The sequence below is a fragment of the Ochotona curzoniae genome, unplaced genomic scaffold (assembly GCF_017591425.1).
Source record: "Ochotona curzoniae isolate NIBS_2020 unplaced genomic scaffold, NIBS_Ocur_1.0 scaffold_2683, whole genome shotgun sequence".
NCBI lineage: Eukaryota > Metazoa > Chordata > Mammalia > Lagomorpha > Ochotonidae > Ochotona > Ochotona curzoniae.
In genome coordinates this window covers 9,369,337-9,441,425 of record NW_024467100.1, presented here as the reverse complement: position 1 = coordinate 9,441,425, position 72,089 = coordinate 9,369,337, and the positions used below count along the sequence as shown (strand labels likewise).

Here is a 72,089-nt window from a genome sequence, read left to right as displayed (position 1 = left end):
GTACATGTGAACTGGACGTGTCGCAAAATGAACAGATGGGGCCTCAGGATTGTAAATGTGTGTGTTAATCTCACTAAAACAGTAGGTGCAAACTGCTCTCAGCAAGCCCACTTCCCTGAGATACCCACAAACCACCCTCTCACTAAGAACTAGATGAAACCAGACAATCCCCATCTCAACTAGAACAGCAGGGGTTGAAACCACAAACCTCTATCAGTAACGGTAGGGGGCATAAGCTGCTGCTTGTAATTCAGAGTGCTGGCTAGAGTCCGGCTGCACTGCTTCCAATCCAGCTTCCTTCTATTGTACCTCAGAAGGCAGCATAAGATAACCCAACTCCTTGGGCCCTGCCACCTGTGTGGGAGACTGGAATGGAGTTTCTGGCTCCTGGCTTCTGCCTGGTCCAGATTTAGCTGTTGTGTCTATTTTGGGAATGACCTAGTAGGTGGAATCTCTCTCTCTCTCTCTGACACTCTGCTATTCAAATAGCTAAATCAATATCCTATATCATTCAGTATATGTGCTGCCGAAGCAAACAGTCAATATCCTAAAAAAAAAAAAAGGTTTATTTATTATTTTCATTGGAAATGCAGATTTATAGAGAAAGGAGAGACAGAGAAAGATCTTTCATTCATTAGTTCACTCCCCAAATGTCTGCAATGGCTAGGGTTGAGCCAATCCAAAGCCAAGAGCCTCTTTAAGGTCTTCTATATGGGTGCAGGGTGCCAAGGCTTTGGGCCATCATCCTCCACTGCTTTCCCAGACCATAGGCAGGGAGCTGGAGTTCAAACAACTAGGGTATAAACTGGTGTCCATATGGAATACCAGTGCTTTCAGGTGGAAAATTAGGTAGTCGAGCCATTGTGTTAGCCCCAATCAATAGCTTAAAATTTTTTTACTTTATTTATTTGAAAGACAGAGATATACAGAAAGAGGGAAGGATAAAGATCGTCCATCTGCTGGTACTCTCCCCTAATGGTCGCAATGGCCAGGGTTGGGTCAGGCTAAAAACTGGTGCCAGGAATTTTATCTGGCCCCCCAGGTGGGTTCATGGGCTCAAGGACTTGGGCTCTATTCTGCTTCTTTCCTAGATGCATTAGCAGGGAGTTGGATTAGATGTGGAGAAGTTGGGACTGGAATTGTTGCCCACATGGTGTCAGATGTCATGAACAGATGCAACAACTTCATCTCAATCAGTAAATCTTTAAAGAAAAAAAAATAGTAAGAGCTATGTTTTTACACTCCTATCTCTTTAAGAAGAGTGGGTTCAACGTCCACAAACACCATTTCAGTAATAACAGTAGGTAACCCACAAACCCCATCTTGCTAGAGATAATAGGTGCAATTCCCACAAACCCTATTTCAATAAGAACAGTGTGAACAACACGCACAAACCCTCTGACAAGAAAAAAGCCCAACTATGATGTCTTAAGGAAAAATTCAGAGACAAGAAGATGAGTGAAATAACTAAACCTGCTGGAAAAATTACAAAAGTTGTGGGCAAAGTTCTGAAACAGTCATTCTAAGTACCCCTTTGGCTAAGGCTTTGTCCAGAAACAAGAGGTTAGGGGCAATGGTGTGGTACAGATGGCTAAAGCACTCCCTGTGGTACTGGCTGGTTCCAGTCCTGGTCATTTCACTTGTGATTCTGCTCCCTGCCAATGGGAAAGTAACAGAGAATGTCCCAAATACTTGGGCCTCTGAATCCCTATTGAAGATGTGGATGGAGTTCCAGGCTCCTGGCTTCAGTCTTGTCCAGTTCTGGTTGTTACAGATTTGGGGAATGAATCAGTGGAGGGAAGATCTTGCTGGTACTACCTCTCTCTTTTACTATGTCTTTAAATAAATAAATAAATATATATTTTAAAAAAAAACCAGAAAGAGATCTACAGTGATTCTAAAACAAGAAGACAGTCTATTCAAAAGAAATATTAAAAACCAGGGGCCAGCACTGGGGCATAGCAGGTAAAGCTGCTGCCTTTGATACCAGTAGTCCATATGGGTGCTGTTTCAGATCTTGACTGCTCTACTTCTGATCTGACCCCCTGTTTGTATGCCAATCTGAAGCCAGGATCCAGGAACTTCTTCCAGGTCTCCCATGTGGATGCAGAGTCCCAAAGCTTTGGGCCGTCCTCTACTGCTTTCCCAGGTCACGAGCAGGGAGCTGGATGGGAAGTGGAGCTGCCAGGATTAGAACCGGCACCCATATGGGATCCTGGCATGTTCAAGGCAAGGACTTTAGCCATTAGACCACAGCGCTGGGCCCAAAGATTGATTTTTGAAAAGAAAAAATGATAAATCTACTTTGTAGAAATTACTTTGATACAAGAAGATTTAGAAACCCATGCATATGAGTGGTCTTCCAAGAGGTCACAAAAATGTGTATTATAAAAATAAATTCTGTGGGGCTGGTGTAGTGGCATAGCTGGCTACTCTTCTGGCAGTGCCAGCATCCCATATGGGTGATGGTTCATGTCCCAGATGCCCCACTTCTGATCCAGTTCCTTGCTTAAGGCTTTGGGACCCTGCACCCATGTGTGAAACCCAGTGAAAGCACTTCACTATTGGCTTCAGATCAGATAGGCTCAGCTCTGGCTGTTACGGCCATTTGGGGAATGAACCACTGGATGGAAGATTTCTCTCTTCTCTCTCTCAATCTTCCTTTCAATTGGAAATGAATAAATCTTTAAAAGAACCTACATGGTTATAAACATGCTTTGCACCCAGATAGATTTGTCTTTGAAACCATCTTTCCATGACCCTGCATGAAGAATGGAGGGTGTTTCTCAGCCTCTTCCTGTGGGCTCATGGATGGGAAACAGGAGCTTCAGTTTGTTCCTTGACCATGGCCGCAGAGCAGCACTCAGCCTCCTTGCTTTCCTTCTCTGCTGCACTGCCATCCAGTGGCTCGCTTTGTTTACTCTGAGCTTTTGGAAGGCAGCACTGGCTGGGTCCATCTTCTTCCTTCTTCTCCTCTCAGCACAGATGGCTGCTCTGAGATGGCACTATCGTGCCAGCTCCACATGGTCTGAGTCTGCCCCACTGCTGTGCTCCACTGGGTGGTTGGTCCTTCCTAACGTACTGAGGCCACAGACATCCTCACAGACATTGAAGAATGGCCTGAGGTCCTAGCATAGCATATCTCTTCCTTCCCACATTTTTACCCAAGGATCAATTGCAACCCTTTGTGGCTAGTCTGGCTGGGATGATAGTGTCCATATGGGGGAGACAGGCTATGAATTCTCTATAGAGAAACCGTGAGTGCTCAGTGCAGCGAGATGCTCCTTAGTGCATTTGGCAGCCTAAGAGCATGTCTCATTTATCCTGAAGGGTATCCTGTGCATGTGTGGTTTTGAAAGAACTTATTTTAAGTGACTGGCATGATGGCTCAACTGCCTAATCTGCCCCCACCATGTGCTAGCAGTCCCTGCTGATCTGCTTCCAATCCGGCTTCCTGCCTGTGGCCTGGGAAAACAGTAGAGGCTGGCTCAAAATCTTGGGACCCTGCACCCATGTAGGAAACCTGAAAGAGGCTCTGGACTTTGTATCAGTTCAGCTCTGGCCATCGCAGCCATTTGGGGAGTGAACCAGTGGATGGAAACTCTTTTTGTTCTGTCTCTCCTTCTCTTTGTCCAATGAAAATGTGTCAAACTTTTTTTTTTAAGATTTATTTATTTATTGGAAAGTCAGATATACAGAGAGGAGGAGAGACAGAGAGGATGATTCACTCCCCAAGTGAGCACAATGGCAGATGCTATGCCGATCACAAGCCAGGATCCAGGAACTTCTTCTGGGTATCCCACATGGGTGCAGGGTCCCAAGGCTTTGGGCCATCCTTGACTGCTGGATGGGGAGTGGAGCTGCTGGGATTAGAACCTGTGCCCATATGGGATCCTGGCGCGTTCAAGGCGAGAACTTTAGCCGCTAAGCCACGCCGCCGGGCCCATTCTTTTTTTAAAGACAGAACTTACTTTATGACTTAGAGTGGCAGCCCTGTGCAGGCAGCTTTTCACAAAGGACAGACAACAAGCGGTGCTCTAGAAGACATATTGCAAAAGCCTTTTGCATCCAAGTGGGGACTTGTGAGGCTTCAGATAAGAGGCCATCAGCAAGCAGAAAGTGGAGGCCCCCTCTGGAGGATGGTCATTATCTCCACGGGCTCTGTGTTGGGTATCCTTACCCAGCTACTCCAGGAGCTGTAATCTCTGATGATGGCTTTAGTCCACACAACAGTATCTTATCATCATTCTTTAATGCTTTGGGTTTTCTTTGTTGATTTATCTTTTCCAAAATTCCTTTCTGTAAGAGTGGCGGGGTGGGTAGAGGGAGGAGGTGGTGGCTTAGGGCACCTGCAGCCTCTGAGGAGGGACTGTCAGTATCTCTCAGGGGCACAGCAACCAGGAGAACACACCTGACATGATCAGTTAGGATGTCTGTGTGTTTGCTTCATGTGTGTTTTTCTCGAGTTTTGCTTTTTCATCAGGACTTCCTGATGTGGAAAATTTTTGTCTGATGCTCCATTGCTTGCTGTCTCCAACTTTTCTAGAAAATGTATGGACAATGAAATAAACCTCCAGGACTTCCCCACCTCACTCACTGATCCCCCAGCTGTTGTAGGCCCTGCCTTTGGCACTGGAGCACTGCACCTGTGACGAATTCGTGTCCTTGTATTGGTGTTCTGTGCCATCCTCCTCCCCACTCAGAGCTGCTAGTGCTCAGGAGACTTACAGGAAGACAAACCCTGGAAGCTATCTCCTGTTTGAATGCCAGTGACGCCATCAATGTGGTTCGCAGTCCTCTGTGGACAGAGGGTTTGGGGGTGTCCAGTGGTGCCACCGCTGCTGGCAGTGAGAAGTGCCAGCTCCCTTATTTCCCATTTCCCTGCCACTGGGCCCAGTCCCTGGCTTGATATTCTTCCTTTTATGTATTCATTAAAGTTCTTTTTCCAGTTAAAATAGTTTATGATAAAGTTCTATAGACTCGGGGATTTCTCCTCTCCCTTCCCCATTTCCTCTTCCTGCCCCACTGTTTCCCCATTTATTTCATCTTCCCTTTTAAACCTTCCACCAGTCATTTCAAGTGTTTCCTTTGACCCCGACTTGCCCAGCTTCCTGATGCTTGACTATTTCTGGACCATTGTTGTCCAGATTTTAAAGGTATTTACTGTGAAAATACAGATAAAGGGTGGGGGCAGTTATAAACACGGGCCAGTTACAGATGTAACTTGAGGCCTCAAGCTCTTGCTGAGGGTTTTATTGGAAACACCATGGGCAGAGGCCTGCCTGACCCTCAGCAGGTGTAAAGATTGGAGTAATGGATGCAATAGAGGGGTGGCCACTGTCACCAGGGAGAGTTGTGGACCCAAGTCATGACACCTTCTCTGTGCCTCTGACTTGCTTCATCCTTGGTCAGTGCTCTCTCTGGGTTGTGGCCTCTCTGCTTTTGAAATCATAAAATGCCATATGGCAGGTTGGGTGCCAGCTTCCTGGGCTGCTGTTGGTGCATCCAGGAAGGTGTGGAGCTAGCACCCACACTGTGGGGCTTAACCAGTGGGAACCTTGGTCCAATAGGAAAAAGAACAACAACAGTTTCTTTTAAAAGCTATGAAAGAAGTCCTTAACTCCACAAGCTTAAAGTAAGAGACACGCTTCCTCACAGTGCTCAAGGCTGGAAGTTTGGAGTCAGTGCACGGCACACTAGCTCCTTTTGGGGGCTGTGAGGGAGAACCTGGCCTGTACCTCTCCTGGCTTGTGGTGATTTGTTGGCAATCCTCGGCTGCACATCCATCGCTCTGATCCTGCCCTCATCTTCACAGCGCCTCCTGCCTCGCTGTCTCCTTCTAACCATGTGTCTTCCTTCTAACCATGCCTGTGTACTGATTTCCTTTTTGTGACAGCATTGTATTTGATGCTAAGAATCTCATTAGCTGAATCACTTCTGTAAAATGTAAGTGAGGTGGCATTCTGATGTAGAGGAGATGTAGGAAGAGCAAGCGACCCAGGCATGGAACTCCCCCATCCCATGTCCACGCACCTCAGGTTGCTCCAAGGGGAAGTTTTCTTCTCAAGATGTCCCAGGGCAAAACCAGCGTAGCAGCAGATCCCCCGTGTCTCTTCACATTTATGCTCACGTGCCCACGCGGGAATCTCACATCTCATCAGCCATATCTTTCTTCATTTTAAAAAATAAGATGCTTACATGATAATGTTTTTAAAAGATTTTTATGTATTTTTATTGGAAAGTCAGATAAACAGAAAGGAGGAGACACAGAGAAGATCTGTCTGCTGGTTCACTCACCAAGTGGCTGCAATAGTTAGACTTGAATTGATCTGAAGGCAGGAGCTTCTTTTGGGTCTCCCATGTGGGTGCAGGGTCCCAAGGCCCTGGGCCATCCTTGACTGTCTTCCCAGGCTACAAGCTGGGAGCTGGATGGGAAATTGGGCTGCCAGGATTAGAACCGGTGCCCAAGGATGGTAAGTCAAGGACATTAGCTGCTAGGTCACTGTGCCATGCCGTCAAATCTTTCCTCACTTCACTTCCCTTGGCCCACACCCATACTCTCCTGGGCCACAATTTCAGCTAACATTGCAGAACAGAAGGTTGGCCCCTGGCTCTGCTTTCTAGAGGTCCTGGGCTGAAAAATAGGGAGCCAGTGCCTTTGTTCACCAGAACCAACAGGTTAGCGGCAGGCTGGTGCCAAGTTTAATCTCTGAGTGGGGAAATGAGAGTGGAGCTCTGAGGTGGGTGGAGGCTGGGCTGAGGGGCAGGTGTGCAGCGGAGTCCCATGGTGAGGGGCAGCAGGGCTCAGGGAGGAGCAGAAGGAATCAAAGATGAGAGAGGGGAGAGGGAAGAAGGACGTGGGAGAGCAGGAATGGAAAGTGAGAGGAAAGAGACAGGAAAGTGAGGAAGTCTGGCGGAGAACATGAGAGATGACACAAGTTTAGCAGACACAGCATGTGGGTCATACACAGTGACTGTCTTCCCAATAGGTGCCGGAGTCATGAGACCATTGCTTCATCTCAAAATATTTCAGACAGTAGGTCAACACAGAGGAACAAAGTCACACAGTGGCCAGTTCCACAAAGAAACAAGACACAGCACAAAGAGACAGTGAGGCTGTGTGGGCCAGTGTGTGGGTGTAGCACCAGGGAAGGCTTGGTTTTAACTGAGTGGTTTGAGCCGAGTTTCAGGAAGTGGCCTCTGGGCCCAAAGTAGAATACAGCCCAGAAATGATTCTACAGAAAGCTCTGGGGAAAGAGTGTCGCAGCGGAAAGCATAGCAAGGCAAAGGCTTCTGGCAGGCACCCACTTGAGCAGCAGGCACCCTGCTGCCCCCACCATGGAGGCTGCTGCACACCTGCTCCTTTCAGCCCAGCCTCCATCCACATCAGAGCATGGCTCTCACTTCCCCATTCAGAGATGAGCCGTGGCACCAACCTCCCGCTGCCCCATTGGCTGTGGCATTGCTGGGTCTATAGCAAGTGTAAGTTTGCCTCTATATGCAATTGCCCAACTGAGAGCAAGGCTCAAAGTGCTTCTTAAATGTTAGTCTTCAGAACATGTTTGGGGCAGGTTCTGTGATTATCTCACTTTACAGACCAATTCACCTGGGCTAGGCAGCTTGTCCCAGACCACAAAGCTAGTGGGCAGTGATCTAACCACTGGAACGCGCTAGATTTCAACCTACTATTTTAACCCTGCTTTTCTTCTCTGGGCTCACCAGCTCTGTCCCTGGTAAGACCCTAGCAGGCCCAGGCCAACAGACTCTGCAATACCTTCTCCATCTGTGGTAATACCACTTGGCTGCCTGCTGAGAGTGCTCCCGTCTCTTTGTGTCCACCTTTACCCAACCTGAGGTGACCAGGTCAGAGGCACTGCAGCAGGGTGCACAATTCCGCTGACCCCCAAAGACTGGTCTTGCTTTGCTGGCTGGTCAAACTTCCAGAGGCAACCCAGCACCAGCCTTGGGACCTAGTGACATCTAGTGGTCATTTGGTAAGACTGTGGCTCCCTGTCAGGGAACAGCTCAGATGCAGGTTCCTAGTAAAAACTGAGAAAGTGTGTCAAGCACCTCTCATATGTGAGTTCAAAGAGCAGAGAGAAATACAATAAAAATGGAAGTTTCTCATGATCCGTTCAGTTTTACTCCAGGTTTTTAACAATTTCTGTTACTAGTTTTCTGCTCATTAGCCCACAAATGTCAATAACATGCAAAAAATAGGTGAATTCTTGACTTAGTTTGAAATAATATCTATTGCCCACATTTCAGGAAAGATGAAGGCATTATGACATTTTCTGACTTTGCTTTCCTTCTTTTTTCTAGAGTTAGATTCCTATTTGAAAATAAAGCATTTAAATCTTAAATTGATGTGCCATTTTTAGATAAAATTTATTGATCTTTCATTACACAGAAGAAATTGTTGTATGTGGACTTCTCTCTTTGCCTCTGGGTTTCTGCTGGCCAGATGGTCACTTTTTTATTGAGTCTGCTCATTGCAGTTAAATCCTGAGGTGATTGCAATGACATATTGTGTGCGTGAGGCTGATCCTGAAAGCAGGAACACTTTAGCAGCGTCTTAGGGCTCTGACACGTGAACATGATTCGCCGTAGAACCAGGTTCTCTAATGAGGCAGAACAAACAGTAGACCTGGAGACTCATCTGTGGACAAAGGTCCCTTTTCTCCGCTCCATCGGTTATCCACGGGTACTCCACGTGTCAGGTCGCATCCGATTTAGATCAGGACTCCTTCAAACTGTCTTGTTTTCCCTGAGCATGTATTTTCATCTTGTATTTAGCATTGACCATGACCGCTTAGGATTTTTTTTTTTTTAAGATTTATCTTTTTGAAAGGCAGGAAAGGAGCCCAACCCAGCGTGTGTTGACTCAGCTGTCCCCAAGGGCTCTGGCCGGTGTGACTCTCTGTAATGTCAGGGCACATGGCGTGCTGAGTTTCTGGGCCCTGGAGGTATTCCAGCATAGGCAGGAAGGCCATGGAGGGCCCCAAACAGGAGAACAGTACAGGGTGGGTGACCTTTATTTTTACCAATTATTAAAGTCTCCTATGTCACTGGAACTTAATAATTAGACAGTTGTGCTTTCCCTGGCCACTCCTATATTGCATAAGCAGAGTCGCAGTCACTGAGTCCCTGGGTGGAGGAGTGGGAGGGGCAGGCAGAGCTTCTGGCTGTTCCCTGACCCCACCTGTACCCTATGACTGCATGGTTACGGCCAGGGCATCTCCTTCCCCCTCCTCTCTCTCACAGAGCCTCATCTATGGCTGGGCAGAGTGAGAATGCAGCCTGGGCAGCTGGAACGAAGCAGAGTGAGGGGTCACTTGCATCTCAGCCTTATTCTTGTACCTCTTTTCCAACCTCTACCCCTGACCCACTGGCACTGTGACCCTTCCCTCTGCTTTCTCTCCCAGGCTGCCTGATGCCGGGACATCCACAGCTCTCACAGCCGCAGGATGTGCTGTGCCTCATCCAACAAACCCTTTCCAACAACAGACCCTGTGGTGTGCCTCTAGGGAAGTCACCTGTTGGCCTTTTTTTCCCTGGAAAATGAACGAATAATATTCAAGTCGTGGAAGTCAGTCTGTGAAATGCTGACTGTGGAAGTATGCCCAAGCCTTCTTACATTAAAGAAGATTTCAGATGAGTTTTTCCTCATTTTCTTCTATGGCTTAGCAGCAGTTTCACTTAATGTTGTGGGAGGGACCAATAACAAGTGTAAACAACTGCAAGCTGGCTAGCGAGCTCTGCTAGGTCACTTCCACCTCCGGACATCTGTGTGATATTTACACTATCTTATCTACTTCCTTATGGGAGTCAGTCAAGCAGCTGTTAGTGTTTTTCTGTTTTACTCAGAGACTAAAGAGTAAACACTAGTGGTCTGTGCAGAAGCCAGGTGTTCCGGCTATTAAGTGTTTTTTTTTTTAAAGATGTATTTCATTTTACCTGAAATGCACAGTTTACAGAGAAACAGGATGAGAGAGAGAGAGAGAGAGAGAGAGAGAGAGAGAATCTTCCACCCACTGGTTCACTCCCAAATAGCTGCAATGGCCAGAGCTGGGCTAGTCCTAAGAGCCAGGAGCCAGGAACTTCATCCTAGGCTCTTAAGGTAGGTATGGTGGCCCAAGCAGTTGGGGCATCCTCTTCTTCTTCAGGTGTATTAACAGGCAACAAGATCAGAAGGGAGCAAGCAGGTATCAAACCAGAGACCATCTAGCATGCCAGTACTGCAGGTGGGAACTTAACCTGTTACACCACAGTGCTGGCACCCTGGTTCCCAGGTTTTGGGTGTCGCAACTCACTAACGCTTCTGCCCATGAGCCTCCTGAAGGTGTTCACTCAGAGGTGGAGTTTCGGTGCTGGACAGTCCCAGCTCTGTCTTAGTGATTGTAGCCTTGGGTTAACCTAGTTTCTTTCAGCCCCAGTTACTTCCTCAGTCAAACAGGACTAACAGTGGATTCTTGCTGTATAGCCTGTGTTGGGAGCACTAGCCTGAGCTACACAGAGAGCTGAGCATGGTATCTGACCCCTACCTGATCTCTTAATACCCGGCAGCTTATGGCTGGGTCTCTGTAGAGTGAGTAGTGTAGGTCAGAGGACGAGATAGACAGCAGGGTCCACTAGATGAAGTAGAACTGCATGGGACCTTGTGTAGGTCAGCCAGACGTCAGAGAGCAAGATGGATGTGGAAGAAGACAAAGGACGTATCAGAGAGAGAAAGCAGAGTCAACCTTGGACTTGTTGGCTTTCTTTTAACCACAAAAGTGAGGAAAACAAAATCTTTAAAAAGGCCCATGCATTAATAGCCCTCCTCTTTACCAGAGTTCTGTAGCAACTGAGAAACATGTCAAGAAGTTTAATCAACTCACAAGATGCCTGGACATGGGATAAAATGTTAATTTGGTGTGTCTGAAAGGATGTGATAGGATGATGCGATTAAGCACTCTGATCATAGCATACCTATACAAAGACAACTCTAACAGTGAAAGTTTTATGTTGAAATTCCTGGGGAGCACAATCGGCAGATTCCTAAAGAAATGGAAGTACAATATTTTAAGTTAAAACTCTGTCCATCTTCTTCAATGTCCTGCTGGCTCCTTGGAGTCCTTTGTTTTTGAGGATGAGGGGTGGCTCTTCCTGTACCTGGAGTGGACAGGGTGACTCACAGGACGTGCATACTTCTAGCAGCACCCCAGGGACCCTATAAATTCAACACCAGGTAACTGATATGCTTCCTTTCTCCTCCACCCAGTGTTTTATTTTTAAAAATCCCAAACATCAGGTAAGTTGAAAGGAAGACTAGTGCAATGAGCACTAGTATGCCCTTTTTATGGTCATCAATTATTAATATTTTTGGAGACATAATTATTTTCTATTGTTCTTTTCCTACACACCCACCCACATCCACTCACCCACACTCATTCATTCTTCCTTTTTAAAGTACACACAAAGACACATAGAGAGAGATATTCTATCCTCTGGTTCACTTTCCAAATGACCACGATGACCCCAGTCTGGACCAGGCTAGGAGCTTCTTCTGGGTCTCCCACAGGGACGCAAGGACCCAACCACTTGGATTATCTTCTGCTACTTTCCCAGGAGCATTAGGAGAGAGGCGGGTCAGAAGTGGAGCAGCCAGTACTCAAACCAGTGCTAACATGGGGTACTGGTGTCGCAGGAGGCCACTTTACCTGCCATGCCTAATGCCATCCCCTAGAGTTTTCTTTCTTATCTATCTGAAAGTACTTTGCAAAGTTTAAAAACATATTTTGAAAGTGATTTCAAAATCAATGTTTTGATAGCATCAACAATATAGAGGCCACATTCAACTTTCCCCTCTTGGGCTCAGAATTTTTCTTGTGGATTGCATAAAACCCAGAATGCAATCTAGGTTCCCCTTTGACTGTCCTAGCTCTATAGTTTTTCTGGGATACCCTCCTGTTGTCATCTTTCATGACATTAGAATTGGGCTTTTCAGTCAGAATGCCTTATCATCTGGATTTGTTTGTTTCCTCCAGTAGGTTCTAGTTAATCTTTCCGGCAAGAGTCCTCCTTGGGTGAGATTATGCAGCTCCCTTCATTGCATCAGGACGTACATAGAGTCAGTACCCCCCACTGCCAGTTAGGCTGCATTGGGCCTCTCCATTGTAAAAATGCCCATTCCCTTTGAGGAGTCGGTACCAGGGGTGGCGATACATTGAGACTCTGACGATATCCTCCTGCACAGCAGCCTCCCTTGTCCTGCTCTAATGCTGTTGGTGGCCCAGACTCAGTTATTCCTATGGAAAAAAAAGTGTGATTTCCTCACATCAGCATCCTTGTATGTAAATTGTCTGTGGCCATCTGTAAGGAAGAGCTTTCCTTTGCTCCCTTTTCAGGGGAACAGGGCAGGGAAGCATATTTACCTTGTAAATCCTTTAAAAATTCAATGCATTACAATTTCAATATTTTCAATATTTTTGATTATTAACCCTAATATTCTTGTTTCATGGTCAAATTATCCCAAGTTTAACTAGTAGGTTAAACGTACTATTTAAAAGATTCTGGAGACTGAATAGGACATACCAGACTATCTCTGTGCTGGCTCCAGAACCCAATGATTTTAGACAACAAGTCCAATCTTTTAAAATACACCAATAAAATTATGTCCATAGAGCCCAATATTGAGTGTTCTTGAAGAGGTTAGTATCTAAGTCATGCAGGCTTTTGTAATATTTGTCTCACTACAATGACATCTGTCAGTTACATCTGATCTGTGATCTAGAACACAAGTGGCAGAAATAGTCTAGCAAGAAGTTTGTTTGGGCCTTGTGTAATTATCATTCCGGGATAGGGGCTGCACATTCACACAGGCAGTGCCTTTCTTCTCTGATCAGGGATTTTAAAATCCCCGTCTTTGAAGACGGTGCTTTGTCTTCTTAGAGTTGCTTTGAGCAGTTGGGTAATGTGACCTTCCTAAACAGGTTGTGAGCGGGCTTTTTCCTCGGTGCTTTGAGCTACCTTTGCTGCTGGCCTCTCTTGATTTGCAGCTAGACCAAAGAAATCTGCTCCCTGGTTCCACTTTTAAGGTAGCTGCATGTCTGTAGTGAAGACAGAAGCTTCTTTCTTTTGAAAGACCCTGCCAAATTTGGGTCAACAGACCCAGCCCTGCCCAACTAGTCAGGCTCTTAGCACGAGAAAGCATCAAAATCCAGGTGACACACACAGGATTCCACTGTCTTGTACTGAAAGCAAAAACTATCCCTTGGTTCTTAACATGTCAAAGGCTTTAATATAAATGTTCTTTTTAAATGGCTGAATTTTTGCTAGGGTCACAGATATTTAGAGAAGCTATATCACTTCAAAGAAGCGTATGCACCTTTTCAAAGGTTTTAACTTTGCTGAGTCTGTCCTTGCTAAAACCACATGTCTGGCAGCTCATGATCTAACCCCACATGCCCATGTTTGGCTGAAACTCTCTTAGCTCTGGTTCTCCACAAAATAGCCTGAAAGCAGATGGCTGTGTGCAGTAACCCAGAAAGGGAGAATATAAATTCATAAGGCAAGAACGAGAGATAGTGGAAGAGGGAGGGAGGGAGAACATATGTTATCAGGGTGTGTGTTCCCAACCTGGCCACCAGTTTCTAACTGGTTGGTCTCTTGGGATGTTCTTATATCAGACTTTGCATCTCTGATAGGTGTGCTTGGAAGGATGGGATGAAGGAACTAGAAACTGGGGAGAGAAGCCTTCAACAGTGGCTCCAATATCTCACTTACAAGGTCAGCTTTCCTCAGTCCAGTAGGGAAGCTCAAGTTGGTGGTGAAGTTGCATGGAATGTATAAAGGGGTAGTGTAGGGTCATGTCCCCAAGTTCCAGGAGGAACAAGGACCTTTGGTAAATGTAGCAGTCTGAGTTTGCAACCACAAGGAAAGTGTGAGCTGCGACTGCAGCCAGTCCATCTGGAAGGATCCAGCACACCTGCCCAGCATTCCATACCTGGTTGCCTCAAGACAAAGCCTTCCCAACTTGGGAAACTCAGCACCAAACACTGCAGCCTGGAGTTCAGGGCCTCTCTCCCATGGACAGTAGCTAGAAGCCACCTTAGCTCCATACAGACTGCTGGCGACTGATTGGTGTAAACATCCACGGTGAAACCTGGCATGGCCTGTGCCAGGTGAGTACCACCAACACACAAAGCTGTATTCCCTAACTGTGGCAGAAGCTTCCATCTCTACTGTGTGGTTTGCTCCCAGCCCCTCCTCCCCCATTTCCCTGATTTCTCAAAGTTTTAATTCCTGTGAGGTAGGACTTAGTCCCCGAAACTGCATGCACTTCTCTGTCAGATGAGGCAGATGCTTTTAAAGCTCACAGCAGAAGCCTGCTCTCACCTGGGACATGTTTCATAAGGGACAGATGAAGGCATGTCCAGACACCTGCCAGTAATGCAGGTGTTGTATAAGATATCATTCATCTCAGAGTGATGGCTGGGTTTGGTGAAATTACTTTATTGCTATCCTCAAAAAACCCTTTGAGATCCAAAAACATGAATTGAATTTCTCTTGAATAAACATGATACACTATGGCTAGGTGATGTAGTATAGTGGCTTAAGCTGCCACCTACAATGCCAATTTCCTTTATGGACATTGGTTTGAGTCCCGATTGCTCCACTTCTAATCTAGCTCCCTATTGTTGGGCCTGGGAAGGCAGTGGAAAATGGCCCAAACGTTGGGGCCCCTGACACCTACATGGGAGACCTGGATAAAACACCAGCACCTGGTTTCAGCCTGATCCAGTCTTGGCGTTTGCATCCATTTGGGGAGTGAGCCAGGACATGAAAGATCTCTCTTTCTCTTTGTTCCTCTCTCTACGTAACTCTTTCAAATAAATAAATACATATTAAAGCAAAAAAGTGAGTCAGTGAAGATACAGCTGAATTTGTGGAGTTGAGAGTATTCATTTGTCCGGGAGTCTTAGTACTCAATATGATTACCAATTGTTGAGCGCCAGCTGTACACCAGGCACCATGCTGGGCTCTGTATGCGAAGGTACTTTGAAAAGTTTGTGGAAAATTAAAATTAAAAGACACATTTATTTTGACACAAGCATCTTAAATTTGTCTTTATATATAATATATATTACACACATATATTATATCTATATATAAAATGCATATTTTCCATGAAAATCCATCATCTGCACAAGGCAAACATTCCTGTAACAGCGAGCAATGTAGGGGGAAAATCCACAACCACAGGGTCAGGACTCCTGAGTTCACTTCAGCTAGTTTGCCACTAACTGGTTGTGTGACTTTAGCTAACTCCTCTATCTTCTGGTTGTCAATTTCCAACTACAAATTAGAACTTGGCCTAATACACTCTGAGTTCCCTGCTAACTTTGGCCATCATTGATTCAGGGTCTCACTGTGTCAGTATGCTGTGGGAGCCCAAAGGAGAGACATGGAGTCAGGTGAGAGCTGATCATAGAGCTGGGATCACAGAGGGCAGTAGCCACTGGGAGAGGGCCATGTTGGAGGGAATGTGGGGGAGGAACTTCCTCTGACGGGGGCACCATGGGAGAGCCTGGAGATGTGGGTGGGCAATGCTCCACAGAGGAAGGCACGGAGGGTGCCAGGCAGGATTTTATTTCAGGGAAATGTTCTAAATGATGCCTACCATACAAGCCACTGTATCAGAGATTGACAGACACTGTAGACATAGAACAGAGTGTCTGAGGGCTCAGACGTGGGTGAGAGCAACTTTGAATGGAGAAGAATAAGGTGTGTACTCATGTACCCTTATCAAGGGAAAATATGAAGCCTGGGATGGGGAAGCCGGGGGTGGCAGCTCCCTGGGCAATGGCAGCTGGTCATATCCTGGTAAGGGGAGGCTTGGGGAGGAGCAGTGTGATCCCCATGATTCCCCATGGACTGAGCCCAGTGCTGCAGAGCCTGCCTGCTTCTCCGTGGGGGTTGCCTGTCACTGTGTCCCCTGGCCTGACTGCATCAGCCTCATGTAGGAGTGTGATCACAGTGCTGAGTCTCAGGCTCTCCCAACCCCTGCTAGATCCGAATCCTCAAGAGATCTCACAAGCACACTGCAGTGGGAGACACGCCCTTCTAGCTAAACAGTCTTCCTTGCCCCACCTCTGCTTTTAATGTATTTCCTACTCAGTGAAGAGATAAGTGCCTTCAGGATTTCCCAGGAAGTACACTGGATCCGGTGCCAGTTGACTACTCATAGTGTCTTTCTTGTTTATGCATTCATTTAGATAGTAACCAAGCACCTGCTCATATTCCAGTATGCTTCCTGTCTGTACCCCGGGTCCTCCTGCCTTGATTTCACTCAATTACTTTTGGGTAGGAAAGAAACAACTTGGAACTGGGATGGGAAATCCATGCACTTGATTGCCACACAGGTATTATCCTGGTGGCAGGGGGGCTGCCGTTTGAGTTGCAGATAAGAGGTGTGTGAAATGCAGCCTTGCTGTGGAGAGAACCATGACAAATCCAGCATGGCCAAAGCATATGCATTCCATTTAGCAGAGCTTTACAGCAGCTCCATGGGTTGATGGTGGTGAGACATACACCTGCCAAGAGCAGGACTCCCATGTGCAACAGAGGTTCTGTCTTAGAGAGATGGTAGGATGTGCATAAAAGCAGGACCTGAAACAGCAACAAAAGCTGAAGCCCACTGAGAGCCAAGAGACATGATGGGCTGCTCTTTTGGAGGACTGCTGGGGTCAAGGCAGTGCATGTGGATGGCATGACAGCGTGGAGGGAACAGCTTCCTTGTTGGCAAGGCTGCGAGGAGCTTCCATCTGTATGGCAAGGCCTGGTGGATGTCTCTCCAACCTCTTCAACGCAGTTTCACCCCCTTTGTATGGACACTCAACCACCCCACTAAGAATTCTGTAATCCATTGAGGCACTGCTGTTTGCCCTTGTGAGATGGTTTTGCAACCAAGGTGAGCTTGGGAGTTCACGTTGCTGATCATGTCTTAGTTAGTGGGCCTTTAACAATTTACACACAGGAGTACGATTATGCCCATGCTGTTGTGTCCAGAAACTGTTGTCTCAGAATCTGGTCTAGACATGTAGTGTGCTTTCTGGGAAAGGGTTTGATAAGTATCCTAAATATTAATGGAAGTGATGGGAGGTTGGGCTGCAACTGCTATGGCGATAAACACAGTTACTATGTTCTTAAAGGCTATCCTGTCCTTGCAATTCTTTGAAGCATAGAAAATGTATCTGTTTCAGCTGTTTTTATCATTTTTGGCTGGAGGAATTTAAGAATGTTTTTATTAATAGAGTTATGCTTTTAATTATTGTTTGATTGCTTATGGGGTTGTAGAGCCTATAGTTGTAGGGAAATTTAATATTTGAAACTTTTGTCTTGGATCTTTATGTATTTTTTTTCCCTTATAACATATTTTCCCATTAAGAGATTGGTAAATTCTAGAAATAGAATAGAAAGGTAGCAGGAACGTATTACTGATTAGCAGATAATCTCATGTGCCTTAGCCTTGGACTCCTGATTGTCACTCCATGGCTACTACTCAAGAGTGAACAACAGCTTGCTTGAAGAATACGAATATAGTATTTGCAGAATTATCTTTAGGGACACCTGCCTAACCGTGAAGTACAAACAGAATGAGCAAATGTCTGTGCATGCCCCCTTAGTCATGAAGTAAAAATAGAACAACTAAATATTTGTGCAAAAGCTTATGATATGACTGGGTAAATTAAAAAAAATAATTTAAAAAAGCTCCAGCTTTATGAGCTGTTAATTGAGGGCACCAATTAACAGTGTCCATGTTTCTTTTTTTCTTTTTTTTTTTTTTTTGCCGACTTCACATACTCTTTTTGAGCTTCAAACTTGGCTGGAACTGGCCTCCGGCAGAGAATCATGTTTTTAGGTAAAACACTACCCAGACAGAGCTGTAGGCCACCAAACAGATGGAGGCAAGCTGGACCCTGGGCTCTAGTCAGACTGAGAGCACTGGACATAGACACAACAGTTACAGGAGGCACCTGGAGCAGTTTCAATCTTCCCCTCTCAGTGCTTCTGCCTCCACCGCCCAGACAATGTTGGGTACAGAAGATGATACAGCAATTGGGGGGTGCACGGACTCATCTGTGAGGAGCTGAGGTGGTTGGGAGCTGGGCCCTGGAGGCTGGAGCGGAGGCCACCTTTACCTGGGAGTAGACGACGGAACAGTCCTAGAAGAAGGATGCAAGGGAATGAGGCCAGAGCTGCAGCCCACAGCGGGAGACCTGGTAGGGCAGGGGACTCACCTTGTTCCTGAGCAGTGTGGGTGCAGGGGATGCTGTGAAAAGAAGGAAAGTGCTCAACTGTTGTGGCTTCTAGGAGCTGCCATGTCCCTGTGCTGCTAGACCCCTGCCCTCTTCAGTTGGCCGTTCCTCCTGGTCTTCTCCCTGTCCTGCAATTGCCTTGTCCTACGCTGCCCAGCCCTCACAGCACTGACCAGCCCACCCCACAGGGACTCTTAAAAACAGAGATATGTATGTTTCATCTCATCAGCTGTATCATCACAGATTCATCTATATAATGGAGAGGGATGTGGCCACATCCACAGTTACCTCAGCCTGGGCCCCGTGCCAACTTTGCCACCTCTGGGGCCTAAGTCACTAAACATTGCCTGCCTCTTGTCACATCTACGTGGCAGGAAAAATAATGTCATCTGCCTGCAGCATTAATGTAAAGTTATCTGGGTTTACACATATGTATGTGTGTTTGTGATTGTGTATGCATGATTTTGTACCATCTACAGGTGTTGAGCAACTTCTATGTACCAGGAAGTGTTCTGGGTGCTAAAGTGTTCTGGGTAATAAATGACACCCCAAATTACTATATGATACAGTATACAGCATTGTTCTCTTTCTCTCTCTCTCTCTCTCTCTCTCTCCACACGCACACACACACACGGAGAGAGAGAAAAAGAAAAAGAGAGAGAGACAGAAAAAATTAGAGGGGAGAGAGGCATACTCCACTACAGGTGCACTTCTAAGGGGGTGGATATAAATATATATGTCATGTGTTTATTTATTCAAGTACTTAGAACTGTACCAGACACCTAAGAGTTTCTCAACACATGATACAGAGTGTGTGTGTGAGAGAGAGAGGCTTCTTTCTCTACTGTGTAAGGACATTGAAAGGGGGAATCTTTATGCAAACCAGAAGATGGACCTTGACAAGAAGTTTACTGTGCCAGCACTTTTATCTGGAATTTCTAGCAACTAGAACTATGAGAAACAAGTTTGCTCTTTTAAGCTAACTGGTCCATGCTGTTATAGCAGTCCAAACTGACTAAGACTATGGGGAATAATAGCCCCATTCCATTTGCAAGTGGGAACATTGCAGCTCTGAGAGTCTATTGTTTTACTCAGGCACAGGTACTTAGAGCACTGGCTGTGGGTTTTGTTATGTAGCTTATGCTGAAGCCACCTGTACAGAATGAAGAGTGCACTGGTGCATGGTGGGCTTGGAATGAACAGCACAGGCACATCCCCCTGCCCCCGATGACTCAGTGTGAAAGGCACCATTGGGCCTTGTTGACCCAGATGCTGTGTATGTAACTGAGCTACATACACAGCATCAGCTTGTCCAAGTTGATGGTTGATCAGAAAAGACCCTCTTCATTCTTACCTGTGGGCTTGGCTTCCCCTGGGATTCTTTTTACTTCTGAGTAAACCACATCTCTTCCTCTAGGATTGACTTGAAAAAAAGTTGAAGTTTTAGAGGATGTTAAGATTCTTGCCTCATATTTTACTTCCTTTCTTTTCCCCAAAGCTTATTCTCTGAAAGGACTAGAACCCTCCAGACTTCTGCACAATCCCCTTACATCTCCTGTCCAAATCTACACCCCCTGCTGCCCCTGCCAAAATGGAAGGTTTGCAGTCCTCACCATTGCTGTACACTGGTTGCAGCTCTATCCAGGCTGGTACATTGTGGTAAGTGGGCTCTTGGGGGTCTGAATCTGACGGGCTCCTGTGCAACACAGAAATATCAATGTTTCCGAGAATCTTGATTCAGTAGCTGCAAAAATCCCTGGCAGTCACTGAGTTTTTCACACGGACAATTGCCAAACTGGGAAACAAACAAGTGAGTAACAAATGGTTTGTGCATTTTGCATTAGAAATCATGACAAAGGAATATTATCTGTATTGCCAGATTTTTATGGCTATCTAGTATGTAACAAAAACTGTTACTATGCTTATAATGTCACTGCTTGTTCTATTGTATACCTGCTTTATAGTGGAAGAATGGAGATTCTGCAAGGTGAAATGATTTACTGAGGTCATGCAGCCAGCTGGGAGGACCTGGCACTAAAGTCTTTATTCTCAAAGCTGTCAACGTCCCAGAGAAATCAGTCAACAGGCTCTGAGAAGCTCTGGATATCTTAGGTATTATTACCATGAGCTTGCCCAGGAGTAGCTTGTGAGCCATAGTGTGGCTCATAAAGGTGGCCTTCAAGATCCAGAATGGTGGCCTCCTCTTCATAGGCATCACAATTGGATGGCAGAGTGCCCTCTCTGGATGACCAGGAATTTGACCCCCCCCCCCCTTCCTGGTTTTCATCCCAAGAAATGTTAATTGGATTCACAATGTTTGCAGTTTTCCAGGCTGAGCAAACTAAATCATCTCAAGATATGGATGGGTTTTGTGGTCAAATTGGTCAACTAAGGCAGGCATGGTACAAACCTGTGCAGTGAATAAATGAAAAGCAACTAACACTTGACAGAAGAAAAGAAGGCCCCTGCACTTTTGATGGTGGGTGAAATTCCATGTTGTTTCCTTGAGGTCCCCCAAGGGCAGAGACAACAGGAAGTAGAGGCAGTCCACCCAGCCACATGTGCAGAAGCTGTGCTCTTGGTGATAACTGGTCCAGTTCCATTTCATGAACCACCCAGGAGCACAGCTTTCATCTTACCTGGAGGAGTTAGAGGAAGGCTTTCCCTCTGCAAAGAAAAGCAAATGAGCATTAGATTCATGAAAGGAAACCCTTACCGGGGGCCTGGCTCATATGAGTCACACCTGGAAACTGCCTGAAGAATGAAGTCTGAATCTTTCTTTCCTAGCTTCAAGAGAGATAATTGATCTGGCAAAACTACTCTAATTATACCTGCCCTCCAAAAGATATAACTATAATGTGGAAGGGGAGACCACATCCCATAATCCTTCAACCTCAAATTTTAAAAGACAATGATTGATGGATGGAAGCAGCAAAATAGACTTGAATAACTATACAAATATCATACATTAAAAATTGATAAGTTGCCCAATCCCATTTGTTCTCTGTTTTCACTTGAGTCTTTCCCTCCTTTTTATTATTTGGGAATCTCTGGGGGTCAAAGGGAGACAACACTGCAGTTTGTAAGGTTAGATAAAGTGCATGTTTTCAAGCCATCTTCCACTTAAAGGGCAGTTTTGAATGCTTGCATTCCATAAGCATGTGTTATAGGGCACCCAGAGGGAAAGGGGTGAGAATAGGGGAAGGGAGAGGAGGAGAATTGAGAAGAAAAGAGCGTGGGTTCAAGGAGCGACGCACCTGCTTTTCTTGAGAGCCAGCAGTAGAGTAGCACTGCACCTGCAGCAAGACCTGCCATGAACAGTGCCCCGGTGACTGCTGTGGCAACTGGACCGCTTCTGTTCTCAGTCAGCCCTGAGGGGAAGACCAGGCACATGAGCAAGAGAGAGAGGCATGAACAGCCTCTGCCACCAACACTGATGCCTAGACCCGAGAGAGAAGAGGACTCTTGGTGGCCAGGACTCCTGGGACTGAGTAGGTGTTGGTGTGGCCCCTATCTGTGCCTGGGCATGGCTGATGGGCAGGATGGGCTGCGGCCAGTGAAGAGGCAGTTAGCTGATGACCTCTGCCTTCAGGAGTGTTCTTTATCCTTGTCCTCCTTCCCACATGCTGTCACTTGGAGATCCAGCAACTTTGTGTATCTGACCCTGTGGGTATCGTGTGGAATTCCAGAATGACCTTGGAGGAACTATTTGTCCACATCTGTAACCTGGACATAAGAAACTTACCTGAGACGAAGAGTGTCACCACCTCACTGCATTTGGTTTCCACGTGATTGTCGGCCTCACAGGAGTAGTTTCCAGAATGTTCTGAGGTCAGGGAGAAGTTGAATGATGTTCCTCCTCCAGAGGGTGCTGAGTGGTTCCCCAGGATGACATTCTCGTGATAAAATCGGTACAGGATTGGGGGCGAGCCTATGAGGGCCTCACAGTATAGCTGCACTATGTCCCCCACCACAGCCTGGGCCCCAAAGACTCGCAAGGTGAGGACAGGGCGAGACACTGGAACTGAAGAAGAGGAAAAATCCACCATATGTTTTTATTCCTAACATATTCATAAAGAAAAAGATACATTATAAGCAAGTGGAAAGAGATCTCAGTCTTGAATACTAGACTGAAACACAAATGATAGACAAAACTAATCATGTTTGTCTATAAATAGCTGTCAAGGTGCAGAAAATGCTCAATAGAAACTGTAAAAAGCATTGAAATCACTAAAAACTTCAAATAGCTAATAAATATACAGAAACAAGTCTTATCTTTAGTGTTAAGGGAATATGTACAAATAACAACATCCATAATATGCTATTCTTTTCCCATTTATCAGATTGACAAAGTTCAAATAGGTTCATATTACTCATGAGATTGTAGATTATCAGGCATCTTGCTCTAAGTGGGAATGCAAATTTAACACACTGTGCTGAATAGCAATTTTGCAGTATACCAAATTAATTATGCACAAAAGCTTTGACTCACTAAGTCTACTTCTCAGTTCATCTCCTTTAAATATAGTGTGGAATATGCCAAGACAATTGTAAAAGGATTTCTATTGCAGACTTTGGAAAAAATAAGTAAAAAACTAAAGGCAGGCCTGGCATGGTAGCCTAGTGGCTAAAGTCCTTGCTTTCTTTGCACACACCAGGATTCCATATGGGCATTGATTCTAATCCTGGCAGCTCTGCTTCCCATCCAGTTCCCTGCTTGTGGCCTGGGAAAGGAGTTGAAGATGGCCCAAAGCCTTGGGATTCTGCACCCGCATGGGAGACCCAAAAGAAGCACCTGGTTTCAGATTGGCTCACTCTGATCATTGTGACCACTTGGGGAGTGAATCAGTGGATGGAAGATCTTCCTCTTTGTCGTTCCTCCTCTCTGTATGTCTTTCTTCCCAATATAAATAAAAGAAAATCCTAAAAAACTAGAGGCAACCTAGTGGACGAGGTAATGAATTGGGAAAGCTATCCAACTTATACTTTTAAACTAAAGGCAAGAAACAGTTTTAACAGAAAACTACAAGCTATATAGTGTAATTTTGAATATGCAAAAATGTGTCAACAGGTAAAAAGGGTATGGCAATAGATAAAATCAGGACTATCTTTTATATTTTCTAAGGATTTATTTTATTTATTTAAATGGCAGAGGGAGAAAGAAAGACAGAGGAGGGGGAGGATGGAAAGAGGGATATATCTTTCTTTAACTGGGTCCTTCCCCAGATGTTCACAACAGCATAGACTAGATCAAGCCAAATCCATCTAGGTTTCCCATGTGGACAGGGGTTGAAGTGTTTGGACCATCTTCTTTTGCTTTCACAGGTGCATTACCAGGGAGCTGAGTTCAAAGTGGAGTAATCAGGACTTGAAATAACACTTGGATGTGGGGTGCCAGCATGGCAAGCAGCTGCTTAATACACTGTACCACAGCACTGGCACTTATACCTTTATCTTTACATTGTCCCATTTATATCATTCAAAATTTTATCAAAACTACTTATTTATGTATTCTTTCAGAATAATATCTTACTAAAAACTAAAAGGTTTTGTTAAAATATGGACATGAAAGATGAAAGATGAAGGAATTTTGTAGTCTAGATTAACACTGAGACTGGATAGGGCCATTTTTCAACCTGGATTTCCCATTATGCCTGTAAGCTATGACTTCATTCTTCATATTTCATGTTTCCTCTCCTGAAAACTGGGTATCCTCACAGGCATATCTTCATGGTTACTGCAGCATTGCATGTCAAGCCTGAAGCACACTGCTTACCATGTGATGAGGGCTCAGTGAATGTTAATGATAATGTTGTTAGGAAAGATGGTAATGAAACATCTGCTGCTTTCCGTGACCCCTGCTGTAGTTCCAGAACTCAGGCACCACTCACCCAGGCTACACAGGAAGACTTCAGCTATGATTGCAGCAGCATTAGAAACAATAGACATTTTAACTAAGAAATCATAGAAATATTGTTATAAGGAGAAGGGAGCAACACTTGGTCACTGACACATGCTTCAATGGGGGACTCTTAAGAAGTAGGTATGGAACGCATGTAACAATAAGTTCCTGGAACTCTTAGAGGAAAACTGTTTGAGGCAGACGCTGTTGATGGAGAGGAGAACCATGATTTGGTCGCGTGGGAAAAATCTGATCAGAAATCAAGTCACCTCTGGGTGTGAAAGGGATGGTCACCCTGGCTACTTAGGAGAGATTCTGGTTCCTGGGCTAGCATTGCTGATTGAACTTGCTCATTGAACTGGCCCGGGGAAATTAGGACTAGGAGTCCATGTCTTCCTGATGCTTAGAGTGTTTCCCAATATCTCGCATCTCTGGGATGTATCTCAGGAACAGGGATAGTAAGTTCTTCCTTTGCACATTTCCTTCATATTCAGTGTATGCAAATCACAGAATTCTAAGGCAGGGTGACCGACACTGTGGCATAGCATGTCAGCAGCAGATCAGCACCAACAGCCTGCACCACCAGATCCTATATGGGAAGTAATTTGAGTCGTGGCTGTCCCATTTCTGATCCAGCTCCCTGCTAATGCACCTGGGAAGGCAAATAATGATGTCTTAAGTGCCTTGGCTCCTATCACTCACAAGGGAGGCTCTGAAGAAGTTGCTGATCCTGGCCTTGATCTGGCCCATTTTTTTAAAATCATTATGGTCATTTAGGAAATAAACCAATAGCAGGCAGATCTCTCTCTGTCTCTCTCTCACTCACTGTGTCCTCTTTCTCTTGTTATAACTTGGGTTTTCAAATAAATAGCTCTTTTTAAAAAACAATTCTACAGCAAGGGAAGACTGTGATCTCCATTTTGTCTTATTTATCTAGTGTGTGTGAGAAAATTTTAGTTAATTTAGGACAAGATGCTTGGCCAAAGTCATACTGCTTGTTCTTAATAGCGTGGTGTAGCACCTTCTCTAAGCAAGTGTTTGGAGTTTTTGTTTTATTTAGGGCCTTCTAAAAATAGAAGCAAAACTCATTTTCTGTTGGTTATTACACTTCAAGGCAAGAGAACAAAAGACAGCTTTGAGAATAAGATTTCTATTCCATTACATCCTGCTCTAGATTTCTCTAGCCTGGAAACTTGATTCCTTGCTTTAAGATATTTCAGCATTTCCCCTGGAAGGCTAGACACACAGCCGCTAATTATATGGGATGTTGCAGAAATACAAGGAATATTAACTCTACGGTAATAAAAGAAGCTCAACAGAAGCTTATTGGAAGTCAATGAGAAGAAATTAGACGAGGAATGTTGTCATCTTTTAGAAGTTTCTGGTTTCCTTTCAGTATCACAATGTCAGATCAGAAAATAGTCTAGGGTAAGCATTTGGAGTGCCTAAGTTTAAATTCTGATTCTGCTTTCCAGTGCAGCTTCCCGTTGAGGCACATCCTGCAGGCAGCAGGCGATGACTCAGGTACCTGAGTCCCTGCCACCCATGTGGGAGATGCTGGCTGAGTTCCAGTCTGCCAGCTTCAGCCTGGCCTAGCCCCTAGCTATTATGAATATTTGGGGAAGGGGAGTAAAATAGCAGATGGCACATCCTTGTGTGTTTCTCTGCCTTTTAAATAATAAAAAGGAGATAGTTTATGGTCTAAAAACACCATTACATTTTGTGTTTTTTTTTTATTGATTACATTGCATTATGTGACACAGTTTTATAGGCACTGGGATTCCGCCCCCTCCTCCCCCCGCCAAGCCCTCCCCACATGGTGGATTCCTCCACCTTGTTGCATTACCACAGTTCAGATTCAGTTGAGATTCTTTCATTACAAGCATTTACCAAGCACAAAGTCCAGCATCTTATTGTTCAGATAAGTTCAACGATTTCTTGGAGAGACCATCTCTGGTCTGAAGGTAGAGCCGGCAGAGTATCATCTCAATCAATTAAAAGCCCTGATATAACATCAGTAACAATTTATAACATTATGGAATTAATTGACATGGTATTGAATAACCAATATGTTAAAAAGAAAAAAGAATGCAAGTTCTGAACCATATCCTGTGACTTCTACATTGACATTTCAATTGTTAGTTTATATACAACCAGGTTCTATATGCGTTAAAATGGCTATAGATTACTATTCGGCTGTCTCGTGTCTATTTTAATTTTAGTATTTAGCAGTTTATAGCATTGAAATATGATTTTGCTGAACCTGACTGTTTTTCAGGCAGTCTAACTCTATAACTCTAACAAGACATGTGTCAACAGTTTAGGTGAACCGTTTTAGGAGGGGTGTGCAGAGAAATCTTCAATACCCTAGTGAGGAGTAACTGATCTTTGTGTCCCACCTAGTGAGGCATGAGTGAATCCACGCTGACCGTTTCCTGTTTGATTCTAAGCTTTCCTTGTTGTTCTCTATATATTCTAGATTGATTATTTGTTTTGAGGGGTTTCTGGAGCGATCCTGATGGCCATTGAGAGAGAGGGTGGGGACCCAAAGTTGGAACCAGGCAAAGACCAGAGAAAGCTCCCCTACCATTGCATTTTCATTGAGACTTTATACATTTAAGAAGACTAGTTGACCTGTGAGCTGGGAAAGGTTCCTTAAAGCTACCATAGGAAGGACCCAGTCTTTAAGTGCTGTTGATGGGAGGAATGTGTGGGTGCTATGCCAACATATAACCCTGAAAAACTCTATATCTCCATTTTCAGTTCTTGATTGTGCTGGTGGTGGACAGGATCAACTCACCTGTAACGCTGAGTGTCACTGTATTACTGTGCTGGGCTCCCAGTGTATTTCTGGCCTCACAGGAGTAGTTTCCAGAATGTTCTGAGGTCAGGGAGAGGTTGAGCGATGCTTCTCCTCCATAGAGGGCTGAGCTGCTCCCAAGGGTGACATTCTCGTGATAAAATTGGTACAAGATTGGAGGTGAACCTGTGAGGGTCTCACAGTGCAGTTCCATGACATCCCCCACCACAGCCTGGGCCCCAAGGATTCTCAAGGTGAGGACAGGGCGAGACACTGGAACTGAGGGAGGGAAAGCAATCATTAGATCCTTTTGCTGGAATATATTCCTGCTAATAAAAGTCATTTCAAGCAGGGAACATGCTTTTTCACAGTCTTTAAGACTCTTCTGACATTATTCATAACTCGGGAGTAACTTCATCAGCTTTCAGAAAACAAAACATACATCTAATACTACACATACTTGGAGCACTGGGAAATGCAAACTCAAGTATGTTTGACAAATCTGAAAATGAAGATTACACTGAAACCTGGATGTGTCAGAAGTCAAAGAAGAACTGAGGAATGTGAGAAATTAGTGAATAGAACTTGAGGAATACGAGACTGGCAGCTTAAATGTAACCAGGGAGGCAATTCAGAAGTGAAGCCCACTACAGAACAAGTACTGATGAATCTGTTTGCTTATTGTGCTCATTCATTGAACAGTAATAAGGTAGTAAGTAGGTTGTGAGACCCTGATGGAGATTCAATGGAGATAAAGCTGTAGTCTTTGCTCTCATAGAGCTCAGAACCTAAAAGGGATGACAGGGCAGCAATTAAACAGGAATACAAACATGCAACTCAAGTGTCAGTAACTGATAAAAAAAAAAAGAACAGGGTGCTATGGAATGTACGACATTGGTACTTAATCTAGCATATACTAGTTGGAAGGAGCATCCTCATAAAGTGACATTTGAAAATAACCACATGAAGGAAGATCTGGTATATGTAAGAGTTCTGAACTGGGAAGAAGCTGGCCGTGATGAACTACTGAAAGAGGGTGGCAGCATCACTCGAAGAGTCTGAATTGGGTCACAAAACAGGAGGCTGGACACTGGGTGGAGATTCATTAGCTGTGCTGGAGATTCTGACCTTTCATGGAGCAACACAAAGTCTATAAATCTACCATACAGGGGTGTGAGGTGACCCAATGCTTTTGTTTAAAAACCTTCTGATCTTATTGTGTAAAATGACCCTAACTGAGACAGAAGTGAGTAGTTAAGTACAATTGTGTTAATTATAAATAATGTTAGATTTGACCTGGATAGCAGTGGTAGAAATAGATTCACAAAATGTTTACGAAATAACAAACTAGACTTAGACTGACCATGAGGAGAGAAATGTTACAGAAGACTCCTAGGTTTCTGCTTTGTGCTCTCGAGGCATGAACAGAGGTGCCTTCGCAAAAAGAGGATGAGGCAAGCGTCAGTTTTAGAGATGCCCAGGCCGATGTGCTTTTGAGATATTTGAGTGCAGGTGAGGTGTTTGCAGGTGCTCAGATGAGAGGTCTCATTTAGAGACAGAAGTGTAGAAGTCACAATTTACAGATGTGCAGAACATTTATGGATAGCATTCTGAGGATCTCCAAGAAAAGAGAGGATAAAGGGCACAGCCCTTAGTTCTTGAACATAGTAGTGCTTAAAAGTTATAACAGAAGAGGTTAGGAAAAATAAGACTGAGAAAAAGTGGCCAGAGGGAAGAACTGCAAGAGGAGAAGTTTGCTAAAATTAAGGAAGAGAGTGTTCTGAGAAGGAAGAAATGCTTACTTACAGCATGTGAGATTTTAAAAAGATGAAATAAGACAAGTTGTGAAAACAAGACTGTTGGATTTAAAGCCACGGAGGTTTTGTGTAGCCTATTTAAGAACTGTTTTGAGAGTGAGGGAATAGAGCAGACTTGGGAAGCTGTTTCTGAAAGTTTAGCTATGGTGGAGTCTAGGGTGGAGGCATAAGTGGGATTTGGTAAAGCAGTTTTCTTAGATGTGGAAGCACTGCAGCATGTCAATGCTGAAAGAAAGTAGTAGACAAAGAGAGGTGTTGGAGGTCAGAGGAGTTAAAGGATAGCAAGAGTTTATGAGAATACATGAAAAGTGGAATCTAGGGGTCAGATGGAGGTGCTCACTACGTGTGGGGGCAGAAAAAGTCCTCCATCCACACCTTAGGAAGACAAGAGTTGAATTAATTTATGAATACAGAGAAAGACTTCAGTTTGGTGGTAGGAGTTGAGGGTGACATTGGATTAGAGAGGATGTAGAGGTGGTAACAAACTGGAATTTCCATAGATACATGAATAATGGTGATAGAAGGAGTTAAAACAAGAAGGATGGGAGACTGCTCAGATAGCAGGTGCTTAAAGCTCATTTTGGAGATGGAATGGTGTGTATGTGTATGTGGGAGAGGTGACTGATACAGAGAAGAAGATAGGGCAAGGTGCTGAGTGATTCATAGTGATGCCAGAATGTCTGGTAGAGAGGAAGATACTAAAGCCTCCATTGAGCGTGGACACGGCCGGGAGTTCAGCTGACAAGGACAAACGGGAAATGAGGATATTGCTGAATGGACAGGAACATGTAAGAATCATCTGCTGGTGAGGTTCCTCAGAGGGACTCTAAGCTACTCTGGGACAAGGGCAGGAGAAGCTAGAGAGAAATCTGTGAGCCAAAAAGAGAATGTGCTTGCATTTTTAATGACTGATATAAAACTGTGACCACATGTCTTCTGAGGTGAGACACAGTGACCTTCATAGCTTTCTTACTGAGCACTATTGACCAGGATATAGTTTGTATTTTGAAAATTGTATTCTTTGTTGGAGGAGTTTTGGTCATGGTGGAAAAAGAGTGTTGCCATAAAGAAAAATTCATGGAGAGAAGCAAAGGTGCAAGTTTCTGAACATGTAGAATTTGAAGCTTGCAGATAGAAGTCACATAGGCAGAAGTCATGTCATAACATCATATATCAAATTGTAAAGGAAACAGAGCTCCAATGCTGCCTGTTGGGGAAGGTGGAGGAGATAACGCATCCCTTGAGCTGATAGTCGCAAGAATCCCCTCACCTGTAACAGTGAATGACATGGTGTCACTGTGCTCGGTTGCTATATAATTGTTAGCCTTGCAGGAGTAGTTTCCAGAATGTTCTGCAGACAGGGAGAGGTTGAAGGATGCTCCTCCTCCCGTGGGAGCTGAGTGGTTCCCCAGTAAAACATCTTCATGATAAAATTCATACAGGATTGGGGGAGACCCTCCAGAGGCATTACAGTGCAGCTCCAGCACGTCCCCCACTACAGCCGGCATTCTGGGAGCCCTGAGAGTGAGGACTGGGCGAGACACTGGAACTGAGGGAGCAAAGAGTTAACTGACATGAGTTTCTTTTTTATAAAATAGCTCCTCATTTACACATGCACACACACAATCAAATGATACAGAATTATGCAAAGTAAACATATATGAAGGTCTATACTTTTCAGCGATGTCTTGAGTATTTGGTAAAACTATCTAGATCTTTTCTAAGTATAAATACACTCACTCACATGAACACAGAATTAACTCACATACGGGCAATATAATACACACTGGAATACAATCTACTTTTTCCCTTAGCAAAACATTGTGGTTATTTTCTATGTCATTACTTAAAATCTCTATGACTCACTTAAAAATAATTTTTATCCAGGTCTAATTTTTAAAGATTTATTTATTTTTTTGTTGGAACTGCAGATTTACAGAGAGAAAAAGAGATAGAAAGATCTTCCATCCACTGGTTCTAGCCAATTGGCTGTAACGGAAGTAGTTGAGCCTTTCTGAAGCCAGGGGCCAGGAGCTTCTGCAGGAGCTCCCAGGCAGGTGTGGTGTCCCAAGGCCTTGGGCTATCTTCTACTGCCTTCCCATGCCATAAGCAGAAAGGTGGATGGGAAGTGGAGTAGCTGAACACAAACCAGTGCTTATATGGGGTCCCAGCATTTGAAGGTGCAGGATTAGCCAGTTGAACCATTGCATCAGAGCCTTCAGGTCTAATTTTCATAAACTGAAATTTCTTAAAATTACAACTTGATAACTTTGAATTTTTTTATAATCACAAAATATTTCACTGCAGGGATTTGCCATGAAAACATTCAAGCAAGTCTTTAATAATGAGACTATTGCTATTTTTCAAGGTTTGGATAATGTTGCTTTGAAAACAACTCTACATTTGTACATGAATTGCTTAGGATAAATTCTCAGAAATGGGATTTCTAGGAGAAGTGAATATTTTAAATAAATATATGTAATACCAGAATGATTGGATCAATTTATGCTTATACTAATATTATATATGAGAATTTCTGTTTTCTCATTTTCTTTAATGATTTATTGTCTTTTTGCAGTTTCAATGTCTATAGTTGTCCCATTTGCACAATTCACTTATTTTGTCCTGTGTAATCCTACACATTGCCAGTGGGATGTCCATGAAACTTTGGTAATTTATTCATGATGGGTTACTGTCAATAAAGTATTAGTAACTGATTTATAACATGGAAGAATTGAAATCTGTTCATTTAAAAAAAACTGTCGGTTACTTGTTTTTTCCATTTCCCATCATCAGAACAGTAGTTATGGGAAATAGCTGTTCTTTACTTGCACTTCTCCTTCTGATCAGCTGATTTGTTTTTTCTCTGATACATTTTTTTCTTACATTTTCAGTATAACAATAGTTACTTTCTATTCTGTAACCACAATTATCATAGTTGACTAGCCAGTGTTTCAAAATCTACTTAAGTGGTTTACAACTTTTTTCTCTTAATTAAGGCCTCTTAATGATCCATATCTAGTAGATCTCCATAGTCTAATCTCCTTCTTCATGCTATAACTTACTGCCTTTCTACTTTGTATTCTGAATTATTTTCTTAAACTGATTCTTCATTCAATTAACAGTTTTCAGAGATACCCATTCCATTATTATTGCTTGAAATTTATATTTCAATTCTAAAATGATTTTATTATTTTTTCACTTGAATTTATTAGAATTTTAAAAATCTTTTCTGAATATCTTATCTCTTCTCTGAGCACTTTAATTGCTTCTTGCACTTCACATGTGGGCCTTGCTTTCTTTAATTATATTGGAAATAGTCACAAGAATGTGAGTATTTTTTTCTTTTCCTAAAGTGATTTTTCTTCTTCCTTTTAAAACATCTTTTATTATGTCATGATTATAAAAGCCCATTACAGATGACAGAGCATAAACAGTTGTGGATTTTAAGAAATAGCAGAATTGGACCCAACATGATGGGTCAGTGGCTAAATCCTTGCCTTGCATGTGCTGGGATTCCATCTGGGCTCTGGTTTGTGTCTGGGGCGCTCCACTTCTATTCCAGTCCCTGTCTGTGGCCTGGGAAAGCAGTAGAGGATGAGCTAAAGCCTTGGGATGCTACACGCATGTGGAAGACCCAGAAGAAGCTCCTGGTTCCTGACTTTGCATCAACTCAACCCTGGCCATTGTGGCCACTTGGGGAGTGGACCAGCTGATAGAAGATCTTTTCTTTTTGTCTTTCTTCTTCTTTGTAAATCTGCCTTTCCAATAAAAATAATAAAAAAGAAATAGCAAAATTAAGAAAAAGAAACTAAGCTATCATAGTAGTTTTGCTATTATTAATGTGCTCAAACTTTCCAAAATGTATAGTGGAAAATATACTGCATCTGTAATAAAAATGCTATTGCTCTGTAGTAAAATTAACTTTGGGCCTTAAATCAAGAGCTCTGAACATGAGTTCAAATTCTGTGTATGTAGTAGTGAAAATCTGGACAAAACACAGTAAAGTAGGCTTAAATTTGTTTTCTAATTTATGAAATAAGTAGATTGGTAAATACTCCTATTTTATCCTACATAACAATGTTGTATATGCTTTTTATATTTACTTTTAAATATTAAGAACTAGAAATTTTTAATACTTTGCCATATTCATCTCATAAGTAGATATGCATGTATGCATGAAAGTACTAACTTTTTCTTGAAAACAGGATGCTAATGTTACAAGTGTGGGATTTGTGATAATGCTCATAAACTGAGGAAAGAAGGGCATACTGTCACATAGTTGGTGTAACCAAGTGAAAACAAAGTGTATAATTATCTGTATACCAAATAACATGACAACCATTCCATTTTACATATAAAAGAAAACGTGATATTTGTCTTTCTCTGTCTGGCTTATTTCAGTTATCATAAATGATCTTCAGTTCCATCCATTTTGTTACAAATGTTGAAATTTCACTGTTTATGGCTTAGTGATATTCCATCATATATATATATATATATTCTTTCATATTTTTAAAAGATCTATGTATGTATTTGAAAGTCAGAGTACAGAGAGAGAGAGGGAGGGGTGAGCAAAGAGAGAGAGGAGAGAAAGACGGAGAGGAGAGAGAGTCCATCTGCTGGTTCACTTCCAAGGTGGTTGCAAATTTCCAAGGCTGGAGCAGGCCAACATCAAGAATCAGGAGCTTCATCTGAGTCTATCATGTGGGTGGCAAGGGCCTGAGTATTTGGGCCACCTGCACTTTTTCCCAAGCCATTAGCAGGAAGTTTCATAGGAGTGGAGCATCTGGGATTCTATCCTGTGCCCTTATATGATGCTGGCATTATATCAAGGTGGCAGCTTGACCCACCATTCCACGACAGCCCCTGGAATATTCTTTGAAAAAGATATGTATATGTGTATTTTTTATAACTTAAATGCATCTATGCAAAGTCTACATTTTGAATCATTTTTGCCTACAATTTTATCCTGCAGTGAATGAAATTATACTCAGGGTCTGGTATATGCTATATAACACTGTAAGTGTGTACTTCAGTAATCTCAGGGCTGTTGTGGGTTCAAAAGGTGTATTCAGTAGAAAAACTTACCTGGAAATGATTTTAGAAAACTTCACAAGTTTTAGGAAATATTTGGACATCCAGGCTCAGGAGGGTCAGAGGATCTTTAATAAATTCAACAGAAAGATCCTCCATGAGATGTGTTGTGATCAAAATGTCAAAAGTTCAGGAGAAAGAACTATTTCTAAATATTTAGAACAGCACAGAAAAAATATTAAATTGAATGTAAGGAAATCACCATTAGACTAACATCAGACTTTTCAATGGGCGTTTAAAAATCAGGAAAATGGAACAAGGTGGTAAGCTCAAATTTCTGAAAGAAAATAACTGACAACCAAGAATGTCCACATCCTTCAATGTTATCCTTCAAAAATGAAGGAGAAATAGTCTTCTCATGCTAAGCATAAACTAAGTGAATACACCATCACAAGCTAAGCCTATCCTAAAAATGCAGAAGAAATAGTACTCTAAAACAATAGGATGATGGTCACCATTATAAAAAAAAATGTGAAAGTAAAAAACGCAGTGATACAGCAGATTCAAAAAAGAGAACAAGATTTAAATTCTATTATTGCAAAAACTGCTGAGTTTTGAATATGAACAATAAAAAAGGAGGAAAGAATACACACACAAATCAACCAGAAGGAAAAGGCCAAATTTACAGAAATTCATCTTTGCTTATTAGTAATAACTTTGAATGTTAACAATAAATATTTTCCAGTCAGAGATAAAGACTGGTTAAATAGATAAAAACCAAGATTCAGCAATATACCACCAACAAGACACTCATTTCAACAATACGATTCAGATGCTTTGGAAGAGCAAAAAGTAAATAAATAATAATAAAAAAAGATACACAGGTGGCGGGTGAATTGGCTCAACTGGCTGATTATCCACCTCCATGCACAGGCATCCCATATGGGCACTATTTCATATGCCAGCCACTCCAATTCCAATAAGGCCCCCTAATTAGTTACCTAGGAAAGCAGGTCAGGACCACTGGTATGGCCCAATGCCTTGAGACCCTGCACCCACAAGGCAGACCGAGAAGAAGTTCCAGGCTCCTGGCTTTTGATCTGCTCAGCTCAGGCCATTGCTGCCATTTGTCATCATAGCCAGAGAGAGAATTTAGGTCTTCTGATGCCTGGTTACCTCAACAAGTTGAGCAACACATTTTTCATCTCTATTGACTCCCTGGGAAACTTTGTGCTGCACGTTTCTGTCTCTAAAAAGTTACTTTCTTTCATAAGTATAACTTAGCATATCTAGTGTTGTCCTTGTGACCCTCCTGTCTTGGTCATAAATTGTTTAATGGAGATTGGCAGTTGGTTTAAGAATAGCCCATTTGTGGCTGACATTGTTGTGTGGAAGGTTGAACTGCCACCTGCAACACCAGCATCTCATATCTGAGTTCAAGGTTGAGCGTTTGAGTTCCAGCTACTCCACTTTCAATCCAGCTCCCTGTTAATGCACCTGGAAAGGCAACAGAATATGGTCCAAGGGCTTGAGCCCCTACCACTCCCATGGGAGACTCAAATGCAGCTCCGGTCTTCTGGCTGCAGATTGGTCTAGCCCCAGCTCTTCTAGCTTTTGGGGAGTGAGTCAGTGCCTAGAAGATCCTCTCTCCCTCCATTGACTGTTGTTTTCTTCTTTCTCTGGCATTCAGCTTTTAAAAACAACTAACTCATTCACTAACTAACTAGATAAATTTGTCTAGAAAATATAGAAAAGTCCATGAATAAGTTTCTCAGTGGTGAGTGGAGGCTCTGAAGCTGGGCTGTTCAACTGAAGTTAGACTAGTTAGAACCGTGACTCAGGCAGTGACCCAGGCAATGGGAAAGTTGTAGCAGACACTGCAATACTGAACTTTCTTAGAGGTCTGTGTGAAGATCGAATGAGGACCTAGGCCAACAGGTAGGTATCACACTGAGAGGAGAGACAAGAGTGGGGATCAGGTTGGCTGGGGTGAAGATGGAAACTTTCTAAAGGGGTTGGCAACAGAGAGGTTGGGATTAGTGAAAATCCAGGGCGTACCGGTGATGGAGAGACTCACTGGTTCACTGTGCTGGGTACCAAGGCTGTTGGAAGCAGTGCAGTGGTAGTTTCCAGAATGATTTGCTGTTGCAGAGAAGTTGAAAGATGCTCGTTCTTCAGAGGTGATTGACTTCATCCACAAGGGGACATCCTTATGATAAAACCGGTACAGAACAGGGGGAGAGCCTCTCCTGGTTGCACAGTGAAGTGTCACAGAGTCTCCCTCGACTACCTGGGCCCGGGCTGTGCTGATGGTGAGGACAGGCTGAGAGACAGGCACTGAAGGAGAGAAAAATTAGTCAACAGTTACTTGTGCATCTTCCTGTCGGTTTCATCCCATGATCTGTGCAAATGTTTGTTTCTGTTGTCCACCTTTCCACAGGGCATCCCAGAACACCACATAGATGCCCTACAACTCTGCCTTGTCTTCCAGTCTGTTCCTTTCCTATTAGACTTCTAGTTTCTTCTCTTTCTTGGATCCCCCTTTTGCACAGATGGTGACTTCAGGTTAAGAAGTTCCTTATCTCCCTTTTACTGGACTCACCCCCTCACCCTCTCAGTTTCTTCTTGCTTCCTAAAGCCAAGGAAGAGCTTTTGCTGTGTCAAGCAAAATGAAAGAGATTATTTAAAATTAAGATTACTGGAAGCAGAACGATAGAACAATGGGGATACTAGGAGCATATTCATAGATATAGAGGTCAGAGGCAATATTTTAAATGAGAAGGATTGTGTAAAATATCTTGAAACTATAATCCTTGGCTATAAGGGTCAACAATAAGGGTGGTGGTCTGTTCAATGTCACGCATGTGACTCTTGGGGACATGCTTCTATCTGGAGTGCAGTTTCCTTCTCTCAATACCTCCCCTGTTCTCCTGAGATGCTCTTACTCATCCTCGGGTTTCAAATCATATGCACATTCTCCTGGAAAATCTCCCCATCTTCCATCTCAGATTGGGATGCCTCTTTCAGGGGCTTCTATTGCTCAGATTAGTGCTGGCTCTGTCCCTCATCTGTTCTGCCATTAGATCCCTGTATACAGGGCATATTAGCTTAGTGTGATATGTCCTTAGCCATCAGTATAGTTTGGTATACATAATCTATAAGGGCATTCTGTACTAGGTGAATGAACAAGTCATTGTGTAGAACTTCACATGTTTCTTGGTGCCTTAAACAGTGTTGTGAACATCACTGATCTTCTTGGGCCTTGGGATGTCAGGAACATGCCTGTCTGTTTCTTTCATCTGATGATTCTCTTCAACATCTCCTGGTCCTTCCCTTTACACTCTTGCACGTACTGTTGTAAAACAGTACGGATTCTGGCTTATCTATAGCCAGGCTTTAGTGTTTTACAAGAGAGGGAATTGAGTCAAATTTCAGGCTTAGCTAAGACTGGTTCCACTGCCAAAAGTTCAGGTCCAGATTACATTGTTTGCCTGAAATATGGCCACACAAGATGGTGCAAAACTGAGATTCAAGGCTTAACAGAGAGTGCTTTAACATAACTAACATAACTATCTGAACTGCCTTAATAGCTGTGAAGGCATTAATCCAAGCATGCAGAGATAAATGTGTCTGCTGGTGCTTCTAGTCCATTCCTTATGTGTGACTCTTTTCCATCACTGCCAAATCAATTCTTACAATACCTGAGTCAGAGGGAGATCTCTGGAGTGGTTACAGACTTTCTGTCTATCTTTATATCTCACATCACTTTGAACAGTGGCAATAATCAATGTCAGATATGACATGGATAGGGAACACCTCTGTGCACCAGGGAACTGATGATGTAGTTACTGAAATCAGTTTAATGAATACAAATCATGCAGAGCAAGAGAAAAACAGCTCCTCAGAAGTTGGGGTAAAAGGAGAGAGAAAGCTACTGTGCTGACAATCAGGGTGGGATGATTGGGCTGCAGAAGGGACAAGACATGAAGAGGCAGGGAGGTGTTTCCAAGAGCTGGCATGTTGTGAGCAGGGCATTGGCTTGGCCAGAGGAAGACACGGAAGTGCTTGGAAGGTTAGAGCACACTTCTGAAGGCCTTGGAGAGAGGGAACTGGGCCAGGAATGCATGAGTGGCAGAAATCCAAGGCTTACCTGTGACAGTGAGGCTCACTGCATTACTCCTCTGGGGCCCCAGGCCATTGTCAGCTGTGCAGTAGTAGTTTCCAGAATGCTCTGCAGTCAAAGAGATGCTGGCAGAACTTTCTTTCCAGAAAGCCTTTATCTTCTTCAGAAAAACATCTTCCCAATAAAACTGGTACACAATTGGGGAGGAACCTTTCAAACTTTTGCAGTAAAGTGTCACTGTGTCTCCCTCAAGAACCAAGTCCCTTCGAGTTCTGAGAGTCAGCTCAGGCTGAGACACTGGCACTGAAGGAAAGAAAATTAGAGAAGAGTTACTTCTGCCTCTTTCTGCCACTATCAGTCCATGGCCATTTATGCACCAAGGCATCGTGATAAGGATAAACCACAGAGCTGATTCTGGTGTAATACAAAAGATGCTTAAAGAACAGAGAAGTAGAGTTGATTGCATATCCCCTTCCCCAGCTTCAGGTGGCCTATGATGGAGAGTGATGCCGTTGTTTTGCCTGCCTGAGGGAATTAAAGTCCATATCTTGGACTTGAAACCCGCATCAGGTTGTTTTCTATGTGACAATCTGTGATAGACTAAGCCCTAAGACCTCTGCTCCTAGTTCCACATCAGCAGGCCGAGGCTTTGAACCATGCTTGGCTAGACTGCCTCCATAACTCTGCATCCAAGCTCCATTAGACAGGGACACAATACTCCTGACACTGGGAGTGATGTAGCAAAGGGACTTTGGATCCTGCCTGGACCCCAGGGCTGAGTCATCTGCTGAGAGACTCAGTACCTCTTGTTTTTTGTTTGTTTGTTTTGGTTTTCTTTTGTTGTTGTTGTTGTTGCTCTCAAGTTCCTCCTGCTACTGACCAACCCTGTTTTTCTCTGTGCTAGTTACTCAACCTAATTGTCTGCCCAAAGGCCTCTATACTAAAGTAAGGCCAGACCTTCATTATTGCTGACTTAAAACATACAACAAGGCTGTTGTAGCCAAAACAATTTGATATTGGCATAAAAAGACACACAGACCAGTGTGTAAAATAACAGAGAATCACATTTCTATAGGCAACAGATTTTTTAGGATGTCAGTAGGAGCACACTTTAGAGAAAGGAAAGTTTCTTCTGTCAAAGGCTTTGGGAAAACCAGATATCCATTTATAGAAAAAAGGGACCCAGATTCCCATCTATCGTATACAAGAATCAACCTATGTGGATGAAAGATTTAAGTAAGATCAAATGTCATGAATCTATTGGAAGAAAACGTGGGAAAAATTAGTCAGAACATAAGTCCTGGGGAAAACTTTCTAGATAGGAACATAAAAGCAAAATCACCAATTACAAAGGGCATTATATTGCACTGAAACGTTTCTGCACAGCAAGGGAAACAATCAACAGACTGCAGAGAAAATCTGCATTTTGGAAGGGGAAAATATTTTCAAATTCTTCATTCAAGAAAAAGTTACCTTCCAGATTATTCAGGAAACTCAGGCAACTCAACCAGAAGTAATCCAACCTGATTTTTAAAATAATGGGCATATGGCATGGATATTCATTTATTTAAATGGACAACAAATATGTGAAAAAAATGCTTAGTATAATTGACCTTCAGAGATATTCAATCAAAAATCACAATTAGATATCACTCACGTTAGAATGGCTATTACCAAAACTACAAAAGCTAATGAAGGAGCCCAGTGTGATCGCTTAGTGGCTAAAGTCCTCATCTTGAACGTGCAGGGATCTCATTTGGGCACCTTTTCTAATCACAGCAGTCCTGCTTCCAATCCAGCTCCCTGCTTGTGGTCTGGGAAAGCAGTTGTGGATGGCCCAAAGCCTTGGGACCTTGTGCCTGTGTTGGAGACTTGGAAGAAGCCTCTGACACCTGGCTTTGGATTGTCTTAGCTCCAGCCATTGTGGCCGCTCGGAGAGTGAACCATTGAAAAGAAAATCTTCCTGTCACTCCTCCTCTCTGTATATCTGCCTTTCAAATAAAAATAAATAAATCTCAAAAAAAAAAAAAAAAAGCTGGTGGAGTTGCAGAGAAAGGGGAACCCTGAAACTGTTGGTGGAAATAAAACTGCATCAAATTTCCCCCCAAACTGGAAATACATCTGTTGCATAATTTGGCTCTCTACTGGATATGTATCTAAAGAAACTGAAATCAGCAGATGAATTGAAACCTCTGCAGTCACACATTGATGGCAGCACTGTTCACAATGTTAGGATATGGAATCAACCTGTGTTCATTATCTCATGAATGGATAAAGAAACATGTTATATACACACAGTGAATTATTATTCACTCATCCATAAAGAGGAGTATAATACTGTCATTTGTATCAATTTGGATGGAACTAGAGGACATTGTTTGGGACTTTGATAAGTGTTTTTCATCTTCCTCTTTTTCCTTCAGGTTTCATGAACTCTTAGCTTTGGCCTCCTATCTCAAATCAAATAACAGAATTCTGGAGCTCCAAAGGATCTTGCTAATTGCCTTATATGACATTCAGTATAAAACGATGACACTGAGATAAAGTTTAAATGCCTTGTACAAAGCATGAAGCACCTATCATCATAGCCAGAGAGAGAATTTAGGTCTTCTGATGCCTGGTTACCTCAACAAGTTGAGCAACACATTTTTCATCTCTATTGACTCCCTGGGAAACTTTGTGCTGCACGTTAAGTTACTTTCTTTCATAAGTATAACTTAGCATATCTAGTGTTGTCCTTGTGACCCTCCTGTCTTGGTCATAAATTGTTTAATGGAGATTGGCAGTTGGTTTAAGAATAGCCCATTTGTGGCTGACATTGTTGTGTGGAAGGTTGAACTGCCACCTGCAACACCAGCATCTCATATCTGAGTTCAAGGTTGAGCGTTTGAGTTCCAGCTACTCCACTTTCAATCCAGCTCCCTGTTAATGCACCTGGAAAGGCAACAGAATATGGTCCAAGGGCTTGAGCCCCTACCACTCCCATGGGAGACTCAAATGCAGCTCCGGTCTTCTGGCTGCAGATTGGTCTAGCCCCAGCTCTTCTAGCTTTTGGGGAGTGAGTCAGTGCCTAGAAGATCCTCTCTCCCTCCATTTGACTGTTGTTTTCTTCTTTCTCTGGCATTCAGCTTTTAAAAACAACTAACTCATTCACTAACTAACTAGATAAATTTGTCTAGAAAATATAGAAAAGTCCATGAATAAGTTTCTCAGTGGTGAGTGGAGGCTCTGAAGCTGGGCTGTTCAACTGAAGTTAGACTAGTTAGAACCGTGACTCAGGCAGTGACCCAGGCAATTGGAAAGTTGTAGCAGACACTGCAATACTGAACTTTCTTAGAGGTCTGTGTGAAGATCGAATGAGGACCTAGGCCAACAGGTATCTATCACACTGGAAACCACACTCAGATTGGGATGCTTTCAGGGGCTATGCAGATTGTGCTGGCTTGTCCAAGTGGAAACTTTCTAAAGGGGTTGGCAACAGAGAGGTTGGGATTAGTGAAAATCCAGGGCGTACCGGTGATGGAGAGACTCACTGGTTCACTGTGCTGGGTACCAAGGCTGTTGGAAGCAGTGCAGTGGTAGTTTCCAGAATGATTTGCTGTTGCAGAGAAGTTGAAAGATGCTCGTTCTTCAGAGGTGATTGACTTCATCCACAAGGGGACATCCTTATGATAAAACCGGTACAGAACAGGGGGAGAGCCTCTCCTGGTTGCACAGTGAAGTGTCACAGAGTCTCCCTCGACTACCTGGGCCCGGGCTGTGCTGATGGTGAGGACAGGCTGAGAGACAGGCACTGAAGGAGAGAAAAATTAGTCAACAGTTACTTGTGCATCTTCCTGTCGGTTTCATCCCATGATCTGTGCAAATGTTTGTTTCTGTTGTCCACCTTTCCACAGGGCATCCCAGAACACCACATAGATGCCCTACAACTCTGCCTTGTCTTCCAGTCTGTTCCTTTCCTATTAGACTTCTAGTTTCTTCTCTTTCTTGGATCCCCCTTTTGCACAGATGGTGACTTCAGGTTAAGAAGTTCCTTATCTCCCTTTTACTGGACTCACCCTCTCACCCTCTCAGTTCCTTCTTGCTTTCTAAAGCCAAGGAAGAGCTTTTGCTGTGTCAAGCAAAATGAAAGAGATTATTAAAAATTAAGTTTACTGGAAGCAGAACGATAGAACAATGGGGATACTAGGAGCATATTCATAGATATAGAGGTCAGAGGCAATATTTTAAATGAGAAGGATTGTGTAAAATATCTTGAAACTATAATCCTTGGCTATAAGGGTCAACAATAAGGGTGGTGGTCTGTTCAATGTCACGCATGTGACTCTTGGGGACATGCTTCTATCTGGAGTGCAGTTTCCTTCTCTCAATACCTCCCCTGTTCTCCTGAGATGCTCTTATTCATCCTCGGGTTTCAAATCATATGCACATTCTCCTGGAAAATCTCCCCATCTTCCATCTCAGATTGGGATGCCTCTTTCAGGGGCTTCTATTGCTCAGATTAGTGCTGGCTCTGTCCCTCATCTGTACCTGCCATTAGATCCCTGTATACAGGGCATATTAGCTTAGTGTGATATGTCCTTAGCCATCAGTATAGTTTGGTATACATAATCTATAAGGGCATTCTGTACTAGGTGAATGAACAAGTCATTGTGTAGAACTTTACACATTTCTTGGTGCCTTAAATAGTGTTGTCATCATCACTGATCTTCTTGGGCCTTGGGATGTCAGGAACATGCCTGTCTATTTCTTTCATCTGATGATTCTCTGCAACATCTCCTGGTCCTTCCCTTTACACTCTTGCACGTACTGTTGTAGAAAGAATGGATTCTGGCTTATCTATAGCCAGGCTTTAGTGTTTTACAAGAGAGGGAATTGAGTCAAATTTCAGGCTTAGCTAAGACTGGTTCCACTGCCAAAAGTTCAGGTCCAGATTACATTGTTTGCCTGAAATTTGGCCACACAAGATGGTGCAAAACTGACATTGAATGGTTAACAGAAACTGCTTTAACTTACCTATCATAACTATCTGAACTGCCTTAATAGCTGTGAAGGCATTAATCCAAGCATGCAGAGATAAATGTGTCTGCTGGTGCTTGTTGTCCATTCCTTATGTGTGACTCTTTTCCATCACTGCCAAATCAATTCTTAAAATACCTGAGTCAGAGGGAGATCTCTGGAGTGGTTACAGACTTTCTGTCTATCTTTATATCTCACATCACTTTGAACAGTGGCAATAATCAATGTCAGATATGACATGGATAGGGAACACCTCTGTGCACCAGGGAACTGATGATGTAGTTACTGAAATCAGTTTAATGAATACAAATCATGCAGAGCAAGAGAAAAACAGCTCCTCAGAAGTTGGGGTAAAAGGAGAGAGAAAGCTACTGTGCTGACAATCAGGGTGGGATGATTGGGCTGCAGAAGGGACAAGACATGAAGAGGCAGGGAGGTGTTTCCAAGAGCTGGCATGTTGTGAGCAGGGCATTGGCTTGGCCAGAGGAAGACACGGAAGTGCTTGGAAGGTTAGAGCACACTTCTGAAGGCCTTGGAGAGAGGGAACTGGGCCAGGAATGCATGAGTGGCAGAAATCCAAGGCTTACCTGTGACAGTGAGGCTCACTGCATTACTCCTCTGGGGCCCCAGGCCATTGTCAGCTGTGCAGTAGTAGTTTCCAGAATGCTCTGCAGTCAAAGAGATGCTGAGAGAACTTTCTTTCCAGAAAGTCTTTATCTTCTTCAGAAAAACATCTTCCCAATAAAACTGGTACACAATTGGGAGAGAACCTTTCAAATTTTTGCAGTAAAGTGTCACTGTGTCTCCCTCAAGAACCAAGTCCCTTCGAGTTCTGAGAGTCAGCTCAGGCTGAGACACTGGCACTGAAGGAAAGAAAATCAGAGAAGAGTTACTTCTGCCCCTTTTTTGTCACTTTCAGTCCATGGCCAGTGCCCAAGCACTGTGTCCAGCGCAGTCCCATGGACTCTCAGGACAGGACAGTGACCCTCCTCCTCACCTCTCTCAAGCATCTCACATGAGCTCCATCTTGGCTGTAGTGCTGGGCTTTCAACTCTATTCCTTCCTGCCCTCTGGGATTGCCTAGTTATTATGCAGCTGCTTACTCTTTTATGGAGAGGATGCTGTTGGGGATGAAGTCTCTGTTCCTGCTGCTTGCTAGCTGTACAACTCCCTTCTTTGCCCACTTTCCACTGCCCTGTGACCACAAAGGAGCTGCCCCTCCTGCACACATCATTCTGAATATTGTCAGTCCCTAACCTTTGTTTTTCTTACCAGCTGTGTTGGCCTCAGGGCTCTGCCCTAGACTTATGTCCTCTAGAATACACAGCCTTCTAACATCTCCTCCAGTACGCCTATCTCCCTCAACCTTGATCTTCTCTGTTTACAGAGGAGAAGACCAAAGATCAGGAAGAGGCAAGAACTTCTGTAGATGAAGTTCTGAGCTTGTGGGGGACACAACCTGGCCCTGACTGATCCTACTGGCCAGGTTAGCTTACTTCTTTAGCTCCCTCTGACAGAGAGTGGCCTCTCGTTGCTGGTTGGCTCCCCAGGCCACTGTCTGGGCACCAGGTTCCTTCCCAGAGTGCTATGAAGACAGGAGATGGTTGAAGGAAATTCTGTCTCTGTAGGAATCTGATTTCCAAGCATTGCTTACTTAAACTAACAAAGTATTAGGAAAAATGATATGTTTGGACATATGCCAAATTCACAGACATTTTCTTTATGCCTTTCTCTAAGAGCTTCCAGAAATTCCCATTTTTCTGCAGTACCTTCTGTCCCTAACTCCCTGTACTAATCTTCGGCTAACTGCTGGTAGGTTTTCCAGAGCTTTGTTATTGATAACCACCAATATCCACCTCCCTCTCCCAAACTTATGGTGTTGGTGTGTGTCTTGATAATCCATTCCTCAGGTGATACCTGCCAGGACCCACCTTTTACTTTGATGGTTACTGGCTTGTTGACGTCATAGTGATAATGACTATTGTTGGCTTCACAGGTATACGTTCCGGCATCGCTGCTTTTCACCTCCAAGATCTTGAATTCTGCTGCTTGTGAATCCTGAATTTTAGTTCTTTTTCTGCCTGATATTTTGTACCAGGACACTGTGATGGGCCCACGGATGCCCTCTACTGAGCAGATGAGCACCAGCTCCTGCCCTTCGAACACTGACTCTGAGGCTGGGACAGTGTGTACTTGGACTTTGACAGCAGCTCCTAAAGGAATAAAGATGACGTATGGCATGGTTAGCAGCAGGTTATTCATGGGCAGAAAACATCACAGGTTATATTTAATGATGTCATGTGGAAAGCTGGCCTGGGAAGAGGGAGGAAATAGGAGAGTGTGGTCCCTCCTTGGCTAGACAGGCCCTCTGCTCTTACACAGAGAGGCATAAGACACAGAGGTAACTCTGCCTACCTTGCTCCATATCTACTTATCCAACCTGAAGAGCAGTACAGAAATGATGGCTAATGCACCGTAGTTGGGGAAAATGATGAAGGCGTTAATGGGACAGGGAGGCTTGTGTCCAGGGGTTCAGTGTCAAATGAACCATTGGCACATGCAGTACATTTGCTCTTGAGGAAATACATCCCAACCCTTCATGCATCAGTTAGTCAAAGGGGATAGAGCCAGGACAGTTCCCCTGAGCAGGAAAATCTGAGATATAAAGGTCACACATCTGAGATGGATGTGGCTTTGTACAATGAGTACGGCTTAGAGTGGTGCCTTTTTGAGTTATGCTGAGGACTTGATGGCCAATAAAAGGTGACTGAAGAGAGGGGAATAAGAACTGGAGCTTGTTGTTCTATCAGTTATGTTGAGGGAGAGTTTAAGTTAGGAGTTACTGTGTTATAACTGTTGGGTAACTTCCTCCACCTGCCCCATCTTCTTCAACTTTTTCTTCCTTAAATCAATGCTCTAAGAAACATCTGGCAGCTGCATCTGCCAGAAAGATCACTAATGTTGTTTCTGACTAAAAACGAGAGTTACTTAAGGGAAAGCTGTCAATTCTGTTTCCTGTTCACTTAGTAAAGTGTGTATACCAGATTATGCATCTTTTCCAAATTCTCAACCAGATTTTTCATGAAACAGACCAAATTTAAGCTGGAAAAGCATTTGGCCAGCGGTTAGCTGTTATGTTTGAGAACCTATACACATTTAGTAATGTAGGAAGAAGTGACAATGGATATAGGCCTACCCCTAATGGCATGAAGTTGGAATGGTTTGTTCCCCAAGCCACTGTCCTTTAGTTTTCCTGTTCTCCAGCTCTCGCCACTAAGCTCTTAGCATTTTGTGAGTTTGTCTTTAAGGTTGTACAGGGTCTATTGAAGCCTGCCAGAGGGCTCTGCCATGCCCACTGCTGACACCTACATGCTTAGCAGAAAAATATGTCAGGGAACCAGAGAGTTCAGAGACAAAAGAGAGTTGTATCTAATGACATTAAAGTAAAGAAAAGGGGGAAAAACCCTTCTTTTGCTGGACTTCACTTGTTCTTACCTCTCCTAAGAGCTGTTGAAAACTGAGGTCTTTCTTTTCATTCAACTCCCTTTTCTACACATAGGGGAAACATTTTATGTGAACCAGTGGCCAACTTAAAACCCCATGCCTGGGGTGATCTTAGAACCCACACATACTCACTCTGTACTTGAACTGATAATGTTGGACTGCTTTTCTCAATGGAGGAACCCATTGCTTCACATGAGTAGCTTCCTGAGTCTTCTTTCCAAACAGCAGGTATTTGGAGCTCTGTGGATCTCTGCCAGCCTGATCCCAGGGTCTGTTTCTCTCTGAAGAAACGGAACTGGAGCTGAACATGTGACTTCTGGGGAGGGAGCTGGGTCTCACAGGTCAGGGTCAATGGGTTCCCTTCTACAGGCCTGCTGGAACTGGCTGTCAGCACAGGTCTTGGAAACAGCTCTGGAGAGAAAGATCACAAGCACCCCAGAGCAGTGAGACTTGGAACTGCTCTGGTGGAAAACACGTCATTCTCAGCACATACAGACAAAATGTATGGCAGAAACAAGCAAAGGGGTGTCATGTTTGATTCCTAACCCCTCTTACCACCGCGCATGGGCAAACTTTGTCTGTTCCCCACAGGAATGGGCCCAGAGGTTCAATAGTATTTCAATGCACCTTTGTCTTCTATAACAACCCCAGGGACCGTCCTTTTGACCAATCCCCTCCCCAAACCATGATGGCTTTACCTTGGACTTGGATTTTGACTGTGTTGGAGGAAGCATTACAACACTCTTTCCTAAGTTCAGTGCAATGGTAGTCACCATTGTCTTTCAGACTTGCATTATGAATGTGGAACTCAGAACTTTCACCAAGAAATTCCAGATGTTTACGATTCTTGTTAATTGCCTTTGTAGACGCTGCTGCTTCTACTCTTGATTTGCACCTCAGAATCACAAGGTCCCCTTCAAAAACAGCAGGTGGAGCCTGCAGAATCAGCGAAGCTACAGAAATCATAAGACAAGTTATTTGGTTCATTCCATTTCCCCTCTTTCCTTTTCATTGTTATTCAGATCAGATTTTTATAGGAACAGGAACATAAGGAAGGATTATTGGAAAATCATCCTTTTTTCCTGACTGTAAAATGAACACATGTACTTTTAGAAAAGTTGAAAAGCAGAAATGTGAGTAAAATCACCCATCATCTCAACACTCAGTTTTTTTTCAAATTTCTTTCATCTATTTATGTAGATAATAATTCATGTATGTTTTTCTTATTATGGAATGAGTTGATATTTACAGGCTTGATAATCTGTCTGTAACTTACCATGCTATGAACACTTTTCTATGTCATTAATTGAACATGATTCTCAACAACACCAATTCTGTTTACTTCCTAAGTCTTCTATTCTTGAACATTAGGGATCCTGCATTTTGAGGGATAATGCTCATGATTGTTTCAGTAGCTGTTTCCTTAGAGGGAAATTGTTAGATGAATCACATAAATGTGTTTTTCACGTCTTGGTGCTGTGCTGCTTTCTGATTTGCAAATTAAAGAGCATTGTAACTATGATAACACTGCTGCAACTTCAAAGCAGCGATTTTTAGAACAAAATGTTTCTTCCTTTCTCTGACTTTTACTGTGCTAACCTACCTGTCATCTATATAGAGCTTGTTGAAAAAAGATCTTTGTGTTTATTTCAAAGGCTAAATTACAGAGAAAAATGACAGAGTTCTTTCATCTGCTGGTTCACTCCCCTAATGGCTACAAAGCCTGCAGATCGACTGATCTGAAGCCAGAATATAAGAGCTTCTTCCAGATTGCCCACCTGGGTGCAGGGGCCCAAGTACTTGGGCCATCTTCCATTGCCTCCCCAGGGAAATTAGCAGGGAGCTAGATCAGGAGTGGAGCACTCAGGACTTTACATGGGAGGTCAGTACTTGACCTGCTAAGCCAGAGTGCCAACCCTTATCCAGATCTTTAATACAAAACATCTGCATGCTATGAATTATTCAAATTAAATAATATGGATCAAAACTACACAAAGATTCAGAAACCATTCACATAAGTGACTTTAGATTTCATTTTACTTGAGCAGCTGCTGAGAAAATGAAAATTCTTCTATTTCACCCTATAGGGTTTTATCCAATCACTAGTGTCTGCTTGATTAAAAAGGTACCCAGGATTTGACTCTGATCAAACCCAGATCGAGTAGAATTGTGTTTATATGTTTAATCTATCATCCTCAGCTGTTCATGCATAACAATTACAATTACAATAGGTTTTGTCCCAGATACTTTATGGTGTTTTTTTTTTTTCATTTTCATGTAATCTAATTGCAATTTGGGATATAAAAGTTTACTCACAGGTTATTTCACAACTAGGAAGGAAAAATTGATTGGACATGATTTCTGAAGTTTTCCTTTTAGTTCTTTCTCACCTTTAGAAAAGACCAAGTGCACAGAGCTACTCAGAGCTGAGTCAGTAACTTGGCATCTGTAGTCTCCAGACTCACGGGCCTGGAAGATTCTTCCAGAGGTCATCGTTACTGTCTTGGTAATTTGCTTATGATACCATGTTGTTTTCCAGGATAAATAGCGATGAACTACATTGCAAGTCAGTCTCACGGTCTCTCCTTCAAAGTTGACGGTCCATTTAGGATCGAGGGAAATAAAAGACTGGGGTATAGTTTCTGTGGAAGAGAAAATGAATCTGAGATGGAGGAGTTTGTGGTTTGGGCTGCAATGATCAGTGAAAATTGGACTGCAGAATTACTACAGAGTCTTCTGGGCAGGATATGAATCAGCTAGGAAGACTCATTTCCTCCTAGGGAGAGTGAATGACTGCTCAGCCAATGGTCACCAACAAAATGATTTCAACATGGCAATGACATCAGGATACACTGTAAAATGCCAATGGTTAGTTTTCCCAATGCAGAAGTGGATCCAAAAACAACAACAAAAAAATGACCCTGGCTTCCATTTCATCATGCTCATAAACTTGAAAAAATTTTCAAAGATATTGTTAAAATTGCGATTTTACTCTTCCTCTAAAAAAAATTACGTTATTTTAAGAATTGTGTCCTGAGAAAAGCTCAAGAGATCAATTTACCTGACTCCTTCATTTCACAGATAAGGACTTGATCACCTAGAAAAATCCCATCATCACTAATTGTGGCAGAGCAAGGAATGGACAATTTACTCACTGGAATCCAGAAACAATCTAGACAAGGTATAGCTGGATAAGCTGATTTTGAATCAGAGGAGGACTGTAGAAGAGGGAGGGTGTGGAGAGAGAAAGAGAGAGAGAGATGGACAGAGACAGAGAGAAATGAAAAGAAAAAAAAGAAAGAAAATTTTTGCTATTGTTGGATCTTTAAATAGCCAAAAAAATTTCTTACCCAAAATAATGATATTGGTGAGTGAGAATTTTTTTTTAAATGTGTGATATAGACAGTTTTGCTTCTCTACCAATTTGTACATTTCTTTCTGTTTAAGGGCTCGCATGTTGGATGTTCTGGTTCCACACATTTCATGGAGGATTTTGTTTCTAAACTACAGGGGATGCAAAACTGCTTCTGGCATTTCTGCTTTGGGATGTTTTCAGAGTTTTCATGGCTTGCTGATCAGACAGTATGCTATCCTGTGTCTTATACATTTATTATGGAGTTGAAGACGTCTTGCTTGGCAAAGCAGGATCCGTTTGCAATAGTAGATGCCCGGCTTTTACTGAACAAGACTATTTGCTAATTGTGCACACAGAGCCATGCCCAGGGAAGGACACAGGGTGATCATGAGCTTATTCTGGCCCTTTGTGACACCAAGAGATCAGATACCACTGTCACTTGGCCTTGACAAAAAACAAAAAAAGAAACAAATGAACAACAATATCAGGAGACATTACAGTCATCAAGGCAGCTGTTGCAAATGTCGCACACTATTAAGACAACAGTCTTCTCCAGAGACATTGAAAGCAAAAGAAAGAAAACTCACCACAGTGTCCACCAATGGGAGCTGAAAGAAAAAAAAAACCAGAGATCAACTCGGAGCAAGGTAATAGCTGCTTTTCACCCTTATCCATGATTATTGTTTCTTCCTTCCATTAGAATTCATTTAAGTAATTTAATAATTATTTATTGAATATCTAAATATACTATGGCATTACATTTTGAATACTAAAATTAATAAAAAGGGATATCTGCTACGTGGACATTGCATGGCAGGTCTGGTGCCATGGTGGATTGGATGTCTATATTGGAATGCTGGTTTGAGTGCTGGCTGCCTTGTTTTATCTCTAAACTCCTGCTAATGTTGAAGTGGAAGCTGGTTTAAGCATTCATGCCCCAACCACCCACGTGAGAACCCAGAATGGAGTTCCAGGCTCCTAGCTTTGGCTTGTCCCTCCCTAACTGCTGCAAGCATTTGGGGAGTGAACCAACAGAAAAATCTCTTTTCTCTCTTTCTCGTTTCAAACAAGCAAATAAATAAACGAACGAATTTTTTTTTTTTTTTAGAAATTGGCAGGAGAAAGACACAAACATGACATGAAGTCATATAGCTATAAGCCAGGTTGTAAGTGCAATAACAGAAATATACGTGGAATCTCTGTTGACAATGGTGGGTGGACCATGTAAGGTACGTGAAAGAGCTGCTATTGGAGAGAATTTGTGAATGAGAACAGTGAAGTGAGGTGAAGGTCAGAGTTTGTGTAAAGGAGATGATAGGGAGGGCAACCAAGGCAGCAAGGACCCAGCTGTGAAGAAATGACATGAATGTTCAGGAATGAATGGGTGTCCAGAAGGTATGGAGTAATGGGGGAAAAATGATTAACGACGCATGCAGAGGTCAAGTCAGTAGTGCTAATTTTATTACAAAAGCCACCGGAAGCCATGGAAAGAAACATTTTAAGTAGCAGTAGGACAAGGTTGAAATTTGGAACTTAGATGGAACAGTTTGGCAGTCGGGAGACTCAGGGGAAGGGAGAGAGAGACTTGTTAGAAGGGAGGTCAAGAAGAACTAGCCAAATATACCTTTCTTTAATATGTTTATCCAAATTATTTAGATTTTTAAAAACCTATTTATCTTATCTGCTTGAGTACTATCTCCTCTCTAGAAAGCAAGGCCTGTAAGAGAAGGGATTTATCTTGTGTCCATTGATTATCACTAAGAACCTACAGCAGTATCTAGGAAAGAGAGAGAGAGAACCTTCTATGTGCTACTTCACCCCTCAAGTGACTGCAAAAATGCCAAAGCCAGGGTCCAGGACTCAGCACAGGCCTCATAGGTGGGTGTGCGGGACTCAAATACTTGAACCATCACTTACTGTCTCCAGGTTGTGCATTACTAGGAAGCTGAAATTGGGTGTGGAGCTGAGATATGAATCCATATGAATCCAGGAATTATGATAAGGGATGTGAGAACTGCAAATGATGTCTTAACCACTGGGCCAAATATCCTCTCTCTCTCTCTCTCTCTTTCTCTCTCTCTCTCTCTCTCTCTATATATATATGTATATATGAATTTTATTAATTTATGCTGAATACTGAATTAAAGAACTAGGTCAGAAAAGATGGAAAAAAAAAAGAAAAGAAAAGAAAAGAAAAGAGGTCCCAATACGATGGCGTAGCGGTTAAACACCTCGCCTTGAATGTGCCAGGATCCCATATGGGCGCCGGTTCTAATCTTGGCAGCTCCACTTCCCATCCAGCTCCCTGCCTGTGACCTGGGAAAGCAGTTGAGGACGGCCCAAAGCCTTGGGACCCTGCACCCACGTGGGAGACCCAGAAGAAGCTCCTGGCTCCTGGCTTCAGATTGGCTCAGTGCCAGTTGTTGAGGCCACTTGGGGAGTGAACCATCGGACAGAAGATCTTCCTCTCTGTATATCTGTCTTTTCAATAAGAATAAATAACTAGAAAAGAGCAGAATACAGGCTTGAGTATTCAGTAATGGTGAGAGAGAAGAGGTAAAATTGGAAGAATTATCAATTGAGGAAATTTTCTAGATTTGGCTGATTTCTTGGGCAAATATTTTTGGAGAGTCAACCATAGGCTAGGGCCAGGCAATGAACCTCCAGCAGTGAGTCAGGGACACATAGTCTCTGTCCATACAGGGCTAATGGAAGAGTTATCCAAGAACAATGGATGATTACCTGGTCACGATAACTTTTGTATTATTTTAAAAGCAGCTACTATGTCTCTGAGAGATTTCTATGTGATATACAGTTACCTACACTGTTTCATGAAATCTCAATAATTCCTTGAGATAAGTACTGTGATCACAATTATTCAGATAAAAATTATTTAAGTAACTAATAAATGATGAGATGGAATTTAAAAAAAAAAAAAAAAGATTTGTTTGCTATTTTTACTTGAAAGAGTTTCAGAAAAAAAAAGGGGGAGAGAAAGAATCTTCCAACTGCTGATGGTCACAACAGTCAGATGAGTTGTGGCTGAGTCCAAAGCTTGCAACCTTAGGATATCCTCCATTGCTTTCCTGGGCCATAACCGGGGAGCTATATGGCAAGTGAGGTAGCTGGGACTTGAACTGGCACCCTTATCAGATTCCAGAGAAGGAGGCCAATGAGTAACCTATTATTCCACTATGCCTATCCCAAGGCTGAGAATTTGAACCCAGATTTTATTTGACTCAAAAGTGCATGTGCTCAGCTGTTACCCTATTTATCTTCTGTATCGTTGCCACACTAGACTGTACTTCCAACCTCTGGAATTCATGCACCTTTCAATGGTGGAGTCCTCTTGGTTTGTATCATGACCGATTCCGTTCCTGGACCCCGCTCCTTCTCACAGTGTTTATATTTGGTATATAAGATACTTCTCAACTTACAATATGGTTACCAGCTCACAAACTCATTTTAGGTTGAAAATAGTTAAGAAAAAAAAAACTATTTAACACATCTAACAGAACTTTATTGTTTAGACTAGCCTACCTTAAATACCTCAGAACTCACATTAACCCACAATTGCTTAAATCATCTAACACAAAACTCGTTTTTAAAAATCATGTGGGAAAAAAATCATGTGGTAGTTAATATAGGATACAAAATGTGTAAAAGAACAAAACTGGGCAATTGTTTTTACCCTTGTCTCTACTCTGTGGAACAGTGGTCTGTGTAGATTTACTTGTTGGGTATTATGGCTAGTAATGCATTAGCCTCTGATCACAAATTAAATTGAAATTATAGTTTTGAAAAATTTGAAAAAAGCAATGACATGGCTACAGAGAAAGAGAGAGAGAGAGGAATTTTCTACCCACTGGTTCACTCTCTAAGTGGCTGCAATAACTGGGCTCTGTGAGGATGAAGGCAGGAGTCAGGAAGTTCTTCCAGATCTCTCCTATGGGTACAGAGGTTCAAGCACTTGGGCCATTTTCCACTGCTTTAGTAGGTACATTGACAGAGCGTTAGATCAGAAGTAGAGCCATCTGGTCTTGAATTGTAACCCATGTGGATGCCGGCGTTGCAATTGGCAAAAAACCAGTTTTGGTTGTAATTAACCAAAAAACCGCAATGCTGGCTTTCTCTCTTTATATTAATTTAAAAAATGGAAAAAAAAAATCAGGCTGTCTCAGAGTCAGGAGCTGCTCTTATTTATGAACTGGCTTCTATAGTGAGGTTTTAGTTGACTCTATACTGTTTGATGGCTGTTACTGCTGCTCAAGTAGTTTTGTATATAAATTTCATTCTTACAACAAAAATAATCAGGCTGTCTAGAGAAGGGACTGATACTAAACCAGTGCCTCTTAAAAATAGTCATTTTATTTATTTGAACGACAGAGTAACAGGGCAGGAGAGACAGAGACAGAAAGATCCTCCATCCCCTGGCTTGCTCCTAAAATAGCTTTGATAACTGGGGTTTGGATAGGCCAAAGTCAGGAGCTATGAAGTATATCCACGTCTCCCTTGTGTGTGTCAATGACTTAAGTAATTGGGTCAATATCTGCTCCTTTCCCAGGGATGTTAGCAGGCAAATGATTAGCTATAGAGCTGCTGGGACTTGACCAAGTGCTCCAGTACAGGATTTTAGCATCCCAGGTGGTGGTCTATTGTGCCACAGCACCAAATACACAGCCTATTTAACAGTGAAGAATTGACTGTTTTGTGTGATATATTGAAGCCAGGATATGAATGAACATCACAAGAACAAAAATTCTCTAGCAATGTAGCATGCTGTGGAGTATTGATTGTTTCCCTGGTGATTCGGTAATGACTGGGAACCATGGTTCATTACCACTGCCCAGCCTCATGCGAGCACTGCACAGAAAAAGAAGGAATTTCAGAATCTAGTTTCTGCTGAAAGGGTATCATCTTTTTACCATTGTTAAGGAGTCATCCATCAAGCATTTTAAGTTGGATATTATCTATAGTTCATTATTTGCCTGCACCATGCTTTGGCAACTTCGCCTGTATAGTTATTTTGTTGCATAGTTGCTTTTTATACATTGCCTCAACTAGAACTCTTGTATATTATGAGCTTCCTGCGTAAGCAAATCATGCCTTCCACGTATTCCAAATATTGTCAGCAATTGCTGCAGTGTTGTGTATGGATACTTCTTTTTTTTTTTTTAGCATTTATTTATTTTTATTGGAAAGGCAGATTTACACAGAGAAGAAACGGCACAGAGAGATCTTCTGGCCACTGGTTCACTTCCCAAGTAGCTGAAATCACTGGAACTGAGTCAATCTAAAGCCAGGAGCCTGGAGCCTCTTCCAGGTCCCCCGCTCAGGTACAGGGTCCCAAGGCGTTGGTGCATCCTCTACTTCTACCCCAGGTCACAAACAAGATGGAAGTGGAACAATTGGGATACAAACCAGTGTCCATACGGGACTCTGGCAGTTGCAAGGCAAGGATTAGCCACCAGGCTATCGTGCGGGGCTCTGTGTATGTATATTGGTAAAAAGTATTTGCTGAACAGATGAATTAACATAATGAGTTCTAATTGTTTTCAACCTTGGTAGAAATCAACCAATTTGGTAGAGACTTATGAACAGTCAGGCACGATAAGAGCATTGCACACTTTGCCTGTCTCATATTCTAGGTCTGCTCCCACCACCCCTATTCCTATTCCTTGCTCTTAATCTCCCATTTACCACTGTGGTTTGGATTTGTATGCAGAAAGAGGCATCATCCGCCCAGCGTCAGGCTCTAGCCTTGTCATTCCAGACATTTAAAAATCTCTGTTGCAGAGAGGAGAGAGGTCTCCTCTGGAAAAGACAACACAAATAAGCAAACTCAACACTTGTCCTGGATTTAATCAAGTATTTACTGAAGAAAATAAAGGCAACCTTAATTGTGGTCACTACAGTTTCATTTTCTGTTATGGCTAAGGTTTTCTTCCACCTGTGACCACTTTCTTCAGGCTCTAGAGAGGAAGTCCTGAGCCATACAGTAAAGTTTGAAAAGACACTCTCCTCATGTGGGGATGGTTTCTCAGTTGGAGCTGGGCCCCAAGAATGGCCACATCTGAGGTGGAAGAAGACCTCCCATCTCACTCGATGCCCATGTTGAGCCATCTACTCACCCAGCACCAGTAGTATCGCCCAGAGCATCATGAAGAGCTGGAAGACCCAGGACTGAGACTGCCAAGAGAAGCTTTCTTGGGAATCCTCGCCGTCAGTGCATCACACCAGCCTCTAAGTGCACAGCTAGGAAACTGCCCCTTTGGAAGGTGCATAATGAATTTGTGAATTAGAAAGAAGGAAGTAGCAGTTCCTGTCTTCAACTACCAATCACGGTTTCCTGCCCTGTAATACAAGTGAGAAAACGAATGTTAGGGTCTTGAACCCTTGACCTTACCCTTTCTGCTTATAGGAAATTATCTTTAGGAAACTGCAAAGATAGATCTATAAGAATTTTATTGTAGCATCTTTCACATCATTCACTGTTGACTAAATACTGGAAGTGATATAAAAGACTATGAGTTTATGACTGTTGGAGATTATTCTGATTCATTGTGCAACTACAAAAAAAAAATCATTAGGAATGAATTAAGCCTGCAGAAGCTAAGAGGAAGACTACATTGACTCATAAAGAGAAGAAAGTGAAGTGTGTTGTGGTAGCTGAAAAAAGAAAACATGAAAGAATAAATTTGTAGGTGTGTGTTAATTACCATACCCCTTTTCTCTCTGAAAGTACAGGCACCAGTAAAGGTTATACTTGAGGAGCTGGAGGTTCGTATTTTGTGTGATCTTGCAGTTATCCATTCTTTGAAAGTTCAAAACACTGAACTGTAAAACTATCTTGCACTAATGATTTTTAAATGGAAAAGTTATTTAACAAATGTCTAAATTTCTACTATGGCAGTTTATCTGATTTTGGATAAAAATCCCATGAAAATTTTGTTTTATTGCCTAATATTTGTTTGTTTATTTATTTCAAAGGGATCAGTTCTTGAATTTAGTTATCAGGTTTGTTTTGTCTATTTTCCTATAATTACTGTTTTTCTCAAGTATTGTTTTTGGTTTTTTAATTTTAAATGGAAAGTTGATCTCTTCTCATTTTTATTATTTCAACAGTTTAAATATCCAAGGCTAAGAATTTTAAGAGCTTTAGAATGTTCTGCAAATATTGATACAAAAGCTGTTCATTGCAATATGTTGTAGACAATTGACAATTCTGTTCTGATTTGTTGTAAAAGAAATGTTAAAAGAATTTTCAAATATTTGAATGTTGGATGTTTCTTTTTCTAGTTTTGCTGTTTGTGATGACATTTTATTATTCATTGCACTTTAATAGAAGAAGGTGATATGTATACTTTGTGAAACTTGGTACTCTCTGGAATTTATTGAGATTGTCTTTGTCACCTAATATGATAATTTTGGGTATTTTATGGGCCATTAAAAAGTAAAGAAGCTATATTTTTATTTTTAAGACAGAAAGTTTTTGATAATCAGCTTTTCAAATGTGTATTCTATATTCCCTTTTTTTTTCATTTCCTAGTGATTTTTTAATCTCCAAATCAAGTAATTCTTTTTAAAAACATGTTTATTTATATTATGTATTTCTTTGTAAAAGATTTATTTATTTTTATTGGAAAATCAGATACATAGATAGGAGAATAGACAGAGAAGATATTCTGTCCTATGATTCACCCCTCAAGTGACCCCAATGGCCTGAGCTGTGCCAATCCAAAGCTAGGAGCCAGGAGTTCTTCCAGGTCTCCCACACGGGTACAGGGTCCCAAGGCTTTGGGGCCGTCCTCAACTGCTTTCCCAAGCCACAGGTAGGGAGTTGGATGGGAAGTGGAGCTGCCGGGATTAGAACCGGCGCCCATATGGGATCCTGGCGCATTCAAGGTGAAGATTTTAGCCGCTAGGCCACAGTGTCTGGCCCTATTTATATTATATAGTATGGATGATAAAATGCAATTCAGGAAGTGTGAAGTAAATATAAAATATCAAAATTAAAAACATAATTTTCTAATAAATCAATTATTAGTCTTTAGGACAGAATCCATTTGTATTAAAAACTGTCATGCAAGGAATTTCTCTTTTGTTTTTAACTCTAACAAGACATATAACGACAGTTGAAGAGTAGAACAGTCTTAAGTGGTTGAGCAGAAAAATCCCTAATAACTGAGCAAGTGAGGAATAACTGAACTCTGCATCCTACCTAGTGAGGTCTAGGAAAAGCCAAATTGGGAGTCTGACCAATAAGGTACAGACTGAGCAATATAGGCCAGCTGACTTTTTCCTGTCTGTTCAAAGGTATATTCTATATTCTAATTTAAAACTTATTTTTGCTAATTTATAAATTTTAGTATTAGCATCTGAGATATACAAATACAATAATAATTTTTTCAAAATTTACTCTAATTGTATACTGCCTTGTTTTTCGGTATAGTTTAATAAATTTTTTCTTAAGTTGAATAAGAATTGCTTGTCAGTAATGTTATTATTTGTGTTCTTTGAGTTTGTCTGATATGCTTTTGCCATCATTTTATTACTTTGATTGCTTTGTTTTGGAAGTATTTATTGCATATTATATGTGGCCATGTCTTGCTTTTAGATCACAAATGTATTTCTTTTACAGAGTTATTTATTATTTTCATACTCTTAAGACAAATATTATTGGTCTTATACATGTTGAAACATCATACCACACTTTATGCAAGTTTACCTTGTGTATTCCTGGGGACGAGATGCAACTGAAAAGAAATTGAGGGTCAGTGCTCTCTTAGGCAACTGACAAAATTTATTTCCAGGGTTACAGTTCTTAAACACTTAGTAAAACAATAGTTCAACCACAACTCAGAATTAGATCATGTCTGGAAGCAGAGAGTTTAAGGAAGCTAACGAGGCAATTTGGTCAAAGCATTATTGCAATAGGGAATAGATAAGGGGTACTGTCTGTCCTGGGTTAGCTGACTGGACAGAGCACAGATGCTCAGCTATCATCAAGGACAGCATGAAAGCACATCCAGGGAGTCATTGGGCAAGAGTTCACTCTGGACAAGACGCCCTCCACCTCCTCTTTGCTGGAGTCTCTTCCCAACAGGATTCTCTACCATTCTAGTTATCCTGTTGGATATATTATGACACTCTAAATATATGTAATTATTGGATGTCTATTTAAGTATTTGAAAACTAAAAATGGTAAAAATAAAATCCATAAAAATCTATTAATGTTGGTTTTAAAGGAGTTATCTCATTCCACAGTATCAAACCTTTGCTTTTTAATGCTCTACTTTCTTTGAATTCTTTGTTTTTACTTGTCTAAAGTGTAGATATAGCATTGCTTGTGTTTAAAAGGATATAGTTCTAAATTATCTTGGTGGCTAATTTTGTAACTCTAGTATTCTGATACCTCTTTATCTTGATTTGACAATATGTGCTTATTTCCTGATAAGCAAAGTAGATGTCAGCCTACTTTCCCTATATTCTCCTTCTCCTGATTTTTAATTGCTCATAATATGATTTCCATTGTTTTGATGGTTTATAATTTTTATAGTGTGTTAGATAACCATGTTTTCCCATAACTACTTAGTTTTAGTACTATATATGTAAATGAATTGAATATCACAAGATTTGAGTTAGATTTTTGTCTTGAGGAGCTCAAGTGATTTCATTCTTACTTGTTAGAGAACATTTTGCCTTTGTCTATTGGAAATACAAGTGTTCAAAATTCTTGAGTTAAACCATGTTCTTTAAGGTCCTTTGTCCTCTGGTTTTGGATATGGCCATGTGGTCAGAGACAACTTTTTCACCTTTTCTGTAACTGTACTTTCTTTTATTGCCCTTAAATTCTTAGTTCTTGAAGTATAATAACTTGACCTGAATCTATCTTTCTGCTGGTTCTGCATCCATTTTCTAGCAGCCATCTTCTAGTCATTAAATATTTTCCATTTGTATTTATTCTGTTGTCTTCTTTCAGAATACCACCATGGGTATATTGGAGACCTTTTGTCTGTCATTCATATCAATTACTTTTCTTAACACAAGCATAATTCTTTCCTATTTGGTTTTGCTTAGCTTTTTCAAAACTTTCATTACTGTTTTTAGAATTCTTTATTCTTTTTTTTCCTGATTTTAATGAAACAGATTCTTATTCTTTTTTTTTTTTTGAGATTAGCTTTCGTTTAGTATCCTTCTGTGTCTTCCATTTTTTAAAAAACTCCAATGCATCTATCATGAAAAAGATATTTTTAGAATGTCTTCCATGTCCAGGAGACGAAATAAGCTATTGTTTTTTCCCTTAAGCTTGTCAGGGTGGCTCTTAAGTTGTTTTGTTCTTGTGTATTTGCCTGAGTATTATGCTACTGATGTGGCAGCTCTATCTTGTCTCAGTCAGGATCTTACTTTCCCAGCTGTCCATTAGCTGAAGGTCGGTGCGCAAAAATTATTTTTTTAAAATATTGTTGTTCAGTTATTTGAAAGGCAAAGTTAGAGACAGAGAGAAGGTCTTCCATCTGCTGGTTCACTCCCCAGATCACAAAGGGACTAGGCCAGGCCAAAGCCAGGAGCTTCATCCAGGTCTGGTGCAGGGGCCCAGGCACTCAGGGCATTTTCTGCTGCTTTTCCAGGCATGTTAGCAGGCAACTGGATTGGTTGTGGAGCAGCTGGGACATGAAATGGCACAGACATGAGATCCTTTGCTGCAGATGTTGGCTCCTTTGCATCACAGCACTGACCTCAGTGCATGAAATTATTAAGGATCTGTGCTATGGAGACAGCTCATAGGCAGCTTGCTTTACACCATTTTCTATTGCTGCCAAGAGTCACTTTTGTTTATAATTTGAGCGTCAAGAGCCTACCTTGACCTGATACCCTGTATTTCACATATTTTCTCTGTGTTGGTTTAATATGACTTTTCATCAGCTGATAAGGTTCACAGGTATAACACCAACACTATCTTCTCCCCTTTTATCTACGAGGAATCTCATTCAGCATCACCATGCCTGCTTTTTGAGGAAACCAGCAAGACTCAAAGACATTCTCAGAGCCTCCATATTCTCCAAGCAACTAAAAGTTTACTGGTTTGGAGCTTTGGGGTTTTGTCCTTTCCTTTTGGAGAACTTGGGAGCTTTTCCTGCAGGTGTGTGTTGCGTTTTTCGTTCACTGTCAACTTTATTCTCTTGCTTTGGTTAGAATTTTCACTGTGGATAGAAGCTTTCTTTGGGGCTTGTAAATTGAGGATGTGGCTTTCAAAAGTTTCGCTGAAGATGAAACTTTTCATTTCATTGTTCATTTCTTTTTTGGTTGGGTGTGGATGGTTTCAGAAAGCAAATTGTATTTGATATGCTTTTATTTTGGATTTAAAGAGGTTCTTTTCCAGTAATCACTATTATGTAATGGAGAGTTACAGTAGAAGAGCATCACTGCAAGTACTTTGTAAGCATTACATTATTTTACATTTGAATCAGTGCTACAAAGTTGTTCAACAGTAAAATAATATAGAAAAGGTCATATTTGATCAATCTTGTTCTCCCCATTTCATAGAGAAGAAAAACTGAGACTTGAAGAGAGTAAAGGCTTTCATTTCAAGCCTTCATATTATAAATGAATAGACTCACAGACAGCAAGTAATAGAGCAAGGATGGACATCCAGATAGTCTAGGCAACAGTGCAGCAAGTTCAGTAAAGAAGCAATAGTCATAGGCATCTGGCCAGGATTCCAGATGCAACAGTTTCACTATTGGTTGCACATGCAGCAGCTGCCACGGCTCAATAATTACTTTTCAAGAGGTGACAGGAAATGGAAACTTGGTATTCTAAAGTTTGTAAATGAATACTGAACCTTTTACCATGCAGGCAGGGGTTTTGGAAGGCACAGTTAAAGCAACAAGTAAGGGAAGTAACCACAACAATCTCAGGATTGTTAGGTGAGCTTGCAGTAGCTTCCAGAGCCTGCCAATCAATTTATAGCAGAGGTGGAACCTCCCAGGAACACTTCAAGTGGTGGGAGAGTTCAAAGTGTTGATGGGGATGTTCTGGCCATAGCAATTGGGAAAAGGCATGATATACTTATTGTGTGAAGAGGAGAGAGTGTGGGTATGGTACACTCTCAAGGGAGTCCCAACAAAAAGAACAATTCTGGGGGAAATGGATTTCATTTCTTAAATGTGAATGTTGGATCATTTTCTTTAGAGGAGATCTCACTGGCAGGATTCACCTTGATAAGGATGTGGAGTGCAGGTTATGTCACTACAGACTTAAGGTCTGATGCATTCCAGCCAGGTGACCTTGAGCAGATTATGAACCTGGAGCTTACATTTCCTTATCTTTGAGACCAGGACCACAATGCCTTCTTTATCAAGCTGGTGTGGAAATCAAAGGGATAGTAGTTTCATGGTATCTTCAAAACTCAGCTCTGTGTCATGCTAAAAATCTCTTCCATTATCCCACCCATTGCCTACAATCCAGCCTTACCACTGAGTTTCCTTTATTTTTGGTAGTAGTTGATTATTAAGTTGCTGGGCGAATGCATCTATTTGCTCCACTGGGCAAAATCTTATTTTTTAAAATACACTTTATTGTTAAGATTTATTTTATTTGAAAGGTATATTTTATAGACACACACCAACACACCCACCCACACACAAACAGATACAAGGTCTTCTGTCAGCTGGTTCACTCCCCAGATAGCCACAATGTCCAGAGCTGAGCCAATCTGAAGCCAAGAGCCAGGAGCTTCTTCTGGGTCTCCTACAGAGGTATAGAGGTCCTTGGACCTGAGACATCCTCTGTCACTTTCCCAGGACACAAGCAGAAAGCTGGATTTGAAATGGAGTAGCCAGGACATGACCTAGAACCCATATGGGATGCCAGCATTAGCAGGTGGAAGATTAGCCCACTTAGCCAGTGTGCCTGGGTAAAATTTTAATGATAAATGTACTTGTTTTACCACAGAAATCTAATTTTAGGACATTTCCTCTACTAAAGAATGGAACCTAGTGCCCATTTACAGTTATTCTCAGTTCTCACCCACAGATCCAGTCAATAAATTACTAATATGCTTTTTTTTTAAAACCACCGATTCTCCTATTCTGTGCATAGAGAAATGGAATCATACAGTATGTGGCCTTTTGTGTTGACTTTTAGATTCCAAGTCCTTGTTTCCTTACTTATAAAGCAGTATTTGGTATACTTGCCTTCTAGTTGTTGTCAGAGTTAAACAAAATGCTTACGAAATTTACATGGCAAAGCTCAGAGTAGAAGCTACTTCAGTGGCAGTTAGGGAGCTTGTTTGCCTGCCACCTTGAACTCCGACTTCAGTTCTTTTGCCAAGGCTATTCTTAAGCTCTCTGGTCTGGTTGCCTTACAAGTCCAGCATTATCATAATCAAATACCAATGGGAGATTCAATAATGACCAAGAATCTAAAGTAAGAGAAGTACTATTTGTTTTGAAAATGTTTGACTGTAGAGGACCAGTTCTACAATGGAGGGACATTGGATAAGCCTCTTGGCATGTGATGAAGACATTGAACTGCTCTTGCTTCTCACTTCTGCTGTTCTATATATAGATCCCAAACTTTATTTTATTAAGGTTTATTTATTTGAAAGGCAGAGTTATAGAAAGAATGAGAGGGAGAAACAGAGAAAGAGATCTACCAACTGCTGGCTAGTGAAAGGGCCACAATAGCCAGGGTTGGCCAGGCAGAAGTTAGGAGTTTCTTCTGAGTTTCCTTTGTGGGTAGCAGGGGCCCAAGTGCTTGGGATATCTACTGCTATTTTCCTTGGTGCATTGTCAAGAAGTTGGATCAGAAATAGAACAGCAAAGACTCAAAAACTGGTGCCCATATGGGATGGTAACATGAGTTAACCAGCTATACCACAATAATAGTTCTGTTTTTTTTTTAAGTATTAATTTAGTTAGTTGAAAGGCAAGGAGAACAGAGAGAGAGAGAGAGAGAGAGAGAGAAGAGAGAGAAAATTCTTCTACCTTCTGGTTCACTCTCCAAATGACTGTGAAATCAGGTATGTGCCAGACAAAAATTAGGGGCCATGAACTCCATCTGGACTCCCACATAAATGGTAGTGACCCAGTTAGACAACCTTCTATTACCTTCCCAGGCATATTAGTAGGAAAGTGGACTAGAAGAGGAACAGCTAAAACTGGAACCAGCCCTCTAATATGAGATGACAGTACTGATAGGTTAGCCTGCTGGGCTATAACACTAGCCTACCCCCACCCCAGGTTTAGTTTAATACTCTTATTTCCATCTTCAAATACCTAGTAATTTCATCTTTAAAACTGAAATTTGTAAGTGAAATTTGATGATATACAGACTTGATTCTAGGGCTTAGAATCAACTTTTTGCCTTCTGCACTGCCTGTTTTCAGGTAAAAGTCCCAATACCCTAGTGCCAAAGAATTTCACATGAGTTCACTGTGTGTGGGAGTTCAGAGAGACTCAAAGCAAATCTGCAAAGTGTACAAATCTGTATAAGTGTACATCTGTGACTAGTAGCCCACTTTCCATTTGAATCGGGATTTGCTTCTCATATGGTGAGAAGGCAATGGTGTTCTGAGAAGTTTGGCCACCCAACAACACCTTTCATTTCCATTTTGACATTACTTCCCTGTGTTAGATAATAGCTTATGGTGAATGTAACAGAGAAGGAAAGAGCAAGACAGTGCAACCTGGAGCTGCATTTTCTTCCAATCCTTCTTTGCTCAAAGAAAGAAGGTGATGGTGGAGGCTGCACACATCAATAAATGGACTAAAGACAGATGAATTCTTTCTTATTTTGCAGCATTTTCATTGCTCTGACAAGAACCAAATGCATACATGTGGATAAGCTATAAAACATAAATCACCTGATTTTGTGATTCCATAGTCTTATGTTTGCAAAATCAGTTTATAAAATATTAACAGGAAGTTAATTATATAATTACCATTTTAACAGGAAGCGTCATTTCCTAGAGTGACACTAAATAGCAAGAAAAAATGATCATGACAAGTACAGGGAGAGACCTTACTGTGCAAAAAGAAAAAAATAATAATAATTTTAGTGATATTTCCCCTTGCTTTTTGAACAAGAGGCTTTGCATTTTCATTTCGCAGCAGACCCTGCAAATGATGTAGCAAATTAAAAGTAGAATGCTGTAGCTTGTGGGCAATCTATTGGGGGAGAACTTTTGCTTCTTGAGTGGGTGTGGTGTCAGGAAAAGAGAGCCTGAAGCAGACGCACTGACTTTGGTTTCTAATTAAAATTCTCAATTTAAAACCAGAAAATAATAGCAGAAGCTATCTGCCTTTTCTGATGCTTTCTCATTAGCCCTTTGGATTACATAAATAACTGAGATGCTATTTTTCCATGCCCCTGGAAAGTCCAGTGACCCAACTCAATTTTTCATATGCATAAATGATATATTTGTCTGGGGCTTTCTCATTCTGTAACATTGAAATCACATTTGGGTGGGGAATATTTCTACACCTTGTTTCAAGTTCATGCTCAGCTTTGACAGTTTTTAAAATACAGCTAGCGAGATTTTGGGACAGAACCTACATGCATTGAGGACTGGTGATGCTCACAGGGAAATCAAGAAATAGATAAGTTGTCACAATGAGGTACCAGTCAACTTTCTAAACTGGTTCAAGAGTAAAGCCAAGGAATTGTCAAAAATCAGCAAAATTCTTTTAAGAAATATTAGACCACATAATGATGGCCCAGAGGGAAAGAAAGCTGATGAACTATGACGTTCTTAAAAGCTGTTTGGGAGATTTGGAAAATTAAACACAGGTTTGTGAAATACAATATAAGGAAGAACTGAATGAAGCTGCAGCATGGTTGAGTAGCTTTAAGATCATGCTTTAGTCTGTCTCCATTTACAACTCCATTATTCCTATGCAATTTGGTGCAGACCAAATTCCTGGGGGTCATCCTGGACTTCTTTGAGTCAATCAACTGCCTTCAGTGAGTTTTCTACAAAGCAAATGTTGCACTCCTCCTCTCACACATTTGTGATTCTGACCTTCTTTGCCCAACTTCACCTAACTTCACTCACAGTTAGAGGACTGTAAGAGTCTGTAACCACACTCCTGCCACTAGCTAGTCTCTCTCACCTTAAAGTCATTTCTCAGACAACTACAGAGGATCTCTCCAAAGGCCAAATGAGTAAGTTTCTTGATTAAGATCCTTGGTGGTTCCCTGTGATTATAAGAGAAATTGCAGTGGGTGGCACTAGGTTTATAAGAAGTGGGACCTGGGATGATAGTCTAGCTGCTAAAGTCCTCGCCTTGCACATGCCAGGATCCCATATAGGTGCTGATTCCAATCCCAGTGGCCCCACTTCCCATCCAACTCCCTGCTTGAGGCCTGGGAATGCAGTTGAGGACAGCCCAAAGCTTTGGGATCCTGCACCCATGTGGGATACCCAGAAGATGCTTTGGGCACCTGGTTTCAGATGGGCTTAGCTCCAGCTGTTGTGGCTGTTTGGGTAGTGAATCATAGGACATCTCCCTCTCTGTCTCTCCTCTTCTCTGTATATCTGACTATCCAATGAAGATAAATCTTTTGAAAATAAAAATAAGTTGCCATTTCTGGACTACCTTACCGATTTTCCAGTAAAGAAAATTTTATACTCTCCAGCATTTGTAGGGGGCATGCGATGGGGAACTCTGGGGACTCCCTTGCTGGGCTGCAGCTCTCACTGGTATAAAAGTACAAGAGCTGGAACTGTGGGCAGACCAGTCTGGGCAAGGTTGCAGTACACATTGGCTGAGTGTGGGCTGAGTATGAGAGTGCAGTAGGCTCTGGCACCTATTGGAACTCATGATAGCCAGAATGGATGTTGGACAGACCCGGTTAAGCTACAGTACCTGCCAGGTCACTTAAATTGTCTGTGCTGACCCTCCTGGGCTGCAGGCTCCAACAGTTTTTCCTTGTCTGCATGGCTCCTGCTTCCCTTTAGTGGCCTCTAGGGTCACCTTGCCCAATGATTTTCTTTTTGCAGCTCTCTGCTCCACCTGTTCCTGTTCCAAAGCTGTCTGCACTCTCAGCTACACTTGCCTTCCTCAATTGATTGGCTATTTTGCTCCAACCTCAAGACTTACTCATTTATTTAAAAACCAAAGTGGGCCTGGTGTAGTAGCATAGCAGCTAAAGTCCTTGCCTTACATGTGCCAGGATCCCATATGGGCGCTGGTTCTAATTCCGGCAGCCCCGCTTCCCATCCAGCTCCCTGCTTGTGTCCTGGGAAAGCAGTTGAGGATGGTCTGAAACCTTGGGACCCTGCAGACAAAAGCATGGTGAATTTCAAACAAGTGCAGTGGGAACAGGAACTGGGATTCTCCCAACCAGCAGCCACCCCAAAGAGAGGGAGAAGGCAAAAAAACCCATAGAACAAAACTGATGAAGGAAGGCAAATCTGAGGAGAAATCCACAGACACCAATCGAATCTCCCTCTGTTTCACCCCCTGCCAACTTAGAAGGGCACTCCATTGGGGAGGGAGCATTTGGGGAATGAACCATCTGAGAGGGACACATGGAGTGAGAACTGAGTCTAACCATACCCAAAGGGTCTGTGCCCTAAACTCCAAGGAGAGATACTGGGACCACCCAAGAAGAAGAGACATAGGACCCCTGGGGACAGAGTCTTGATTGGGAGCAACTGCATGAATCCCAGTGTGAACCGCAGGGAAACCCCAGATGCATTTATATCAGTGAGGACTAGGACACAGACACGGAATAACGCAGCAGGTTATAGACTTGCCTCCACACAGGGCAGCTGCAAATGCCTGGCAATGCACGCACCTGGGATCCACCAAGGGTGTGAGAAGGTGAGTCAGAGAGGAACTCTCCCAAAGCAGGTGCACAGTGGATGTTGCTCAGCTGCTCGAACTGCTGTGAGAGCTGCAACTGGCTAGCACGGAAACTCAGACATGGGATAGCACAGGAGGGTGTAGTCCTGACCCATACGGCCACAGCTGCAAGTATCTGGAGGCAGAGAGGCTATAGACAGTGCAAGTCAAAGAGGAACTTTCCCCAAGAAGGTGCACAGCAGATGCCTTTGTACCTCAGCAACCTCACTGACCCCAGGTACCTGAGAAAACACTAGCAAAACATCAGGGACTGAAGGCCCACAGGGGTATGGACATCACCAACAAGAGCAAGGAAACTCACAGTTCTGAAAAGCCATGGGAAAGGACAACAGAAAAACAGGAAGCAGCATAAATGGGGAAACTAGTGTTTCCCTCAAAATGAAAAAAGAAAAAAAGGATCATATCAGTGTTAGAGCTGCAGGATGAAGATACTGAGGATCTCCCAGATAGGGAGTATTAAAAACTCATCATAAAGCTCTTCACAGACAGTGAAAAACAATGGAAAGAATTCAAGGAATTGGAAGAATATATCACCACAGAGATAGAATTTATAAAACAGGTCCAAACTGAAATATGTAAGCGAAAGAACATAATAGAAAGCCTCAGCAGTAGAATGAATGCTGCAGAAGAAAGAATATCAGATTTGGAAGACAGCCAATTTGAGAATACACAGTTAACTAACTATATAGAAGAGAGTCTGTAAAAAGCCAAAAAAATCTATTGAAGAAGTGAATAACACCATCAAAAAACTGGATATCACAATTATGGGAATTCGTGAAGGAATGGAAAGAGATGCAGGATTGTAGGAGGTATTCAGTGGCCACTTGGGGAGTGAATCATTGGACAAAGATCTTCCTCTCTGTCTCTCCTCTCTGAACATCTGCCTTTCCAGTAAAATAAATAAATCCTTTTTTTTAATAAAAGAAGAAGTTAGAATATGCCAACACTTAGCCAGCCTTAGAATCATGACTCAAAACATATTGAGGTCAAAAAGAAAGGAAGTTAATTATAACTAACAATGGCAAAGGGAAAGATCTTCCCACTAAAACCCACAAAAGAAGCCAAAGTTAAGCAGAGCAGCCGAAACAACAGTCCCAAAAACATGGAAAGAACCTGGATGCCCATTGTGAAGAAACTATGGTTCACCTACTCTATGGGATACTATTGAGCTATTAAAAAAGAATGAAATTATATTGTTTGCATCCAAATGGGCCTGACTGAAGACCATTATGCTAAATTAAATGAGCTAATCACAAAAGGACAAATATCATATGTTCACTCTAACATAGGACAAATTCCATGAAAAATACACAAAGATGAATAAATACACATGTGTAACCCCACAAATGAAGGATGTAATGGAGAGCAAAATACCAGGAATCAAAGAAAACCAGCAGAATGCATTTCTACTAAGGAATTAAGGTGCACTCCTATTGAAACTTCTAAATATACCTAAAGAACAAAAAAAGTATAATCTCTAGAACTGCCTATACAACAGTGTCATGACCTACGTAAAGAGCAGCAAGTTGGAACCATTCCTCTTTTATCTGTAATTTAAAATGATTGTCCTTGCCTGATGTTCTTTGTTAATATGGCTGAGGGGTTGCTTTGCTCATCTTAGGGATTTTTTTGCTGTGAATTTTATCTTTTTTGCACTTTCTATTCGTTTCTTTTTTCAATAAGTCTTTTTGATTAATTAATAGTTCATTCATATGAGATATTCTGATTATTTCTAAGCACCTGATGTTGTAAATGTCCTTTTCAACACTGTTTTTGCTACATCACATGGGCATTGAGATTCTTGCTTTTATTGTCATTTCTTCACCTCCACATGGGTCATGCAGTAGCATCACTTTCTACAAGAAGCATTTTCATTTTCAATTTCATCACTTTAGCAATGCATGGTCATTCTGTAACATGTTGTTTAACTTCATGCTGATGTATATTTTCTGTTTTTCTCCCTGTTGTGGACTGTGTTTCTGGTGGTGTATTTAAGGGGATGTATAATAGAAGTATAATGGAGACTAACAAGTCCAGACATGCAGACATAGTGCAGTATGCCCCTCTGCATCCAGACCAAAGATGGATTCCTGGTGAAACTGTTGAATATATCCTGACAGTAGGATGCTGGACACTCTGACATTGTCCATGCCTACAATGTTGGGAAATACTTCAATAGTGGAATGATGGACTTCTGACTGTTCATGAAGGACTACCTATTGCAATACTAGAGGGGCAGTTAGGGAAGGGAGAGGCTTGAGTGAGGTAGATGAGAAATCCCAGAGCCTATGAAACTGTATCAGGAAATTAGGAAAATAAACCTGAAAAAATAAATGAATAAATTTTCAGAAGAGAAAAAAAGAATATTAGGTGGTGAAAAGTATAACTTAGTGTAAAATGAGTAGACTTGGTGATGTTTAGGGTATGTTGCTATCCTAAGCAAATGGCAACAAAGACTTCATAGAAAAGGTAGTGTTTGAATAGACACTGAAAGTTGTGAAGGAGCAAGCAACAGCAATCAGGGGAAGGGTACAGTAGCTAGAGGAACCAGCAAGTGCCAAAGTCTTGGAGTAAGAAGGTAACCACAACAGCTGGTAGAATAAGGTAGAAACTTTGCATAGCAGGATACTGAACCCCAAAAATTTTAAGAACTTACAGCTATTAATCCACACATCGTGGACTTCAACTGAAATATCCTGAATTTTAAAAGCATGCCTTATTAGTTATGCTGCATGTATATACAAACACACACACACACACACACACACACACACACACACACACACACACACACACCACTGTGGTGGCAGATCCCAAGAGTAGTTCTCTTCATATCAATCCAACTTTCTAGAATATCTCCTTGATTACTGGAGACTAATGGGATAAAGCTCAGGACTCCATGTACAGTTTTTCCTTCAGTGAACAGACCACCTTCTGACCCAGAGGTGAGTTCTAAGTAATGAAGTCATCCCTATATGATTCCTAGGAAATCTGGGTGATGGAAGTGAATAGTTTGATTCTTCTGAGTTTCTACATCTTGTCAGTCTAATTCTGTGGCTTTTGGGATCTTGATTTAGCCGTGGTAACAATGACTGTCTCTTGCCAGGCGAGGTAGGCAGTTTATTCTGGTAGTTGTTCTTGAGACTCGTTCTAAAGCCTCATTTCTCCAGCCATTCTCCCAACACTCTAAAACTAATCCCTTGCTTCAGAGATGAGCTAGCATGGATTCTGTTCTCTTCCGTTGAACTCTGAATGGTACAGTAACTAACGCCCAAATGTGGGTGATTACAACTCTTTTTGTGGATTTAAGCTAGGCTTTGAGTTTGTTTTCAGTTATAAAGTAGGACTTGCTCATCTATTTTCATGTCACGATTCTGACTCTGACCTCCAGTTTGGCCTTGCTTCCTGTTATTGTTGCCATTCTTGTCTATGTTAATCAATGGTATTCTACTCCATCATAATCAGGGTATCCATTACGGCAGCAGCATCTTCACTGTTGCCCCCGATCTGTTTCTATTAAGCTTTTCAAAGAAACTCGTGCTTCCATCATTAATGTATTCTTCAGTGCTGTGGGGGAAGGGAGTGTCCTCTGAGGAGGTGTAGTTAATGTTGAGTTAGGATCACATGGGATGAATTCACATCAACAATTTCATTTGTAAAGCAGGTGTCTTCTTCGTTATCTAAGTTTCATGTATACCAGATCACTCTTGAATGTGATTCTTCTTATTATTTCTAATTATATAAAATAAGATTTCATACTTTTCATGACACATATTTTAGAAGCCTAGGAGTTCCTCCATCCCTTTGCCTCCTCCTCCTTCCGTATTCCCCCTCTTATTTTTTTTTTTTTGCAAATTATAACAATAGGATAGCCATTCACTTCACAGTAAGAAGCTTAACTTCTCAATATACAAAGGTATTATGACTTAGTAAGTAGAGAAATAAGAAAAAAATGATAAAAAAATATTTAGTTATTACATTTTGTGCTTTCTGTATTAGTTGTCACAGAGAGACATATCATATTTGGTACTGGCTTATTTTTACTAAGCATAATTATTTCCAGCCTAGTTCATTTTTTTTGCAATCATTAAGATTTCATTCTTTTTATGGCTGAATAATGTTCCATAGTGTGTGTGTCTGTGTGTGTACACCATATTTTCTTTATCCAGTCATCAATTGATGGGCATCTAAGTTGGTTCCATATCTTAGTTATTGTAAATTGCACTGCTATAAATGTGGGGTTACAGGTAATGGTCTCATATGCAGATTTCATTTCATTTAGATATATTTCCAGAAGTGGAATGCCTGGATCATATGGTAGATCTGTTTTCAGATATCTGAGGAATATCCCTAC

General features: G+C 42.1%; 1 protein-coding gene across 1 annotated transcript; it reads right to left on the bottom strand.

Annotated features, from left to right (window-relative positions):
- Positions 1-19,686: 19,686 nt before the first annotated feature.
- Positions 19,687-56,068, bottom strand: FCRL5 (Fc receptor like 5). Its single transcript, XM_041003306.1, has 15 exons — positions 55,991-56,068; positions 50,447-50,467; positions 48,895-49,146; positions 47,203-47,457; positions 46,637-46,915; positions 41,496-41,774; positions 38,009-38,284; positions 35,917-36,195; positions 30,092-30,370; positions 27,005-27,283; positions 22,048-22,326; positions 21,558-21,673; positions 20,942-20,967; positions 19,916-19,998; positions 19,687-19,715 (listed from the first exon to the last, which is right to left on the bottom strand). Exons 1-15 carry the CDS (start codon positions 56,019-56,021, stop codon positions 19,687-19,689), a joined length of 2,763 nt encoding a protein of 920 aa, XP_040859240.1. The 5' UTR covers positions 56,022-56,068.
- Between the last annotated feature and the right edge of the window lie 16,021 nt (positions 56,069-72,089).

Bases quoted from the DNA above. Each gene is read 5' to 3' on its own strand.
- FCRL5 (XM_041003306.1), bottom strand. From the start codon at position 56,021: ATGATGCTCTGGGCGATACTACTGGTGCTGG. The intron at 38,285-41,495 runs GTACGCCCTGGA...TCTTTCCTTCAG, and splicing joins AGTGAGTCTCTCCATCACCG to TGCCAGTGTCTCAGCCTGAG. The intron at 19,716-19,915 runs GTGAGGACTGCA...AGTCAATCCTAG, and splicing joins GCAACCAGTGTACAGCAATG to AGGAAGAGATGTGGTTTACT.